At 31.4% G+C, this 72,089-nt stretch overlaps 1 protein-coding gene across 1 annotated transcript; it reads left to right on the forward strand.

Moving 5' to 3' along the window:
• Positions 1-16,716: 16,716 nt before the first annotated feature.
• LOC132728207 (uncharacterized) lies at positions 16,717-49,704 on the forward strand. The gene is made up of 5 exons (XM_060713838.1): positions 16,717-16,830; positions 35,477-35,838; positions 37,898-37,971; positions 44,693-44,759; positions 47,168-49,704. The coding sequence occupies exons 2-5, from the start codon at positions 35,499-35,501 to the stop codon at positions 49,702-49,704; spliced, it is 3,018 nt and encodes a 1,005-aa protein (XP_060569821.1). The 5' UTR covers positions 16,717-16,830; positions 35,477-35,498.
• Positions 49,705-72,089: the final 22,385 nt, after the last annotated feature.

Raw genomic sequence — 72,089 nt, forward strand, 5'->3', positions numbered from 1 at the left:
TAACGACAGAATATGTAGATTGACTAGTCTAGTAAAATATTATAATATTCAAAATATACGTCACGTATTTTCGGAATAGTTGAAAAATATACTTATGACATCATTTTGCTATTTCATGAAGGTGTTGCTATTTATTTGTGAGAGAAAAATGAAGTAGACATCTGTCCAGTAGTAATTTATCTTTGACTTGATTGTGAACGATGCATTTACTTGAATTTTGTATACATTTGTAACATACATACGTCTTTGCCAAGATTGTGAACTTTAACTTATTATGTGTGTGCACGGGTTGTCAACTATGTATACATTTGTGCACAGCTTGGGATCTTTAAATATGTGTTGTGGGCGGGTTTTGAACGATGCATAAAGTTGTGCCCTTATTGTAAACTATACATGTGCGTGTGTGCCCGGGCTGTGAACTATGCATACATTTGTGCCCAAATTTGTGAACTATACAAATATACGTTGGATTGAGCCGTTGCGCAGATGTGTGCCAAAGTTGCAAACAATGTAAACTTTGAATGCATGTTTGCACAGTTTTTAAATTATACATACAAATGTAGCTAGTTTGTTAACTGTGTTTAAAGCTTTAATTTTGACATTGCGTTATTAAGCATCATTTATTCACGTTATCATTGCTCGGTTAACGTGCATATTTACAATTACTTTTTTTCGTTTGAATATTCAAAGCATTATGTAACATTCCGGTACATGTATTTTGATTTAAAAAAACAGTGATATGATATATTTATATTAAACATTAATTATCTAATATCGTTAATGGCGTGTTATATATACATTTTGTTGTAGTTTTTACGGAATATATATCTTAATAAATTGCAATCTGACTATGTAAGAAGCTATAGACTACACATTCAAATTTGTTCCTGTTAATTATTAACCTGTATCTCATGTAACATTTTGCTAAATGGGCCAACGCCTTACGCCTGACGGGGTTCGAACTTGTAAGAATTTGAAGGATTTATAAATGACGTCACACAGATGTCATCAACGTCATATCTTTCACCGTCTAGGAACAAGATTTCACTTTACACGAATACAGTATAATTGTTCCAGTAGAAAACAAAAACTAAATATAACTTGTGTTCATTGTTAGGTTAACGTATTTACAATTTATTTATTTAGTTTGCATATTCAAACCTTATTGTAATTTTAAGTCTGGTGATTTTGGATATGTAATAGTTAACAGCTGAAATGAGATAACTCCGCCAAAGTATCAACGTAGAGTTTTATCTCTTCCCAGTTAACGGTTACTAGTATATTGCAGATCTTTGATGTCAAGGTCAATATTTTACTGGATTTCGAAGAGGCACTTGTCGTTGAAGAATTTTTGTTTCACGGTGAAGGTTTTTTCTAATACAAACAAAAATCAATTTTCATTATACATTAAAGACTGCCAAATTTATCACAGGACGCAAAGATAGAGTCCTGAAAGAACGACCAACACGATAAAAAATCTTTGCATGCACAAGTTTGATTGATACTGTTCATAAACGGTAGTGGCCCCCGCCCCTTAATCTGGGGGTTGCCTTTATAAGTAATGGCACCAGAATTACCACTGTTTATCCCTGCATGATCGTAAGATGCCACTTAAATTATTTTGAAAACTGGTGTATATGCATCTCTTAGCTCCAACAGGTGAGGTGGTTTTGAATCCCTGGTTTTCTCTTTGAAGGATATAAAATCTAGGTTAGCAAAAGCCAGCTTTCAGGTTTCGGCGCCGTATGCCCTTAATTGTGTTGGTACGATTATGCAAAACATGCAAACAGATATTAAACGACGACTTGTGAACGGTTTCAGCAGAATTGAACATTCAACATTAAATGGTATTTCTTTTAAATTTAGAAACATCCGCATATGTGTTCATACAGTGGAACGGAATTTTTAGTTCTAAGCGCTATTGCTATTCCTTGAATCTGGGAGTGTGATCTCGAAGTAAAAATACCCGTGTTCTTACCCTTGATCTATTTTTAGATAATTGTAAAAGAACCTACATTATAGATCCTGAACATCGTTTTATTACATAATTTTAATTGATACGCAACTAGTTTGTTTATACGTAAAGTTGATGATTAAATTACCTTAGAAAATCAACTAAAGGGAGGTAATCAAAGATGGGACTAAATACGGCATAGCAATGAAACTGTTTATAACAAAATTATTCCCTGCAGGGAATTGGTACGCGTTAAACTTTTGATGCATGGAGGAGCACGTGACCTGTTTTCGGTACATGGAGGAGCATGTGATCTATAAACCGTACCCGATTGGTTAATTGACCTTTTCGAAAACCTAGCTAAATACTGTTTGCAGGTATGTTACGGATTTACTTGTAGGGAATTAGTCCGAATTACCCCTAATTAAGAACAAAAAACTATTACGTGATATTTCTAATTTTCTATAATTATTTTACCGATTAAGGTGGAAAAACTCGAATGATGTGTTTGAAAATTATCAATGTTTCTTTAATATCTATCTGAAATATTACAAACAATAAATTGTTTATACTGAAAATCTACAAAATTAAAATATTTGTCGTGGCATCTGCCATAATAAATAGAGATATTTTCTGCGTAAACTTGTGTGTTTACTTTATTTATTTTTTGCTCGGAATTATTCATAAAATGGTAGGCATGTTTAATCATTTTCTTAAAATGAAATAATTGTTTCAAGTTCAACCTTCTCCGGTCTTAAACGGTCACCAGTTTCCAAAGACCTAACTTCTTCTATATTGATCGTTTATTCAATTGTCAACTATATTCCTAATACAAACGTTTATTTACCCCCCCCCCCCCCCCCCAAATAATGTTGAACATGATTAAATGACATATCTTTTTATCATTAAAATGTTCACCGCAGGAAACCATTTTACTTGTCATTGAATTGAACGCAAATTATCTCCACGTGTAGAGACAGAAACTGAATCACTGTAACAGTTTCATTAATACACGGATCGACATGCTATTCTTATCAGTAGAATTGCGAGTAAAGATAACCGATTGCGTATCTCACTGTATAAAACGTATGTAAAATGGTGTGCCTTGTCGTAGGTTAAACCGTAAATTTAAATACCTGAAGTATCAAACAATGTTTTGAAATATATACTGAGACAAAGCTAAGATCACAAGCTTATCATTGGTGTAATAAATTTTAAAATCGGACATTAAATCGCCCAAAGCTAGCGGTATAAAACGGCTAAATTTGCATTGTACGATTTTACTCGAAGCTAAGGGAAACAACTGTTGTTTTTTTTCACTCGATATAGCCCAGTTATCTACGTAGTTCATATAGAATCCTGTCAACGGGTGTATTGTGTTACGGTATTTGACTGTTCATAGCTCTGTAGGTAGAAACGCGTTACAGTGTTGAATTCTTATTTTCTCTTTGCAATGGTCCAGGGTTCGAGCCCTGTTCAATGTTTTCTCACCCTGTGATATTTTGCACTCAGCATGATAACGTGACGGAATAAAACCCCGAGACGAATTTAATACTGCTTTCTGTTCCCATTATAAATTTATACACTTATTTCAATAATGATAGTGTGCTAAGTAAGCATTATTGCCTGGCTTTAAACTGTTGTTGTTTTATATTTTCTCATTTTCGTAAATTGTTATTGTTATTTGTTATTGATATTTTCGTGTATTCATTTAGAATAGTCGCCTTATATTTAACTTACAAACGTATATTAAGTGTATGTGTCCGACAAAAAATACTAACGCATATTGTAACGCATAACTTCATATAAATATTAACAATAATAAATATAACAATCATATTATTCTAAAATATTATACATAATGTTTCAGAAATTGAGAATTTGAAAAATCAAGTGCTCAATGAGTAACATGAACATTTAAATGAATATTTCCCAGTGTTGTTTTGATAAATAACCATATAATCCTCCGGATTATTATTTGTTTGTGAAATTCTGAGTGCAAAGCACTTGATATTTGTTTTTCATTAAATGAACATTTTCTTCGGTTAATTAAAATAAAGAAAAAAATCCGAATTTCATTTTATCATCGTGTCTATATATTAACATAATATACATGTATATTGTAAGATTGGTAATTAAACTTTCATGTTTACTTTAAAAAGATACATGATTTTGTATTTTGTGCAAATTTGTGTGCGTTTAAGTTATGTAAGTATAAAATCACCTTATTCTTAATTTTAAATGAATATTAAATTTTATATGAAACTTATAAAAAAATAAAATTTATATCTATGCAATATTTATCTTTTATTTTATTTTATATTTAAATGTTTGGGTTTACTTTGGAATATCCTTTTGATAGTACATAACAACGCAGCTTGTTGCTATGTCATGTGACCGGATGTTTTTCTTTTATTTACATACGCATGCGCAGTCTACGCATTAATAGAAGGGGGCAGGGGACCTAAAAATGAAAAATTTTGTATTTCAGTGTAACCAGAAACACAATTCCAAATATTTCAAAATCTGTTTCACAGGCAGATAACCAGTTGCACATCATTATTCAATGATATATGACATACATTGAAGAAAATAATAGTTTGCATGCATTGCTCCTCCAAAAAATGACTGACAGCAATTTAAATGTACCCCCACCCAGCCAAAATCACATCTAAAATATACCAATATGGGCAATCTTCATGAAGGTGCAGCATACTCCAGAATCCGCCCGATTCCTTTAAAAATATCAGTAACACGCAGTGCAAGCTATGGCATTTTCAGAAATGACAAATAAAGTGTCTGTCATACGTTTAGATTTTTCACAAAATTTATCTGAAATTTCTTACTTGTTTGGCGCCAACTGTCAAAGCTTGATTTTTAACTTTTTCACCTCCATTCGGAGAGTCAGAAATACATACAAAGCTACCAAAACGCTTAGTTTCGGGTAAAAACCCAAAAATATATCTCATTTCCTACACACAAACAAGAAAGAATTACAATGACAGAGAAATATCAGAAGTTATCAGTACCTTCAAAACACCATGTCTGAGTTATTAAAAAATTTGACCGGGGCCATCATTCGAATATGTCCCCTGCCCCCTTAAGATTTTTTATGTGATTCGCATTAAAGCGTTTCCTTTTATTTTCTTAAAATATGGAGTATTTCGCATTAAACGTTAACTTCGAAAAGTGAATACTGCGGTTACTTTGTATTTAATCAAATATTTAAAAAAGACCCTATTTCAGGGGAAGTAACTAGTACAATGACCATGCCTGTTATATGATTTACTTAATATCAAGTGCCAGGAACCTGTGAGATGGTTATTTTTCTGTATTCCACCTTTATTTAAATACCATAAAGTATTTTCAGAGTATTTAAAGTCTTTTGGAAGGAGATAATAGCAAGAAAAACAATATTACAGCCACAATTAATGTCCCAAAATGAATTTCACAGGAAACCAGACCCCATTCATTCTTGCATACACCTAAAAGTGCAGTAAAGATACCACTGTTGACTTATATGACATTATGTACATTTGTAACAATTAAAAGTGCTCAATTATGCATTATTATGTCAATTTGCACAATATAAAACTGTTAAATCTGGATAAATGTGCACATTCTGTGAAGTACAGTGTTTGCCAAAATTCCAAATTTTTATTACCTCCCTTGACTTGACAGTCTACTTACTCTACATAACTTGATAAATCCTACCAGTCACTTCAAATTTTGACTAACAAATGTAGAAGGAATGTTTATGGGCACATTTGGGTCAATTCCAACACATTTTATAAATTTGAAAATTTCCTTAAGATTTTTTATGTGATTCGCATTAAAGCGTTTCCTTTTATTTTCTTAAAATATGGAGTATTTCGCATTAAACGTTAACTTCGAAAAGTGAATACTGCGGTTACTTTGTATTTAATCAAATATTTAAAAAAGACCCTATTTCAGGGGAAGTAACTAGTACAATGACCATGCCTGTTATATGATTTACTTAATATCAAGTGCCAGGAACCTGTGAGATGGTTATTTTTCTGTATTCCACCTTTATTTAAATACCATAAAGTATTTTCAGAGTATTTAAAGTCTTTTGGAAGGAGATTATAGCAAGAAAAACAATATTACAGCCACAATTAATGTCCCAAAATGAATTTCACAGGAAACCAGACCCCATTCATTCTTGCATACACCTAAAAGTGCAGTAAAGATACCACTGTTGACTTATATGACATTATGTACATTTGTAACAATTAAAAGTGCTCAATTATGCATTATTATGTCAATTTGCACAATATAAAACTGTTAAATCTGGATAAATGTGCACATTCTGTAAAGTACAGTGTTTGCCAAAATTCCAAATTTTTATTACCTCCCTTGACTTGACAGTCTACTAACTCTACATAACTTGATAAATCCTACCAGTCACTTCAAATTGTGACTAACAAATGTAGAAGGAATGTTTATGGGCACATTTGGGTCAATTCCAACACATTTTATAAATTTGAAAATTTCCTTAAGGGGCTAAAAATGAAAAATTTTGTATTTCAGTGTAACCAGAAACACAATTCCAAATATTTCAAAATCTGTTTCACAGGCAGATAACCAGTTGCACATCATTATTCAATGATATATGACATACATTGAAGAAAATAATAGTTTGCATGCATTGCTCCTCCAAAAAATGACTGACAGCAATTTAAATGTACCCCCACCCAGCCAAAATCACACCTAAAATATACCAATATGGGCAATCTTCATGAAGGTGCAGCATACTCCAGAATCCGCCCGATTCCTTTAAAAATATCAGTAACACGCAGTGCAAGCTATGGCATTTTCAGAAATGACAAATAAAGTGTCTGTCATACGTTTAGATTTTTCACAAAATTTATCTGAAATTTCTTACTTGTTTGGCGCCAACTGTCAAAGCTTGATTTTTAACTTTTTCACCTCCATTCGGAGAGTCAGAAATACATACAAAGCTTCCAAAATGCTTAGTTTCGGGTAAAAACCAAAAAATATATCTCATTTCCTACACACAAACAAGAAAGAATTACAATGACAGAGAAATATCAGAAGTTATCAGTACCTTCAAAACACCATGTCTGAGTTATTAAAAAATTTGACCGGGGCCATCATTCGAATATGTCCCCTGCCCCCGAAAGAGATCATGATATAAGATGAGCATTAACATGCTGTCTGTACTGAGGTTACTGTACATTTAGTCTCTCATTGACCGCCGTACAGTGTGACATACTTTTGGCTCAAAATTCCTATCTTTGGCTAATACTGCGTGGAAAATGCATGGAGGTAAATTATCACCACTTTGTGCTTAAAAATTAACTCTTTAAAGGCATAACTGGTGACATGCCCGGGGTCCGTACTCGACAGCGAAAGCTGTGTTTTGTGCCCTTACGGGCGGATAGATCCTCCCTAAGCAACTACATACATACATGCTGTCTCTTCCTACTTACACTTTCTAGTGCCGTCCAATCAAACCGAGCCTGCAACATTTTCAATATTGCAATATTGCCATTTTCACAGTAATTAATCAGCTCTACTTCCTGTTATCGCAAGAAAGGTTTAAAATTTAATATATAGGCTCCCAGAACAGAGACAATGATGGGAAGTAACACGTGTTTGTAATGATAAATTGCAAGACCTGGTACACATTGATTATATTGGCTGGCAAGATTGATTCGTTTTTAAATAAATTGTCACAGTGTTTTTTTGGCGTTCTTTAGTGGTTCTTTTTCCTAATCAACATAATAATCATGTTGGAAATATTTACACTATGCATTCTGGGATAGGTCAGAAAGCTTAACCTCCTCTTTGTACAAAACATTTTAACTACAAATTTATTTTTACTATTCGAGTTCATTGCTGAACAAACTAATTAATACTTTGAGAGGGATTCTGTTATTTGATTGTTTCGTCAAAGCATATGGCAAATCCAATTCCCTTTTAAACAAATAAAATCATCCCTTATGAGGTTAAATTTGAACTGTATGACAAATTCAAGGAAGGATTTGTTAATAAAGTATCGAAATTCACGACATTTTCGGTTTAAATGGATCGCATCTTTCAATTTAGGAATTATAAAAAACATTACATATCAGGTCCTAACTTCACGTAAAGTGTACATCTTTAGTCGCCCCGCTGAGTTCAACTGTTTCAATGACTTGTTTGTGCAGAATTAGACACATAAAATAAAAGATGTGTAAATTGTTTAATTAAATCAGCAGGAAATACATTAATACATAATGCTTTTGATTCATACCTATTATACTGGTGTATTCATATTCACTTTTGTCACAATGTCAAACATATCGTTCAAAGATTTTAATTATTGTAACCGTAAACCTCTTCAAACGAATCAGCATCTGTTAAAGGGAGACACAGGCAAAATTTTCATTTCTTAGTTTTGACTTTTTCATTTATTATTCTGCAAATGTCCTCAAAATGAATACACTAGACAGTCAAAGGAACAAAACTTTTCTGCATATAAAGAATAAAATGGTGTTTTCCTAACTTGACCCGCGTGGGTCAGGTTAGAGCGCTAAGATTTCACAATAGTTGTCACAGTGAACTCTGGAAACGTTAAAGAACATGTCAAATCAATTACTTAGACTTCTTTCAGTCATACAATATTCACAATACCTGTTATTGTAACTTCTAGGGTTTGTTCAAGTCACATGGCTTGTTTATAAGCTATTCGGTGATTTTGTTGGCGTCTAAATTTCGTTCAACATATATAGATATATTTAAGCTTCAAACCCAAAATATATAGAATTTATACAGAAATTCATGCTGGGACTTTAAGAAATGTCATTTTAGCGTGATTTGAGTACATAATATCATTTTTAAATTTTTGTCATTATTTTGCCTGAGTATCCCTTTAAAGCCTAACTAAAAAAGTGCTTTATCGATGATTTAACGATCTGACCTTAGGGATTCCGTGTTCTGTTTTGTCCCAACCCTTTTTTATACTGCCGGTGGTCCTTTGCTACTAGGTTTTGTTGAGGCCAAAGTTCAGTAAACATTTTCTTTCCTCGTCGGTCTTTGTTATCATATTTTAAAACCCGAACAAAAACTTGCAACATTATTTATTAACATGAACTTACATATCTGTTCGTATGAAAACTATGAATAATAACATAAATGTGAATAATTCATCAATGTCAGTTCTCAATGACTTATTTTGATGCGCAAGGAATGTGTCCAACACGAGAATGATTTCATAATTGAACTTCTTTGGGCCATCTTTAAATAAATCACATTTAATTTCATTGAAAAAACGTTTTTTTCTTCTTATTACATGTATTATGTTAAGAATGTGTAAAATGTAATCATTGCATATAGCTAAGTGATTTAAAATTGTTTTAATTGAAATTAATTGAAAGTAGAAATTAATACCATTGCATCGATGAAAAACAGCATACCCAACATTTTTTTTTTTGCAATGATACGAACAAGTTAAAATAAAGAAAATGGAAACCCTAAAGACGTCACAATTGAAAATGTTGCAGACTTGGTTTGATTGAAATATGATAAACAAAATCAACCAGGAAAGGCGGCGTTCAATGAACGCAAACCCAATACGACCCAGCAACACGAACCAGTGGCAAGGAGCCCAGACGGACCCCAAACAGACGGACAGGGCACAAGACAGAGCTTGAACAGGCTAATCACTAAATGATAAATAATTTGTAACTGATTAGGAATTCAAAGAAACAAATAAATGATTGAATAATAGGCCCACAAAGTCAAAGGGCACAGGGGAAGGAGACAGAGGAAAGTTTAGGGGGGGGGGGGTTAATCAAAGAAATAAAAACTAGGGGTATAGGAGGAAGATACATATCGTAGACGAGAAAACAACAAGGGACACAAGCAAAAGTGTCACCTAAACAGTATGAAACAACATAGACATACATCTGAGGAACACAGAGGGGTGCCGCCTTGGAACGGTCAGCAGCATAATAATGACTGCTGGGGAGTTTAAACCGGTTAATGGTGCACCAAACCTCGCTCTTAGCCCCACCATGTTCCTATAAACGAGACAGTGTAAATAAAACAGTTGTCATGGTTACAAAAGGTTAAATAAGTAAAACACTAAAATGATCATGTAGAAACATATAAAAATAAACCCAATGACCATAACAAAAGTACTCAATGTCCTAAAGGAAGACAGAGCAACAAGAAAATCACCTACAAGGGCCCGACGAAGCGAGGCAGAAGACGAACATTAAGACAATTCAGTCCCAAAGGGCTTTACGAACTATCCATCATAGAGTCTCCCACTTGGTCCGGCAGATGCAATCAAAAGAGGAAAGCGTAGTGTCCAACTGTAAAAGGGTTGAACACTAACCATGCAGTATGTCTTAAAATAGTAGGGTCATAACCTCTTTTAATAAAACGTTTAATGATTTTAGTAAAAACAGCAGAAAAATTACCATGACCCAAAATCTTACGAAGTTTGTAAATCACATCGCCATAAAAACCAGGCTGGCTAATCCCTTGTCGCAGAAGAGTTTTTAAATCACTATTAAATTTAGAAATTAAATCAAAGTTACGATTGTAAAATTTAGTAAAATATTTCCGTAATTTATGATAGTGGTAGCCCTGTTTTAGAAGCTTGCTGGTAATAAAAATATTCTGCTCGTTGAAATCCTTTACGTTGCTACAAGCTCTGGCGAATCTTATTACTTGAGAAGCATAAACCCCGTAAGATGTTGCATGGGGTACGTCTCCATCTAAATGTGGATAATTAACTATACAAAAGTCAAAGTCATCTCTTTTGTCATAGATTTTCGTGTGAATAGAGTTGTTGTTGATAGTAATATGAAGATCCAAAAATGATGTACTAAAATTTCAAGAGTTCGTTTTATTAAGTTGTATTTCATGCGGATAAATGTCAGACACCATTTGATCAAAATAAGGATTATCTAAATTAAAAATATCATCAAGGTATCTGGAAGTATTATTAAATGCGACTATAACATCTTGTTATTTATCTTCAGAGAGACTCAACATAAAGTCTCTTTCATAGCAGTACAAAAACAAATCGGCGACCAGGGGTGCACAATTAGTACCCATAGGAATTCCTATGATCTGTTTAAATAGGGTATTACCAAACCTGACATAAATGTTGTCTAAAAGAAAAGAGAGTGCTCTACAAACTTCGTCACAGGTCCACATAGTATAATGTTTAACAATACCGTTAGTAAAAAAAGCTTTGTTAGAATTATATGCTAGAAAGGTAACTTTTTCCCGTGCAAAAGTTTTCTGAATTAGAGAAATTAGTTTGTCATTGATTAATTTATGTGGCAAAGTTGTATAAAGTGTAGAAAAATCGTATGTACTGACAGTTAAAAAACATGTTATATATTCAAGGGCGATAACTCAGTAAAGACGGACAGACGGACGACGGAGAAATGAGCGGAGTAGTGGCGACATAAATTCCTGTAAAGTTAGGATGAAATTGCCCCAGTAGTTTATGAGGAGTAGTGGGGACAAGTTTTGTGACAGACGGCCAGACAGACAAACAGACAGTGCACAACTAGACTTGGTACTGATCATTCCTGTAAAGTTTGGATAAAATTGCACCAGAAGTTTATGAGGAGTAGTCCAGACAAGCTTTTGTGTATCTGGCAACACACAGAAAAAACACCTTTTTTATCAAAGGGCCATAACTCGGTCAAAAATCATTCCACCAAAATACCTGTGCAATATGTGCAAGGACTTGAGCCTTCAATCCTGTAAAGTTTCATTGAAATTGCATTAGTGGTATAAGAGAAGTAGTCAGGACAAACTTTAAAAATAAGAATATTAAAGGGCCATAACTCTGACAAAAATTATTGAACCGGAAAATGCTGATAATATGCACAACTAGATTTGGTACTGATCATTCCTGTAAAGTTTGGATGAAATTGCACAAGTAGTTTATGAGGAGTAGTCCGGACAAGTTTTGTGACAGACGGACAGGCAGGCGGACAGACAGACGACGGAGAAGTGATCCCTTTATGTCGCCAATACTCCGTAGAGGCGACACAAAAATGAACTTGCAGCGTCCATTTTTATCATACTGTGAACTTAATTAATGACAAAAAAACCGCTAAGATTATCATTTCTTTAACAAATGACTCGATTAAATAAACCTTAACTGTGTCTTAACTCTGATGTCCAATATAATACAGGGATGTTGGAATAATTGCTACGTTCATTCAATAAACATTGTCTTGTTTAAAAATTTTGTCTTCAGATTTTTAATGACTGTAATCAATTGCCCGCCTTTTCGAAGAAAAAAGGAGGATATAGTAATAGTCCGTCTATTAGTTGATTAATTATTTCCCTTTAATCATAATTGACACATTTATTTCGGAAAGAAATTGAGGAAAGTCATCATGTCATATAGTCAAGTATATCTTCCTTACAAGGGTAATTTCCCTTCGATCAGACAGCAATATGTATTTATTTATAATACATCAATTGCCCGCCTTTTCGAAGAAAAAAGGAGGATATAGTAATAGTCCGTCTATTAGTTGATTAATTATTTCCCTTTAATCATAATTGACACATTTATTTCGGAAAGAAATTGAGGAAAGTCATCATGTCATATACTCAAGTATATCTTCCTTACAAGGGTAATTTCCCTTCGATCAGACAGCAATATGTATTTATTTATAATACTGCACGTTTGTAACGTCATTTTTCATTGGATAATTGTGACGTTTATATAGTTTTATATACACGCCTGCTGTCGATTCATGAATAAATCTTTTTTCTCTAAAAATGATTCTTGCAGTAATATAAATTGGTTATAAAGATTGTTGACAGGTTATATGGCCGTGTATAAACGGCTCGGGTTATATTTACAAATAGCCGTTTATATAGGGCCATATAACTTGTCAACTATCTTTATAACTAATAATATAAGACAAAATATGAAATATTTTCTGTTATTTATTTATTTCCCACTATATATTAAATACGCCACGGAGTTTGTCTTTATAATTGAAAAAAGGAACAAAATAATGAAATAAAACAATAAATAATATGACATTCAGTTTGCAAAAACTTTTTACATATATATCATAATTTAATCATTCCAATCCGAGCTTGGTATTGTCCTTTTTAACATAGAAAATTAAACATTCAAGAAGTAGTCGAAATTTGTACGGAGGCTTACACTTTAACAACAACAACAACAACAACAACAACAACAACAACAACAACATTTTTTTAACATTGTTAGGTAAGGTAACGTTTTCTTTTGAGGAAAGCAATTTAAACATATTAAAAGAATGCAATAAATGTTTTAAGTCTTACAATGTACTTAAATTTTGACGTTTTATAATTCTAACCATTTATTTAATGTTTTCTAATTCCCATTGACTTGATGAATTGGTGTTATGTAAATCTATCTTGTTTAGATTTGTATTAAAACTTCGTGTTAAAGCATAATATAACATAATAACATAACTTTATCTTTATCTTGGTTAGTTAATCTTTTAGCAAACTAAGTAACAGTAGCCATTGAGTCCTATATCTTTCTTAAAATAAAATAAGGATCTGTCCAACAAGCGTATGTCTTAATTTGTTTGTCTTCAAACCAGGTGTTTTAAATCATGTTAAGTCTATTGATCGTCATTTCAAGCTCAAAAAAGTGTGATCTACCAGCAAACTTTGTTAATCTGAACAACATTGATGATACCATATACTGCAAAAGAAGGTGTTCGGGGAAAAAATATATTAACAAACTGATTACTGCTTAAGGCTGTGCTAGGTGGACGAGATCAATATGTTTACGAGGACTATTTACTGTGTCAATTGGTGAGAGGTGGGGAAGAATTGTCAACAAAAGCTTAGAATACTGCTTTAGACGGTGCCAGGTGGGTGAGATATGTTAACAAAGACTAAATATGCTGCTTAAGACGGTGTTGGGTGGGTGAGATATGTTAATAAAGACTAAATATGCTGATTAAGACGGTGCTAGGTGGGTGAGATATGTTAACAAAGACTAAATATACTGCTTTAGATGGTGCTAGGCTGTTGAAATATGTGTACAAAGAGTAAATATGCTGTTTTAGACGGTCTTAATTAATAATATATAAGTGGGTGAAACAAGTTAACAAAGGCTGAATATGCAGCTTTAGACGGTGCTGGGAGGGTAATATATGTTATCAAAGACTAAATAATTATACTGCTTGAGACGGTGGTGGTTGGGTAAAATATGTTAACAAAGACTAAATATGCTGCTTTAGACGGTGGTGGTGGGTGAGATATGTTAACAAAGACTGAATATTCTGCTTTAGACGGCGCTAGATGGGTGAGATATGTTAACAAATATTTAATGTGCTGCTTAAGACGGTGCTATGTGGGCAAGATATGTTAACAAGGACTGCTTATACTGCTTTTGACGGTGACAGGTGGGTGTGAGATTGAAAATATTGCTTTAGACGGTATAAATTGGGTGAGTATGTTAACAAATACTGAATACACTGCTACGATATATGTTTTATGTGGAAGTGACATGTTAGCAACGATTGAATATACTGCGACTGAATATACTGCTTTAGACGGTGCTAGAGGATTGAAATAATTAAGTTTACATAGATTGAATATACTGCTTTAGACGGTGACAGAGGATTGAAATAATTAAGTTAACATATACTGAATATACTGCTTTAGACGGTGCTAGGGGATTGAAATAATTAAGTTAACATAGATTGAATACTAGTATACTGCTTTAGACGGTGCTAGGGGATTGAAATAATTAAGTTAACATAGATTGAATATACTGCTTTAGACGGTGCTAGAGGATTGAAATAATTAAGTTAACATAATTTGAATATACTGCTTTAGACGGTGCTAGAGGATTGAAATAATTAGGTTAACATAGATTGAATATACTGATTTAGACGGTGCTAGAGGACTGAAATAATTATGTTAACATAGATTGAATATACTGCTTTAGACGGTGCTAGAGGATTGAAATAATTATGTTAACATAGATTGAATATACTGCTTTAGACGGTGCTAGAGGATTGAAATAGTTAAGTTAACATAGATTGAATATACTGATTTAGACGGTGCTAGAGGATTGAAATAATTAAGTTTACATAGATTGAATATACTGATTTAGGTGGTGCTAGAGGATTGAAATAATTAAGTTTACATAGATTGAATATACTGCTTTATACGGTGCTGGAGGATTGAAATAATTAAGTTAACATAGATTGAATATACTGCTTTAGACGGTGCTAGAGGATTGAAAAAATTAAGTTTACATAGATTGAATATACTGATTTAGACGGTGCTAGATGATTGAAATAATTAAGTTAACATAGACTGAATATACTGATTTAGACGGTGCTAGAGGATTGAAATAATTAAGTTTACATAGATTGAATATACTGCTTTAGACGGTGCTAGAGGATTGAAATAATTAAGTTAACATATATTGATATACTGCTTTAGACGGTGCTAGAGGATTGAAATAATTTAGTTTACATAGATTGAATATACTGATTTAGTTGGTGCTAGAGGATTGAAATAATTAAGTTAACATAGATTGAATATACTGCTTTAGACGGTGATAGAGGATTGAATTAATTAAGTTAACATAGATTGATATACTGCTTTAGACGGTGCTAGAGGATTTAAATAATTAAGTTAACATGGATTGAATATACTGCTCTAGACGGTGCTAGAGGATTGAAATAATTAAGTTAACATAGATTGAATATACTGATTTAGACGGTGCTAGAGGATTGAAATAATTATTTTAACATAGATTGAATATACTGATTTAGACGGTGCTAGAGGATTGAAATAATTATTTTAACATAGATTGAATATACTGATTTAGACGGTGCTAGAGGATTGAAATAATTAAGTTAACATAGATTGAATATACTGATTTAGACGGTGCTAGAGGATTGAAATAATAATGTTAACATAGATTGAATATACTGCTTTAGGTGGTGCTAGAGGATTGAAATAATTAAGTTAACATAGATTGAATATACTGCTTTAGAAGGTGCTAGAGGATTGAAATAATTATGTTAACATAGATTGAATATACTGATTTAGACGGTGCTAGAGGATTGAAATAGTTAAGTTTACATAGATTGAATATACTGATTTAGAAGGTGCTAGAGGATTGAAATAATTATGTTAACATAGATTGAATATACTGATTTAGACTGTGCTAGAGGATTGAAATAATAATGTTAACATAGATTGAATATACTGCTTTAGGTGGTGCTAGAGGATTGAAATAATTAAGTTAACATAGATTGAATATTCTGATTTAGAAGGTGCTAGAGGATTGAAATAATTATGTTAAAATAGATTGAATATACTGATTTAGACGGTGCTAGAGGATTGAAATAGTTAAGTTTACATAGATTGAATATACTGATTTAGACGGTGCTAGAGGATTGAAATAATTAAGTTAACATAGATTGAATATTCTGATTTAGGTGGTGTTATGTGTGCGAGAGCCTTCATTCAAATTTATTCAATTAAAATTAGATGATAAAAAATGATATAAGCCTGCTTTTATTTTCTCATACTAAAGAAACGGCACAATATTGCCTATAATAATAGTTTGCAGAGTCTCTTCCAGATGTTTTTTTGACCTTTTTTACTAAAGAAAGTGTAGGAAAATATTTAGTGTTGTGAAATCTTTCTATAATTTAGTAGTGTTCGTTTACAGACGCATCAGACTGGTCCCCTGCGCAATTCTTGGATGGGAACCTAAATGGGACAGGGAACCAGATTACTGTACGCATGCGCTGTCAAATTGGAAAAAATCAGAATGGCGGAAAATAGCCCCGGATAATATTTTCTCAAAATTTGAAGAAATTGCGGTAAGTATCTTGAAAAGTTTGTAACTAATAGGTAAATTATTTTTTACTTGAATGAAATGTTAACATAACAAGTCAAAAACAATTAACTCGCTTAGGTAAATTAACAATGTTTCATCAATTGAAAACGAAAGTTGGATTTTGGGGAGATTTATTCAATCTCGGTATGTCTTAATACCAAATATGAGTGATATTCGCGGATATCACTATTAATACCGAATATGACCTATATTTTACAAAGTAATAATTTTTTTATAAATTTTTCTTGATACTATGTTTTATAATAATAAAATGAATTTACATGCAAAATTGCGTTAAATTCGGTCCATAACGGACATGCCTTTTATAGAAAACGCAATAAATATAACTTATAACTTTTTTATTTATTGACAAAAATTAACGAAATTTTGCATGTAAAAACATAATATCATTATTAACCATAGTATCGAGAAAAATAAATAATAAAATAATCAATTTATAAAAAATAAGTCGTATTCGGTATATTCTGTCCGCAACGGATATGACTTTTATAGAACGTAATTCGAATATAACTTATAACTTTTTTATTTATTGGCCAAATTTAACGATATTTTGCATGTAAAAACATCATATTATTATTAACCATAGTATCGAGAAAAAAAATTCAATTTATAAAAAATAAGTCGTATTCGGTACCTTCTGTCCGCAACGGTTATGCCTTTTATAGAAAACGCAATGAATATAACTTATAACTTTTTTATTTATTGACCAAATTTAACGAAATTTTGAATGTAAATTTATTTTATTATTTTAATACATCTTATTAAGAAAAAAAAATATAAAAAATAATTACTTTGTAAAATATAGGTCATATTCGGTATCTTCTGTCCTTCACGGATATGACTGTTATAGAAAACGCAACGAATATAACTTATAACTTTTTTATTTATGGACCAAATTTAACGATATTTTGCATGTAAAATAATTATATAATTATAAAACATCGTATCGAGAAATAATCATAAAAAAATTAATCAATTCATAAAAAATAAGTCATATTCGGTATCTCCTGTCCGCCACGGACATGACTTTTATAGAACGTAATTCGAATATAACTTATAACTTTTTTATTTATGGACCAAATTTAACGCAATTTTGCATGTAAATTCATTTTATTATTATAAAACATAGTATCAAGAAAAATTTATAAAAAAATTATTACTTTGTAAAATATAGGTCATATTCGGTATTTATAGTGATATCCGCGGATATCACTCATATTTGGTATTAAGTCATACCCAATTTATTTCCGCGTGAGGCTAATAATCTTCAATATCAACACACATTAATTAGACTTTTATTAAACTCTTCCTTAAATGAATTCATAATATTGATTAATAATCGCAACAGCTAGTCCTATTGTATGGGGTATGATTATTAAGGTGATTCCGCTTTGTCAGCCATGTAATAGTTATAGGATATATACGAGGACTTTACCGGCTGGTATCAGCGCATGGGGCGACAACAAGGGTAAATCATAGGAAATTAATCGAGACGGAACGTCGAGATAAAATTTCCATGATTGATCCTTTTGTCGCCCCATGCGCTGATACCAGCCGGTAAAGTCCACTGCGTACATACCGGAACGTCGAGATAAATTTCCATGATTGACCCTTCTGTCGCCCCATGCGCTGATACCAGCCGGTAAAGTCCGCTGCGTACATACCGGAAGGTTCTGCAGTGTATACATTCAGATTCAGACCAGCCTGTGAAGTCCGAGTATTTATTCTGTAACACTAACTGTTTTATCGCATGACCATCACGACTTTTTTCTTGGAGATTTACGCTCTCTCGTAATATTTGCTTTATTTTAACATATAAACTACTTCCATCTATTAATAATTACGCTAGAATATTATGTTCATATACGTGTAGTGATTTACTGAATGGCTTACTGGTCAGAATCTCCTGTAAAACGAAAGCATTGACTTAAAGTAAAAAAAAAAATGAATAATTTGATCATTGTTTCAGATTTGTCCTTGAGGACAGGATGCAGAAAATGGCGATTACTTTCCACTGGAGTCAACATCTTATAATAACTGCATTTTCAGATTTTGAAATAAAAATAAAGATTGAGATATATAAACATTAAAAAAAGTCTGTAACCTGTGTAATGTATTTTTTGCTCTTTTCCAGGTATGCTCACTTTATTATTTGAAATAAAATAATAAACTGGGCATGCGCGAGAAAGTGTACTGATACCTCATTAAGAGCACCCCAAAGTTTTCCAATACTGAAATTTAGAGAACGCCGATCTTCAAAGGAAAGTTGTGGCGGTCATGCCATAAGTTTGTTTTCACAAAGCCTGTCCAAAGTGAAAGTAGGCCAAAATTCATATGACAACAAAGCTCTTATTATAAAATGATGAACCATTTGAAAGTACACTTCCAGGTTTATATTTTAAGGACAATTATAAACAAAAATAAAAATGATAAATTGATAACAATAAGAATATTTACCTTGAATGTGCAAAGTTTTATGCACATTTCATGAATGGCAAAATCGTTTCTAAGGTCTGTTTTAGTGCCTACAAAAGCTATTTTTTGCAGCAAATACAAAAATCTTTCAAAACTTAACTCCAAATAAATCCATATCTCATGTCCTTCTAAGCACATGGCCTCCATTATTTTTTGTAAAAAAGTAGTGCAAGAAAACAATCATCATTTATAGCCTTATGAACTACTATTAAAATGAAAACACTATCAAACTTTAAAATCTAACATTTTTTATGTGTAACAGTGAAGTGTGTTTGTCATGTACACAAGAAATAGGTAAATGATGTTTATTTTCATGGTACTACTTTTTTACACATGTATGTCATGGTGGCCGGTATAGATGGATACCAAAAATAAGTTATTTTCACGAAAATAAGATCGCGGCTACGAAAATAAGATTTATTTTTTAAATAGTGCATTTATCTGTTGAAATAATTATATAAAATATATATTTATGCATTCATTGAATGATTTTACTACTACATGTACGAAAATAAGATCTGCCAACAATTAAAATCCGTATATATGAATTGATATTTGTACGAAAATAAGATCCAATTGAAAATATGATGTACAATGTATGCCAAAATAAGATGTATATATTCTGTATGAAAATTATGTTTTCGACTAAGATTTTTACAAATATTTTTATAAGATCTGTGAATATGAAATTTGCATGAAAATAAAATCCTTACAAAAATAAGATCTATACGAAAAAATACAAATGTATTAGTATGAACATAATATCTGTTTCAGAATGATACGAAAAAGGAATCAAAATCTGTAATTTATATGAAAATAAGATATCAATATGGAAATGGTTTTTACCAAATTATAAAACATAATTGAAAATACGTGTAGATTCTAATATGAAAATAATATCTATATTAAGTAAAAGAAAAGTATATAACTTTATTGCTTTAAGTGCTTTAATTAGATAATGCATTTATAAACAAGATATTTCTATTTGAGGGAAGGAAAAAAATGACACAACGTATGACACGTGCACATGACTGTCGGCAGCAATCAATGCGCTAATACGATGATTGGATTATTGAATTTTCGCACTTATCGTAATTGACACACACTTATTAAAGCCCATCTTGAAAGGTGTTTATTTGCGATTTATTATAGTGACCAATCATATCAAATTTTCATATAGATATCCTATACTTTTACAGATTTTTTTTTACAGATTTTGTTATCAAAAAAATATACTGTATATATATTTTTACACAGATCTTATTTTCGTTAAAGATCTTATTTTATAAAGACATTATTTTCATATACAGATCTTTTTTTTCCCGTAAAAATCTTAGTAGAAGACAGACATTATTTTATACAGATCTTATTTTCATATAAATCTTATATTTGTGCATATTATTTTCTTACAGATCTTACTTTTGTTGTATGGATCGCATTTTTATAGGATCTTATTTTCATATATATAGTATTTTCATACAGCTAATATTTTTTTACATAATATTATTTTCAAATGTATCTTATTCTCGTAAGGATATTATTTTCATGCAACTTTCATTTTCACAGATCTTACATTTGTAAAAATCTAGTCGAATACAGACAATATTTTCATACAGATCTTATTTTTGCGTTTAAACGGTTGGGCCATCCTTAAAAAAATGTTTGTTTGCAGTAACCCGACCCCAGAATTTTCAAGGTGGGTAGGTAGGTCGATTTTTTTTTTTTTATGCTCCCCGAAAAATTTCGGGGGAGCATATAGTCGGCGCCTTGTCCGTCTGTCCGTCCCTCCGTCCGTCCGAGCAAACATTTGATTATTATGAGCTTCATTCCGTAGTTAACCCATTACTTCATATACACGCCTTTTAACGCCTTTTTCACCCCCCCCCCTTTTTGTTGTCTCAAATGGTGAAAAAATGCCTTATTTAGGCCCCCAACACTTGTTTTTGTTTGAGAAATGTTGTTAAAAAAAGTGACCACTTTTTCGGCGCGGCCCCCCAACCAAAAGATACATCAGGGGGTTGCCAGAAGGGCGATGTGCCCCCTTCTGTTTGGGGGGTTTGAAGGGGGGCGGATTCCCCCTCATCGCCAAGAAAATTTTGGACTTGTGAGAGGCTATAAATGACCTCAGATTGATCATAAGGTAACGTGTAACCAACGCTGAAAAGCATTTGACTCTATCTCAATCCATTGAGAAGTTGCAGCACTTTGAAATCAATTATGATGGAAAAAATCAACGCAAAATAGTGATTTTTGGCAATTTTGAGATGTCCCCTCGTTGCCATGGTAACAGAAAATTTAAGCCTGAGCATGTTGTTGCAAGGGCAATGGTCCAGTCAACATTTGTGCCAAGTTTGATTAGTGTTTAAGCAGTTTTTATAGTATTATAGCAATTTGAACTTGTAACGGGAGACTTTTCAATGAAAACAGCCATTTTTCACAAAATGCTCATGAAGCAATGGGTTAATAAAAAAAATAAAAAAATCTACAAAACAACATTTTTTCTTCAAATTTATATGACAGGCCATGTTTAAACATGGAAAAACGCGATTTAGGGTAATTTCAAGTATTTTCATCATTTTTGTGTCGCCTTGAAAAGGTGACATATAGGGGTTACTTTTGTCGGCGGTGTCGGCGGCGGCGTCTGTGTCGGCGTCGTTGTCGGTGTCGTTGTCGGCGTCGTTGTCGGCGTCCCCTAAAGCTTGTCCGGAGCATAACTCAGTCACTATAAGTCTGAATGACTTCAAACTTGGTATGCATGCTTCTTTCAATAACCCGAAGTGCAGCGCACAAGGACCGGTACTCTGCAGTTCTTATTTTTTGAGTTATTGCCCTTTGTTAATTTTCATACTTTAATTTTGTCCGGGCCATTTCTCTTCAACTAAAAAAGCTATGGACTTGAAACTTCATAGGATGATAGATCTCATTATTAAGAAGTGCAGTGCACAAGAACCAGTACTCTGCACTTCCTAATTTTTGAGTTATTGCCCTTTGCTAATTTTCATACTTTATTTTTTGTCCGGGCCATTTCTCCTAATGTATAAAAGCCATGGACTTGAAACTTCATAGGATGATAGGTCTCATTAAGAAGAAGTGCAGTGCACAAGAACTGGTACTCTGCATTTCTTATTTTTTTGAGTTATTGCCCTTTGTTTATTTTTTCATACTTTAATTTTGTCCGGGCCATTTCTCCTTAAGTATAAAAGCTATGGACTTGAAACTTCATAGGATGATAGATCTCATTATTAAGAAGTGCAGTGCACAAGAATCTGTACTCTGCATTTCTTAATTTTTGAGTTATGGCCCTTTGTTAATTTTCATACTTAATTTTTGTCCAGGCCATTTCTCCTAAAGTATAAAAGTTATGGACTTGAAACTTCATAGGATGATAGATCTCATTAAAAAGAAGTGCAGTGCATAAGAACTGATACTCTGCATTTCTTATTTTTGAGTTATTGCCCTTTGTTGATTTTCTTACTTTATTTTTGTCCTGGTCATTTCTCCTCAAGTATGAAAGCTATGGACTTGAAACATCATAGAATGATAGATCTTATTGATAAGAAGTGCAGTGTACAGAAACTGCTGCTCTGCACTTATTATTTTTTAAGTTATTGCCCTTTGTTATTTTTCATATTTCATTTTTGTCCTGGCATTTTCCCCTAAACTACATTGTTCACAAGGCGACACATCCGACTCGCGGAGTTCTAGTCTGTTAACCCATTACTTCATATACACGCCTTTTAACGCCTTTTTCACCCCCCCTTTTTTGTTGTCTCAAATGGTGAAAAAATGCCTTATTTAGGCCCCCAACACTTGTTTTTGTTTGAGAAATGTTGTTAAAAAAAGTGACCACTTTTTCGGCGCGGCCCCCCAACCAAAAGATACATCAGGGGGTTGCCAGAAGGGCGATGTGCCCCCTTCTGTTTGGGGGGTTTGAAGGGGGGCGGATTCCCCCTCATCGCCAAGAAAATTTTGGACTTGTGAGAGGCTATAAATGACCCCAGATTGATCATAAGGTAACGTGTAACCAACGCTGAAAAGCATTTGACTCTATCTCAATCCATTGAGAAGTTGCAGCACTTTGAAATCAATTATGATGGAAAAAATCAACGCAAAATAGTGATTTTTGGCAATTTTGAGATGTCCCATCGTTGCCATGGTAACAGAAAATTTAAGCCTGAGCATGTTGTTGCAAGGGCAATGGTCCAGTCAACATTTGTGCCAAGTTTGATTAGTGTTTAAGCAGTTTTTATAGTATTATAGCAATTTGAACTTGTAACGGGAGACTTTTCAATGAAAACAGCCATTTTTCACAAAATGCTCATGAAGCAATGGGTTAATAAAAAAAATAAAAAAAATCTACAAAACAACATTTTTTCTTCAAATTTATATGACAGGCCATGTTTAAACATGGAAAAACGCGATTTAGGGTAATTTCAAGTATTTTCATCATTTTCTGTTAACCCATTACTTCATATACACGCCTTTTAACGCCTTTTTCACCCCCACCTTTTTTGTTGTCTCAAATGGTGAAAAAATGCCTTATTTAGGCCCCCAACACTTGTTTTTTGTTTGAGAAATGTTGTTAAAAAAAGTGACCACTTTTTCGGCGCGGCCCCCCCAACCAAAAGATACATCAGGGGGTTGCCAGAAGGGGGATGTGCCCCCTTCTGTTTGGGGGGTTTGAAGGGGGGCGGAGTCCCCCTCATCGCCAAGAAAATTTTGGACTTGTGAGAGGCTATAAATGACCTCAGATTGATCATAAGGTAACGTGTAACCAACGCTGAAAAGCATTTGACTCTATCTCAATCCATTGAGAAGTTGCAGCACTTTGAAATCAATTATGATGGAAAAAATCAACGCAAAATAGTGATTTTTGGCAATTTTGAGATGTCCCCTCGTTGCCATGGTAACAGAAAATTTAAGCCTGAGCATGTTGTTGCAAGGGCAATGGTCCAGTCAACATTTGTGCCAAGTTTGATTAGTGTTTAAGTAGTTTTTATAGTATTATAGCAATTTGAACTTGTAACGGGAGACTTTTCAATGAAAACAGCCATTTTTCACAAAATGCTCATGAAGCAATGGGTTAAGTAAAGAACAAAAACTCATAAAATTCAAATTAAGAGCTATTTTTTTGTGTTTATGAGCTTATTTTGCTTATGGACGTTGGTCCAGGTGGTGTTTATGAGCTGATTTGCCTCATAAACATCAAATTTTGGTACGTCCGTCTGTCCGTCCGTTTTCTTGTCCGGAGCATAACTTGAAAACCCTTGGAGATAATTTGTTTAAACTTCATACAGTGGTAGAGGGCATTGAGGGGGGAGTGCAGTGTCAAAGAAACATAACTCTATTTTGCCCGGTTTTTGAATTATCTCCCCTTATAGAAAAATCTTGTCCGGGACATAACTCTAAAACAATAAGAGATATCAACATGAAACTTTGTAGGTGAATAGATCTCATTGAGTAGAAGTGCAGTGCAAAAAAACCATAACTCTGTTAAGCCTCATTTTTGAATTATCTCCCCTTTTAGAAAAATCTTGTACTGGACATAGCTGTAAAACTATAAGAGATATCAACATGAAACTTTGTAGGTAGATGTATCTCAATGGGTAGATGTGCAATGCATGAGAATCGTAACTCTGCCTTGCCTAATTCTGGAGTTATTGCCATTTGTTTATTTTTACTTTTTGAATTTGTCCGGAACATAACTTGGAAACCATAAGAGATATCAACAAGAAACTTTGTAAGTTGATAGATAACAGTGATTAGAAGTGCAGTGGAAAGAACAGTAACTCTGCCTTTCCTAATTTTGGAATTATTGCACTTTGAACTTTTTCCAGGGACATAACTCTGAAACTACAAGAGGTGTACTTTCCTGTGTCCAAAACCTATTCGGGGAGCATCACCTGGCTCAAACCGGGCTCTTGTTTTAATTGAACTGTTCTCTCAAATAAACATGGAATTTCTTTCAAAATGATGGACAATATATGCTTTGATAATCTGGTTACAATTAATAAATTGATAACTGAATTCTAATTTAATAAGACCTACATTTTATTTCTTCTATTGACCTTTAAAAGAATGAAAACAAAGCACAAGGCATAATTTTATCCAGACCATGAAAAAAAAAAATTGGGTAGGGGCAAATTTTGTGAGTAGGTCGCGTTACTGCAAACAAACATTTTTTTAAGGATGGCCTTGGCTGTAGAATATGGATGCTTTTACTATATTTCTTAGAGTTTTATTACTTAGACAAATAATTGCCAGTCCAAAAAGCGACAATTTTATGCGGGTCTTAACTCTTATGCTAGCAGTTTCCTTGCAGTAGCTAATTCTTGAGCCTTCTATTGCTGTGAAAAAGACCCTTCAGACCATCACCATCTCTTGATCATTCCACTTTTTTTCGTATCTTTTGAATTGGATCTTTTTTTTTGTACATATAGTATTTCCATACAGATCATATTCTCAATTACTATTATTTTTGTACAAATATCAATTCATACAGGTTTTGACTTTTAATTTTTTACAGATCCTATTTTTGTACAGTCATGTAGTACTTTTATAATTATAAATATATAATATTTTCATACATGTATGTATTAACTATTTACAGAAAGATCTTTAATTTTGGTACGTATGAACATTTTTTCATACAGCTTTTATTTCCTTACATATTTTATTTTCGTAGAGTACTGTTTTGATTTTATTTTCGTACGGTACATATTCTTATATTATAGATCTAGATTTTATTTTCGTAGTCGTTATTTCAGGTTATTTTTACAATAGTTTTTTTATTTGGATACTTTTCACCACAAACATTTCTTGTCTTATAAGAGAACATTTCATTCTTAAAATTTATTTGCAAAATCAGTGAAGTAAATACTATTTTAATATAAGTTATGAACCATGTAAATCATATACATATATATATATTTTCGTAGCTGCCCTCTTGTTCATGCGTTCTTACAATACCAAATTTGGAATATTTACCATATTTGCCGGACAAACGTCTAATATTTCATTACAAAACATTTTATGCTTTATTATTTCATTCAAACAAATCATTTAATAACAGCAAAAATAGTTTCTGATACATTATATTCAAAAATAAATCTTATTTTCGTAGACCCGATCGTATTTTCGATTTACATGGCAATTCAAGCTATTTTCATACGATAGTATTTTCGGTTCAAACTTCACTTTTCTAAGCTCACCTGTCACAAAGTGACAGGGTGAGCTTTTGTGATCGCTTTTCGTCCGGCTTCCGTCCGTCCGTCGTCCGTCCGTAAACTTTTGCTTTAAATGACATCTCCTCATAAACCACTGAGCCAATTTCATCCAAACTTCACAGGAATGTTCCTTTGGTGGTCACCTTTAAAAATTGTTCAAAGAATTTAATTCCATGCAGAACTCTGATTGCCATGGCAACCGAAAGAAAAAACTTTAAATATCTTCTTTTAAAGAACTGTAAGAGCTAGAGCTTAGATATTTGGCATGAAACATCTTCTAAAGAGTGTCTACCAAGTTTGTTCAAATAAAAGCCCTGGGGTCAAAATTGGCCCCGCCCAGGGGGGTCATTGATTTTCCCTATATGCATATAGTAAAAACTTAAAAAAATCTTCTTTTAAAGAACCCAAAGAGCTAGAGCGAAGATATTTATTATGAAACATGTTCTAATGAGTGTCTACCAAGTTTGTTCAAATAAAAGCCCTGGGGTCAGAATTGGCCCCGCCCCAGGGGGTCATTGATTTTCCGTATATGCATATAGCAAAAAACTTAAAAAATCTTCTTTTAAAGAACTCAAAGAGCTAGAGCTAAGATATTTAGCATCAAACATGTTCTAATAGGTGTCTACCAAGTTTGTTCAATTAAAAGCCCTGGGGTCAAAAATGGCCCCGCCCCGGGGGTCATTTATTTTCCTTATATGTGTATAGCAAAAGCTTAAAAAATCTTCTTTTAAAACACCCAAATAGCTAGAGTTTAAATATTAAGCATGAAACATCTTCTAGTGAGTGTCTACAAAGTTTGTTCAAATAAAAGCCCTGGGTCAAAACTGGCCCCGCCCCGGGGGTCATCAGTTTTCCTGATATGTCTATAGCAAAAACTTAAAATCTTCTTTGAAAAAACCCAAATAGCTAGAGTTTATATATTAAGCATGAAACATCTTCTAGTAAGTGTCTACAAAGTTTGTTCAAATAAAAGCCCTGGGGTCAAAACTGGCCCCGCCCCAGGGGTGTCATTGTTTTTAACTATATGTGTATAGTAAAAACTTTAAAAAATCTTCTTTTAAAAAGCCCAATGAGCTAGAGCTTAGATGTTTAGCATGAAACATCTTCTTATGGGTTTGGGGGGGGGGGCTATATACAGGTGAGCGACCTCAGGGCCATCATGGGCCTCTTGTTAAAGTTTTTCGATAAAGCTTGGACTAGATCTGGATCACGAAGCGCTTGACAAGAAGGCAAACAATTCCATAAAAATAAAGCGCCCTGTGATTTTGTAAGACACAATACACAAATTGGCATATACATAGTGATATCACACGCACTGTAGGTGATATATTTGGATGATATACAATACACAAATTGGCATATACATAGTGATATTACCCGCACTGTAGGTGATATATTTGGATGATATACAATACACAAATTGGCATATACATAGTAATATTACCCGCACTGTAGGTGATATATTTGGATGATATACAATACACAAATTGGCATATACATAGTGATATCACCCGCACTGTAGGTGATAAATTTGGATGATATACAATACACAAATTGGCATATACATAGTGATATTACCCGCACTGTAGGGGATATATTTGGATGAAACAAAATACACAAATTGGCATATACATAGTGATATCACCCGCACTGTAGGTGATAAATTTGGATGATATACAATACACAAATTGGCATATACATAGTAATATTACCCGCACTGTAGGTGATATATTTGGATGATACACAATACATGTACACAAATTGGCATATACATAGTAATATTACCCGCACTGTAGGTGATATATATTTGGATGATATACAATACACAAATTGGCATATATACATAGTGATATTACCCGCACTGTAGGTGATATATTTGGATGATATACAATACACAAATTGGCATATACATAGTTATTACCCGCACTGTAGGTGATATATTTAGATGATACACAATACACAAATTGGCATAAACATAGTGATATTACCAGCACTGTAGGTGATATATTTGGATGATATACAATACACAAATTGGCATATACATAGTAATATCACCCGCACTGTAGGTGATATATTTGGATGATATACAATACACAAATTGGCATATACATAGTGATATTACCCGCACTGTAGGTGATATATTTGGATGATATACAATACACAAATTGGCATATACATAGTTATTACCCGCACTGTAGGTGATATATTTGGATGATATACAATACACAAATTGGCATATACATACAGTACTGGGCACGCGAAACCCGCACAATTCGTGTATTTGGGGCGAACTCTCATGCTTTATAACGCGAGCGAATTCGCGGAAACTTGAGACAATTGCCGCGAATTCAACTCGCGGCGATTTTGCCGTGATTCGCGGGGAATAATACATGATTATTCATTTGTATAATAAATGTAGATCTGTTTATAATTGTACTCTGTGAACTTGAAACCAGATATACATGTACAAGTACGAAAATTAATTAGTAGATCTACATGAAGTTGTATCAAGAAAATCTTGTAATTTGCTAAAATGCCCTTTCTCTATTTATCTTTGATACCAACAGCAAATATAAATAACCACTGCGAAATCAAATAACACCGTTAAAAACTTTCCGTAAATGGCGGAATCATGACCTCAATGTATAAATGCGATGCAGTACAAGTATGCAGTTCCATCGGCAGGTAAATAGTGTACATGTACACGTGTAAAACTATTTTTTAGGGGGGATACATATTGAGTTTATAGTAGAGATAATATATGTGTAAAAAGATATTTAGTTACATAAAAAGATACATAATTGATACGACATTAACTTGTTCATTTCTAAATGTATCCCCATATTGAAAACGTTACATAAGACATAAATTCAAGCATGGTCAAATTACCGATGTGATAAACTGATCCTGTGTAAATATTCCTGTACGACCTGGAAGAGTTATAGTGGATCACCGGGACATTTCGTTCTCTCGGGTGATCATTACTCAATTTATTACACGTCTGTAAAAAATAACACACGCAAGATTTGTCTCCTATAATTTCTGAATGCCGGATATTTGCACCCCTCCCAAACCAAAAGGAAAGCTTGCGGCAAGCTTGCGACAAGCTTGCTGCAAGCTTGTCGCAAGCTTACATTGGCTATTTATGCTTGCTGTAAGCTTGCTGCAAGCTTGCGCAAGCTCGCCAGTAGTTTCATACAGAATTCTGCAAGCTAATTATGCGCAAGCTTACAAAATAATTTTTATCGCAAGCTTGCGCAAGCTTCTTCGAAAGTTTGGACTTAAAAAATTCTGTGAAAGCAGGAAAATGAAAAGTAGTGAGAAATTTCTAAGTACAAAAACTTGGAAATGTTTATAAAAATCATTTCACTCAAACTAATTAGCATTTATATAACATAATGGGATTCAAATGAAAACATTTATTTCATAGATTTTATTTGCCTGTCTATAAGATTCATATAACTTTATCAATTTTTTTAATTGTTATTAAAATTCTTATTACTTTCTCAAAATTATTAATTTAAATGCCAATGTCAAAAATTAGAGAACACTTGAGACATCTGGATGATGTTCAGTAAAAAAAAGGAAAATCACCCAAAATCAAAATGAAAGAGGAAACCAAGAGTGTTTCAGCTTATAAATTTTTAATAAAAGCTTTCAACACAATTAAACTAAGATAAAGTCAGTATTTTAAATAAGTTATTATGAAAGTTAACAAAATTCACATTTCTTAACAATTGTGAACTTACAAGCAAATAGAATGAACATTTGATATTCAATTTGTCTAATGGCTATTTTTTTTTAATTTCAATCACTGAATGTTAATTTATTTTATTCATGTGTCTTTTAATTTTTAATTCATTAGCACAAGTATATCCCTTCTTAAATATTGACTATCTTGTGCAGAAGTTAATTATGGCATAATTAAGATTCAATTTGACATTTCATAAATTGGTCTCCAGAGTGTGAGTATTAATTGTAGACTGTTCACACATTGAAGTGATTGTAACATACTATAAACATGTGTTATTGGTCAGTGATCAGTCAAGTGCAACATTACATTTTCCTTGCTGCTTTTATAATAGCCAGTGTAAAACTCACCTATCTTATATAAAAGAAAGTGTGAGATAAGTGGGGTTTACAACATGTACTCTAATATCCTGAACCAATCTGGTATCCGGATCTGATCTCAGAAAATTCAAATATTACTCAGAAAGAGTTTATTTGGACCTCAGTGCTTATAATTTAAAAAGATGCTTAGGAGTAGAGTTAAACATGTGACTAAAGTGCCATTTAGATGAAACAACTTTATAATGTGAACTTTAATAAAATTATAATGGGACATTAAAGGAGTTCTTCAATCAGATGGAAATGGAAATTTACTACTGTTCAATGGAATAATGGTAAGTTATTTAGACTATTTTGTTACAACAGTCTTTTCAAATTTACCTTGCAAATGAACACTTTTAATTTTAGTTTTTGTTTTTCTTCATAAATTTTACATATGTGCTGATTTAAATCTTTTTCACTGAGTGTTATTGAGTGGGAATTTTTAAATCTGCCCTTTTCTTTACATTATGTACCAGTAAATTACATTCCTGGTCATGATTTTTCATACCATTTACATTTTGAGGATATTTCAGTAAATTATGGGTTTATATTAACAGTACCAAACTACTATCAGAATAAGCATTTTGATTTTACTCAATTTATATATTATGTATTAGTAATGAATATTTTTTTCTTATTTACAGGAAAACTTACAATGCTACACAGGTATCATAGAGAGTTTCAAATTATAATGATGAAGGAAAGAAAAATGAGGTTGATTACAGAAATAATTGATGGTTAGTTTTGTTATTCAATAAGGTTAGATAATTGAAAAAATAATGAAATAAATAATTACAATTGATTTGAACAATTTTAACTGTTAGATGAACAACTTTCGATGTAGTATAAATTTCCATTTAAATAAAATGATTGTACAGAATATAATTTTTGTATTTTAAAGATTTACTTAAATTACAATATTATTTATCTTAAATGTTTTTACAATACTTAAATGCATGTAATACATTCACTATTTAAAATGTTCATATAGTTAAAATAGAAGTTCTGATAAAAAGATTCATTATCATCTGATGTAGCAGTCAAAACCTGAGTAGGAATGTGAATAATTTTCAATTGTATTGTTTAAACAAACAATTGCCTTGTTAGATATAGATCTATGTTGTTGAAATTATTTATAGCAATATTTAACAAAATTAAAAACTATTGCAGCAAGAACAATTTTAATTTTTATGGCAAGATTGCCCAAAAATAATATTTTACTATTGCAAAAAAATAATTTTTTACTATGCAATGTGTGCTTTCAAATATTGATCTTTTTAATTACATGCTAATAATACCAAGCATATGCATATTAAACATAAATAATTAATTATTATACAAATATTTTTTTTTTCAGTGTGTACAACAGGCAGTCAATAATATGGATAGAGAAGCCATTCTGAAAGACTGAATCTGTGAAGGACATGATTTATCATATGGATACTTATTTGAAAAAACCAAAAAAAAAAAACCCAAAAAAAACAGTTATCTTAAATAAATAATGTTTTGTTTTCTATTTTCTCAACGTGGTAGACATTTATTATTTTTTGAATATGTGTTATAGAATTATTTTTGTTAAGATGACTTGTAAATCTAGAAATCAGTTGAAATGAATAAATTATTTCTATTATGTAATAGTTTATTAATATTATACCTTATCACATGACGATTAATTGCAATATTGTAGAATTTAAAGAAGTTTGTTACAGGCTAGACGCATTTATTAGCTTGTCGCAAGCTAGAGGCAAGCTTGCCGCAAGCTTGTAACTAGCTTGTCACAAGCTTGCAACTAGCTTGTCGCAAGCTTGCAACTAGCTTGTCGCAAGCTTGTGGTGCCTTTCAAATCTAAAGCATGCATTTTTGAAAACAGGCTGCAAGCTTCCCGCAAGCTTGCGGCAAGCTTGCCGCAAGGTTCCAATTCTAAGCTTTCCGCAAGCTTTATTTGCAAGCTTGCGACAAGCTTGTTGCAAATTTGTCGCAAGCTTTTATAAAGCTTGCGATTTTGGTTTGGGCTGTTTTAAAAATGTTAAAATATTTAATTGTTAGTTACCGAAAATTATCGCAGATTGTTGAAATTCCATAGCGCTAAAAGACACAAAAACACTCGCGCAAAAAGAAGCATCCATAAATATAAGGAATATAATGTTTCCATTGTTAAATAATAAATACAAAATTGACACACGAAATGACCTCTGACAAATGATTGGTCGGCTCTTCTGAAGAATCTGTGAATCTTTGATGTTTACACACCTGTAGTTGTTGCCGAATCATCAAAGAAATGCCGACACTCTATTGACTTCCACCTCTTTTTTATATATCAGAAAAAAAACTGTCATTTCTTTTTGTCAAGGAATGATTACACAGTCATGTTTAATTATTGCTCAAGTAAAAAAAAATGTTGGATATTGATTGTGTCAATTATTGACATATTATTAATCGTAAGTGCATTTTGATTGTGATATTTTATTTACATTTTTATGATCTTTAAGATATTGTGCAATACATGTGTCTGCTATCAAAACAATAATGCATATGAAAGGACCACAGCTTCCAAAAATTTATTTTTTCGGTCAATTTTATGACAGAATCCCCACTGCTACCAGAAATGTTCTATTGCATGGGCTTAGTATTTAATCTGTGTTGTCAGTCATAAACAAACGAACATGTACCCCAAAGCACATTAAAATTACCACATGGTAAACTAGTGACCATATTAATGCTTTACAAATATTCATTAATTGAACAAAAAAAATTTTAATCCCGTTTCCACACCTTAATTTGATACGTGCTATTATTAGTTAATTCAACTTAATTGCCGCGCGCATGCAGTACTGCTTGACGTAAGGAAAATATCCTTCCCTGGTTGGTCGCTATTTATGTAAATACTTTAAATAGTAACACCCAAATTTTACCTCATGAATGATCACTCGTTACTTTACATATTAAATGTGTGATTTAACTCCGATTTTATTTTCGTTTTCGATGGAATTTTTTGGGTCGAATGCCCTGGCTGATTTGGAGGAAATAAAAAAAATCTGATTTGCATCTTGCTACTCATCACCTACTCATGCACCTGGCATTTTTTACTCGTGAAATTGAAGGTAAAAAATGTCTCAATTTAAGTGATAAACTTTTACAATTTTCAACAATCATGATTAGCGTATTAGACGTAATAATTAGTTACACCTGTGAATCGGTGCTAAATGTCGCTTTGCATTGTTCTAAAAATAGAATATGTGCGAAAGTAAACAATGGATTTTAATTACATTTGTATTATTATCAAAATAACAATTGGACAATTTGTTATCGTGCGTTCTTTGATGTAGTACCAATTACCTTTTGTAATTTCAATCTCGTTTTATTACCAGCACCTGATTGCTTTGTTTTAGTATACAAAATGTATACGCTGTACATGTTCAAATGCTAAATATTTATAAATATACATGACATTTACAAGATTTTTTTAAAGTTTTCAAAATTAAAGACCACGGGAATGACCAAGTACACATAGTACTTTCTAATACAATTATTGCTGAAGATTCGCCGTAAATTACAGCGATACATTGCGGCGATTTTTTCGTGAACCGCCATGATATTCGGCGAACTTGCATGCGGCGATGTTTTACCGCGTAATGTCCCGTCGCGTCATAGACTGCACTCCCGGCATAACACGACTTTTGCAGGTTTCGCGTGTCCAGTACTGTAGTGATATCACCCGCACTGTAGGTGATATATTTGGATGATATACAATACACAAATTGGCATAAACATAGTGATATCACCCGCACTGTAGGTGATATATTTGGATGATACACAAATTGGCATATACATAGTGATATTACCCGCACCGTAGGTGATATATTTGGATGATATACAATACACAAATTGACATATACATAGTGATATCACCCGCACTGTAGGTGATATATTTGGATGATACACAATACACAAATTGGCATATACATAGTGATATCACCCGCACTGTAGGTGATATATTTGGATGATACACAATACACAAATTGGCATATACATAGTGATATCACCCGCACTGTAGGTGATATATTTGGATGATACACAATACACAAATTGGCATATACATAGTGATATCACCCGCACTGTAGGTGATATATTTGGATGATATACAATACACAAATTGGCATATACATAGTGATATCACCCGCACTGTAGGTGATATATTTGGATGATATACAATACACAAATTGGCATATACATAGTGATATTACCCGCACTGTAGGTGATATATTTGGATGATATACAATACACAAATTGGCATATACATAGTGATATCACCCGCACTGTAGGTGATATATTTGGATGATATACAATACACAAATTGGCATATACATAGTGATATTACCCGCACTGTAGGTGATATATTTGGATGATATCGCAGGGACATGAAGAGGCAGTTTCTTAAAATTTGCTACTGTGTCTAAATGTGTTTATGTTTTTGTTACTTTTGAAAAACACACTAACAAATGACTTAAAATTTAATGCTGACCATATAATCATTATTATTTTTTTATGTTTGTGCAATTAAAAAATAAAATAAATTAAGTTTAAAGCATTGTATCTTTTCCAGGTTTCGAGCCCCATAAATTGAATTGAGATTATAAATGAAATTACATGTATATGTGATCAATTACGTTACATAAAAAATATTACATAAAAAATATGTTACAAGTTACACAAATTCTATATGCATTTTTTCATCTGGAAATTATTTCATACATGTATTTTATTTTTGTATATTAATATATCAACCTTTGTCCTCAGGTAATTCTTAAAGGGTGATAACATGGCATCTTCCTACAACAATTCCTCTGAGGAACAAACAGAACTACGCAGACTTCACATTAAACTTATCTCTGAAATTAACGATAATTTAGATAAAAAAAGCATAGAGTATGAAAAATTATTTTTTCACTTCGGAACTTATGTGCCTTTAGGATTAATTGCCAATAAATCAAGTCTAGATAAATTTGAAACTTTATGCACCAGAAAAATCATAACACCAGGAGAAAATTATGAAAAATTGAAACAAATATGTCTAGACAGTGGAAATGATATTTATGTAGATACAATAGAAAAATATGAAAAGGAAATGGAAAAAGTTCGATCTCAACATAGATATACAGGTATGTACGAATAGAAATTCAAGTTTATCTGAAAGAAAAAAAAACCTTTTTATTTGATGTACATGTACATATTATATTATAATACTGCACGTTTGTAACGTCATTTTTCATTGGATAATCGTGACGTTTATATAGTTTTATATAAACGGCTGCTGTCGATTCATGAGGAAATCTTAATTTTTTCTATAAAAATGATGCTTGCTGTAGTATAAATTCGTTATAAAGATTGTTGACCGGTTATATGGACGTATATAAACGGCTGTTTGCAATATAACCCTCGCCTAACGGCTAGGGTTATATTTACAAATAGCCGTTTATATAGGGCCATATAACCTGTCAACGATCTTTATAACTAATAATGTAATTGCATACTACTTTGAACCAGTTACCAAATGATTACAAAAAACAGTCAAAGATATGAATGATATTTTAAAGATTACTACTACGGTATATATATTTGATCTATAATTTTGTTCAAGATCTTCTAAATTACTAGTACTTGTATTCATTAACTGAAATATTACTTTAGAACGGTTTATCATAATGTTTTTATTCAGTTTGGAATTTAATACATGGAGATATCAATTTTGAGTGCATTTTTAAAGAATTATGCATGGTTAGCATTCAAATGCGCAGGTCGAGCATAATCACAAAGACCGATACTCCGGAGTGATTTATTACAAAGCATTTGAACAATAATCCATGCATTATGATAATGATGGTCAAAGTATTCAATTTTTATTGATGATTTGTATAATTCGCTGTACTTGTTACTTGGTTTTTAATCGATGGATTATTTTCATACTTAGACAAAATAATCTTTAGGATTTGAATCACACGTTGAATGAACAACACTTGTGACCAAACAGAAATGTATAATAATTAAGATATGTCATTGATGTTTAAATGACGTTGACCATTAAATGATTGAATTTTGATTATATTTGTATATATAACTTTGTCATTTACAGTTCAGCTCGTGTGTTATGTACAAATTTTTGTGCTTCCTCTGCAAGCGACCTTAAGGTAGACCATGGGTAATGGGCACCATAAGGAACTGTAAAATTGACAGCATAGGACAGTTATATGTCTTCAAGGTCACCTGTATGCAAAATTTAAATAAAATTTACCGTGTGGTTTATGAGTTATGGATATATTTCTGAACTAAGACCTTGCCATTAGAAGGGCTTATTTTCAGAAATGAGGAAACTGTAAATAATCTGTAATATCATCATTATAAAAAATGTTTTTCTATTGCTCATTGTTAAGAAACAAATAATAACATTCAGGTAACACATTACACAAGCAAAATGTTTGTTTCTAAACAAAATGTTCTTAATATGTATAAAAATGTTACCCTACCCCACCCACTTTTAACACTTATTTTACCATTTCCCTATCTAAAATGCCTTATTCAAAATATCCCTAAAATTTATCGAAATGAGGGTCTGTTTTCAAAGTTTGCCTAAATTTTTTCAAAGGTATATTAGTTGATTAGCGAAATATAAAATACTTTCACCATGTAGTTTTTATTTCATCGATCTTTGAAAATATCTGGTATCATATTTGCTATAAATTTTGGCATTATTTAGCAAAAAAATACCTAAAATAATTATATAATTTAAATCAAACTTTTTTTCTTCCATAAGGGATCAGAGAGATACATTAATAATGTTAAAAAGAAAAAAAGAAAGAAAAAAAAAGTTGCCCCTTCTGGGGTTTGAACCCACGCCCCTCAATTTCAATGTAGTTTACAAGCGATGCGAGCCTATTTGAATACTCTTCAAAGTGGAGGTAATGCATTACCCATGGTCTACCTTAAAGCAAACTCCTTAATCCCCCTTGTTTTTCTGAGAGTAATCGCGGAGAAACACCCATGACCACAATCGGAGAGTTTTAGAGAGGGTAAAGGTATTATCGCAGAGATTCTCAAAGAAAATCACTATTTATAAGTTGATATTATATTCAAAAATTATCCTTTTTCATTAAAGTACATGTAATTCTCCCTTTCATTAAAAAGAAACAACAGTCTTATTAATTTTTGTTTTGAAATTTGTAGGTCCACAGGAAGCTGAGAAAAAACATACAGAATTAAAAAGAAAATTTACTGTTCTTGAGTCAGAACAAAAAGAGGTAGAATGTGTTTCATTTCCTTTTTTCTGGTTAATATACTGGTACATGTATAACTGTTTGTTTCTGGTTGATATACCTGTATATATAATTATAACAAACAATCATGGTTTGAAAATAACAATTTGGTTAGCAAGCTTTGTAACTTCATGAAGGCAGTTGTACCCACTTTTAGCTCACCTGTCACAAAGTGACAGGATGAGCTTTAGTGATCGCTTTACGTCCGGCGTCCGGCCGACATCCGTAAACTTTAACTTTAAATGACATCTCAAAAACCACTAAGCCAATTTCATCCAAACTTCACAGGAATGTTCCTTTGGTGGTCACCTTTGAAAATTTAATTTCATGCAGAACTCTGGTTCCCATGGCAACCAAAAGAAAACACTTTAATTTATAATATCTTCTTCTAAAAAATCCAAAGAGCTACAGCTTAGATATTTGGCATGAACATCTTCTTGTGAGTGTTTACCAAGTTTGTTCAAATAAAAGCCTTGGGGTCAAGATTGGCCCCGCCCCAGGGGGTTATTGATTTTCCCTATATGCATATAGTAAAAGCTTAAAAATCTTCTTTTAAAGAACCCAAAGAGCTAGACTTATGATATTTAGCATGAAACATCTTCTAATGGGTGTCTACCAAGTTTGTTCAAATAAAAGCCTTGGGGTCAAAATTGGCCCCGCCCCGGGGGACATTGATTTTCCTTATATGTGTATAGCAAAAACTTAAAAATCTTCTTTGAAAAAACCCGAATAGATATAGTTTAGATATTTAGATATTAAGCATGAAACATCTCTACAAAGATTGTTAAAATAAAAGCCCTGGGGTCAAAACTGGCCCTGCCCCAGGTGTGTTATTGTTTTTATCTATATGTGTAAAGAAAAAACTTGAAAAAAACTTTTCTTTTAAAAAACACAACGAGCTAGACCTTAGATGTTTAGCATGAAACATCTTCTAATGGGGGTCTACCAAGATTGTTCAAATAAAAGCCCTGGGGTTTAAACTGGCCTTGCTCCAGGGGCCTATATACATGTGAGCGACTTCAGGGCCATCATGGCCCTCTTGTCATTAGTAACACAGTAGAAATATGGTGATAAATGCTGCAAAATTCATCATTAATCGCATATACATGTAACATGTATATTATTTATTCACTTTTTCAGCTTGTCTATTATATTAATATCCAACTCACTTGGATTTTGACATCTGTCCAACACTTTCGGTTAAGTTTTTTTAAATCACTTGTAGATATTGACAGAATTATGCCCTTTTTGTGTCGCCTTGAAAAGGTGACATATAGGGTTACTTTTGTCGGCGGTGTCGGCGGCGGCGTCTGTGTCGTTGTCGGCGTCGTTGTCGGCGTCGTCGTCGGCGTCCCCTAAAGCTTGTCCGGAGCATAACTCAGTCACTATAAGTCTGATTGACTTCAAACTTGGTATGCATGCTTCTTTCAATAACCCGAAGTGCAGTGCACAAGGACCGGTACTCTGCAGTTCTTATTTTTTGAGTTATTGCCCTTTGTTAATTTTCATACTTTAATTTTGTCCGGGCCATTTCTCTTCAACTAAAAAAGCTATGGACTTGAAACTTCATAGGATGATAGATCTCATTATTAAGAAGTGCAGTGCATAAGAACCAGTACTCTGCACTTCCTAATTTTTGAGTTATTGCCCTTTGTTAATTTTCATACTTTATTTTTGTCCGGGCCATTTCTCCTAATGTATAAAAGCCATGGACTTGAAACTTCATAGGATGATAGGTCTCATTAAGAAGAAGTGCAGTGCACAAGAACTGGTACTCTGCATTTTTTATTTTTTGAGTTATGGCCCTTTGTTAATTTTCATACTTGATTTTTGTCCAGGCCATTTCTCTGAAAGTATAAAAGTTATGGACTTGAAACTTCATAGGATGATAGATCTCATTAAAATGAAGTGCAGTGCATAAGAACTGATACCCTGCATTTCTTATTTTTGAGTTAATGCCCTTTGTTGATTTTCTTACTTTATTTTTGTCCTGGTCATTTCTCCTCAAGTATGAAAGCTATGGACTTGAAACATCATAGAATGATATATCTTATTGATAAGAAGTGCACTGTACAGAAACTGCTGTTCTGCACTTATTATTTTTTTAGTTATTGCCCTTTGTTATTTTTCATATTTCATTTTTGTCCTGGCCATTTCCCCTAAACTACATTGTTCACAAGGCGACACATCCGACTCGCGGAGTTCTAGTTTGAAATATAATTTTTCTTACCACCTCACTTATTTCCTATACCTTTTGAGAATTTTTTTTGAAATGATGTGCTCTGATAAGGAACTATTATCCAGACCCGGGAATGATTACATTGATCAGTAATAGATTTAATTACAATTACTTTCACATTTTATTTTGATTGATTATTATTGATTACTCAGACTGGCCTCTGTAATCAATTAGATTACAATTACTTTAAGACTTTGACTATGAATAGAGTTATTGATTAATAATTGATTACATTCAATGTAAAGTAGAATCCCTTTTTTAGACCACCCCTGAATTAAGACCACCCCCTTATTAAGACTATTTTTACAAGGTTCTTTATGTCAATGGTTACATGATCCAGAATAAAGAAGAACCGCTTTTCCACTTGAAAGACCACCTGATTCAGTTCAAATTCTTTGCTTTATTCTTAATTTGACCCAACTATTGAGACCACTTATATTAAAGGCAACACTTATCTAGATCTTAAATTTGTTGTTGTGATCTGATGACACTTAATTTCACAAGGTGTGAAACACTGTTATTATTGGATCATTGTATTTAATAAGGTGAGAAGGTAAATTTTAGAGTGGTTTAATGTTGCTTTCAGCAATTTTATTTTGTGAAGAATTAACTTTTATTTGATTGGTGATTTATATATATATATATTTTATTTGAGTCTCATCCATACATAACAACATGAAACAATTCAATTACATATTAAAAAAAATAAAGTTATCTATGCACGGCCATTCTAATCAGAATTACATTTTATTATTTATTTATTACAGACCATGGTCATAAAGTATGTAAGCAATGATAAGACTATCCACAATTAAGACCACTTTGGTCCAGCCCAGATGATGGTCTTAATCAAGGGCTTTTAATGTATAAATGTAAAACAAAAGTGTAAAACAAAACTGTATAATGTGAAATAAAGGCATCATTTCAATTAAAATAGTTTCCTGTTAAATCTAAAAGTAATCAATGTCAATCAAATTGTAATAGCTGTAATTGATTAATTACAATTAAATTAATCAATTTTGGGCAAGGTAATCAATTACATGATTATTACAGTGTAATCATGTAATCAATTAAAAATCAATGATTACAATTAATGGTTACCCCAGGTCTGCTATTATCCGAACTACCAGGTAAGTTGACATAGCTCTGTCTTGGATTTTGACAAAAAATGACACTTTTTCGACATTTGGATAGATTTTGTACTAGGTACCATCCCCAATTTCAGGCAAGTACTTATAATAGTCTTATTAACTCATCAGAGTAAAACTTGCCGATAGCTACTAAGCAAATGTGATGGCCAAACATCTGCCACATGTTCTTTAAACAACATCTGATCTATTTTGACAAAAAAGGAGTTATCATTGGGTGGTCTTTTACTAAAGTCCTTAAAATGATTAAGGTTGGTTGCATGAGTAGCCTAAGATAAGCACAAGTTTCACATAATGGTATTATTCAAATAATACTATATGTACCTTCTAACTATATAAAAACTATTACAAGTATTTAACATTTATTCTTAATTCAGACGTTTTAATGATAATCAATGATAATATAAAAATATAAAATAGATATGTTGATAAGAAGTAGTCTTGAAGAATAAAGTTCCCATGAGCTAAAACCTTTCAGATGAGCAATGTTAAAATCTCACAAGAAACTAACATGCCCTGACTTGTAGATTTACAGTTTTGTAGCCAACCCCACTCCTTGTAGGTATCTATTTAAGTAATAGAAATCATGCCCCTTGGAAATGATTGACCAAACATAAAGGTGCATGGCTTAAGTGTAGCATATGTAGACTGAAACATTGGCTGAGATATGAAAATCATAATAATGGGTCAAATAGAGCCATTCTTCAGTTTCATGATTTAATTTATAACTTTGACTTAAATAGGAATGTGACTTGACTGAGGACCTATAAATCAAGCCTCTATAATGTTAAACCTTCTTGTTTTTAACTCAACTGAGCATAGAGCACTCAGAGTTGAATGTTTGTGACAGCATTTTGTATTGTGGCCGTTTTCACCACCTTTTTTTAGCTCACCTGTCACAAAGTGACAGGGTGAGCTTTTGTGATCGCTTTTCGTCCGGCGTCCGTCCGTCCGGCGTCCGTCCGTCGTCCGCCCGTAAACTTTTGCTTTAAATGACATCTCCTCATAAACCACTGAGCCAATTTCATCCAAACTTCACAGGAATGTACCTTTGGTGGTCACCTTTAAAAATTGTTCAAAGAATTTAATTCCATGCAGAACTCTGGTTGCCATGGCAACCGAAAGAAAAATCTTTAAATATCTTCTTTTAAACAACCCTAAGAGCTAGAGCTTAGATATTTGGCATGAAACATCTTCTAGTGAGTGTCTACCAAGTTTGTTCAAATTAAAGCCCTGGGGTCAAAATTGGCCCCGCCCCAGGGGGTCATTGATTTTCCCTATATGCATATAGTAAAAACTTAAAAAGTCTTCTTCTAAAGAACCCAAAGAGCTAGAGCTAAGATATTTGGCATGAAACATCTTCTAGTGAGTGTCTACCAAGTTTGTTCAAATAAAAGCCCTTGGGTCAAAATTGGCCCCGTCCCGGGGGGTCATTGATTTTCCCTATATGCATATAGTAAAAACTTAAAAAATCTTCTTTTAAAGAACCATAAGAGCTAGAGCTTAGATATTAAGCATGAAACATCTTCTAGTGAGTGTGTACCAAGTTTGTTCAAATACAAGCCCTGGGGTCAAAATTGGCCCCGCCCCAGAGGGTCATTGATTTTCCCTATATGCATATAGTAAAAACTTAAAAAATCTTCTTTTAAAGAACCAAAAGAGCTAGAGCTTAGATATTTGGCATGAATCATCTTCTAGTGAATGTCTACCAAGTTTGTTCAAATAAAAGTCCTGGGGTCAAAATTGACCCCGCCCCAGGGGGTCATAGATTTTCCCTATATGCATATAGTAAAAATTTAAAAAATCTTCTTTTAAAGAACCCAAAGAGCTAGAGCTAAGATATTTAGCATGAAACATCTTCTAATGAGTGTCTACCAAGTTTGTTCAAATAAAAGCCCTGGGGTCAAAATTTGCCTTGCCCCAGGGGGTCATTGATTTTCCCTATATGCATATGTTAAAAACTTAAAAAATCTTCATTTAAAGAACTCAAAGAGCTAGAGCTAAGATATTTAGCATGACACATGTTCTAATGGGAGTCTACCAAGTTTGTTCAAATAAAAGCCCTGGGGTCAAAATTGGCCCCGCCCCAGGGGGTCATTGATTTTCCTTATATGTGTATAGCAAAAACTTAAAAATCTTCTTTGAAAAAACCCAAATAGCTAGAGTTTAGATATTAAGCATGAAACATCTTTAAGTAAATATCTACAAAGTTAATTTCAAATAAAAGCCAGGGGGTCAAAACTGGCCCTGCCCCAGGGGTGTCATTGTTTTTAACTATATGTGTATAGTAAAAACTTTTAAAATCTTCTTTTTAAAAAACCCAATGAGCTAGAACTTAGATGTTTAGCATGAAACATCTTCTTATGGGTGTCTACCAAGTCTGTTCAAATAAACAAATAAAAGCCCTTGGGTAAAAATTCGCCCGGGGTTGGGGGGGGGGCTATATACAGGTGAGCGACCTCAGGGCCATCATGGCCCTCTTGTTTATGGAAGATTTTGACCAAACTTTACAGATATTATTCTTGGGGTAGGGGTGTCCGTGGCCGAGTGGTTAAGGTCGTTGACTTCAAACCACTTACCCCTCACCGCTGTGGGTTCGAATCCCGACAGGGACTTTGGATTCTTTCATGTGAGGAAGCTATTCAACTAGCTTACGGAACGTATCGATATGATCTATACTGTGTCGATGTGACGTAAACCCCCCCCCCCCCCAAAAAAAAAAAAAATTTCTTGGGATATTTTTAATATGACCGAATGACCTTAATTTTGACTTTTCTAGCAATTGATCCAGGGTGAGTGATCAAAAAGCCTAGTTTCCTAGAGTATTCATTATATTTTGGCTAATAAAGCTAATACAGTTTTCATAACTTTCATGTTTCAAATGTAGCAGCTAAAAAACTTGACTGCAAATAAGAAATCTATAATAAAAAGGGGTGTATCAATTGGGGTAAAGGTAGCATAAATAAGAATGGACTATAGACTGTTTTGTTTTTAGCACACCTATGGCAATGTGACATGGTGAGCTTTTGTTATCGCCTTTTGTCCGGCATCCATCCATAAACTTTTACTTGAACGACATCTCTTCATAAACCGCTACGCAAAATTTTTTATTGTCCCTCAATTCCAATATCTTGTTGAACCCATTTGTAAAATTTTGTATGATTGCACCAAAAATGTCGAAATGAACAATTCTTTGCGTTGCAATGAAATTGTTTTAGATGTTTTTGATTATTTTAGGACACTGTTAAACGGACTGACTGAAAATACCAATATTACTGTAAACAATAGACATTTATTTGTATTATAATTTATGTTGTAGGAGATAAAAAGACTCAAGGTAGAAGATTCTCAACAAAAACAGTTAAGATATGAAAAGGATAAATCAGGTATGTTATATGTAAAATGAAAAGGCTAGATCAGGTATGTTATATAGAATATGAAAAGGCTAGATCAGGTATATTATATAGAATATGAAGAGGTTAAATCAGGTATGTTATATATAATATGAAAAGGCTAAATCAGATATATTATATAGAATTTGAAAAGGCTAGATCAGGTATATTATATAGAATATGAAGAGGTTAAATCAAGTATGTTATATATAATATGAAAAGGCTAAATCAGATATATTATATAGAATTTGAAAAGGCTAAATCAGGTATGTTATATAGAATATGAAAAGGCTAAATCAGGTATGTTATATAGAATATGAAAAGGCTATATCAGGTATGTTATATAAATGTAGAATATGAAAAGGCTATATCAGGTATGTTTTATAGAATATGAAAAGGCTAGATCAGGTATATAGAATATGAAGAGGCTAAATCAGGTATGTTATATATAATATGAAAAGGCTAAATCAGATATATTATATAGAATTTGAAAAGGCTAAATCAGGTATGTTATATAGAATATGAAAAGGCTAAATCAGGTATGTTATATAGAATATGAAAAGGCTATGTCAGGTATGTTATATAAATGTAGAATATGAAAAGGCTATATCAGGTATGTTATATAGAATATGAAAAGGCTTAATCAGGTATGTTATATAGAATATGAAAAGGCTAGATAAGGTATGTTATATAGAATGTGAAAAGGATAAATCAGGTATGTTATATAGAATATGAAAAGGCTAAATCAGGTATGTTATTTAGAATATGAAAAGGCTAAATCAGGTATGTTATATAGAATGTGAAAAGGCTAAATCAGGTATGTTATATAGAATATGAAAAGGCTAGATCAGGTATGTTATATAGAATATGAAAAGGCGAGATCATGTATGTTATATATAATATGAAAAGGCTAAATCAGGTATGTTATATAGAATATGAGTAGGCTAAATCAGGTATGTTATATATAATATGAAAAGTCTAAATCAGGTTTGGTATATATTATATTAAAACGCTCAATCAGGTATGTTATATAGAATATGAAAAGTCTAAATCAGGTATGTTGATTATATAGAATATGAAAAGTCTAAATCAGGTATGTTATATAGAATATGAAATGGCAAAATCAGGTATGTTATATAGAATATGACTAGGCTAAATCAGGTATGTTATATATAATATGAAAATGCTAAATCAGGTATGTTATATTTAATATGAAAAGGTTTATCAGGTATGTTATATAGAATATGAATAGGTTAAATCAGATATGTTATATAACATATGAACAGGCTAAATATAGTTTGTTATATAAAAATGCTCAATCAGGTATGTTATATAGAACATGTAGAATATGAAAAGGGCTAAAATAGAGAAAACAAGAATTCATAAAGAAAGCCCAAAATGACAAAATTGAAAATGTTGCAGGCTTGGTTAGATTGAGCCTGTTAATGGACGGTACTGGTAAGTGCAAACTACCATCCACGCCTCCTAGCACTGGCTTAAGCAGAATTCAACATTTAAACATAAAATGATAAAAGTTTGCATTTAGAAACATCCGTAGATATGTTCTTATGGCGGTTATCAATGCGACACTTCCGGGCCATTGCATGAAAAGCCGTGTACTGGTCCCCAAATATTAGAAAGCGTGTGCCTGAAGTTTGTTATATTAAATATGAAAAGGCTAAACCAGGTATGTTGTAAAGAACTTGAAAAGGCTAAATCAGGTATGTTATAAGGCTAAATCAGGAATGTTACATAGAATATGAAAAAGCTTAATCAGGAATGTTACATATGATGTTATATTTTATATGAAAAGGGCTAAATCAGATATGTTATATAATATATGAAAAGACTAAATTAGGTATTTTATGCAGGATATGTAAAGGCTTAATCAGGTATGTTATATACTGCAGTCTGCACACCTGGATGCCATAGGCGGAAAAAAATCCAATTTAGGCCTGCAAAAATCCAAAGCAAAAATGTTAACCCGAAGTATGATCTAATTTGGAATGTGTCTTCATACAAAATGAGTTTCAGTTTCAATTCTTTTTAAATTATTGAGACTGGGAGATAAACTTTGTGGTTGTGTTACTTAGGGTTATGCATTCATAGAGTGCAATGCTTCTTTTGTTGATATTTGTTTTCATATTTTAAACAAAGTAGAAAGCAGTAGATTGACAAGTAAAGTTAAGTATATTTAAACAGAAAAAGAGAATTTTATTTAAAAACTGGCTGACTGATATTCCATGCTTGTGTGCCTTAATTAAACTGTTGTCTTTATTTTGCACAATAAGTGTTTTGGGCCTGTGATAATCTGTCCATGCAGGTCCATACTAATTTTCAGTATCATTAACTCATTGATTTGTCCTTAACAATTGGATTTCATATAATCATTTTAATTACAGAATGGCGAGAAAAGCTGATAGAACAGTATCAAAAAACCCTGCTGCAAGTTCCTACAACACCTTTACAACCAAAAAGTGAAAAATGTAGCTTTAATGAGATTTATATTAGGCCCAAAATAACGAGGGAAATAAAAGGAGAAAAGGGGGAGACAAAGGAGGTGGAGGTTGAAACAATGTCTGAAATCTTCACAAAGAACGGAGTCCCCCAAAAATCTGTATATGTTCTAGGAGATGCAGGGTCAGGAAAAACTAGCTTTTGTAAATATCTGGTTAATTGTTGGTGTTTGGCACACAGTGAGGAACATGAAGCTGACAATGAAAACAAAGATGGCACCGGTGAACCTGACTGTGACGGTGAAAAACATGGGGCTGGCAATGAAAATGAAGATGGCAATTGTAAACCTGAAGGTTACAGTGATAAACATGGAGGTGACAGTGAAAAACATGAAGCTGGCAGTGAGGAACATGGAGGTGATAATGAAGAACATGAAAAAAAGGGAAGTGACATTGTAAATGAAGAGGTAAAGGGGACACATAGTGGAGACATTGGAAACGAAGAGGGCAGTAAGACACATGAAGTTGTTATTGAGAAACGAGGAGAAAAACATTTGGGTGGCATTAAGAAAAATGGAAGTGACAGTGATGACATTCAGGATAACAGTGATGGCTTAATACACTCCGAATCTCACAATGATGACTCTGATGAGATCTTAACCGGCTTTAAATTTAACATTTATGACTCTGAATATGATAGCAAAAGTTATGAACTGAAATTCAATGGTGTAAAAGAGATGAAGAAATTTGATTTTGTATTTTACATCCCTCTTAGACAGTTTAATCAAAACATTGGCATTGATGAAATGCTTCTAAAACGTTATCAAATGAAAATGTTGAACACACTTCTTGAAGAGGAATCTTCTAGAGTTATGATTTTGCTTGATGGCTTAGATGAATGGTCCTCTGAAAATGTCCCAGAACATAGTATCTTTAAGGAGTACACAATAGTAACTACTTCTCGGCCATGGAAATTTCATACATTAAGATCAAGTGATGTTGAGATTGAACAGTCGCTAAATCTGAAAGGGTTTGATTTTAGATGTGAATGGGAAATGGTAAGTAGGACAGTCTCACAATTAAATGTAAATAGAAATGCTAATAAACAAGCCAGAGATTGTAGGGAAAAGCTGAATCAGAAGTCTCTTGAAAGTTTAAAACAGGTACCAATTATGCTACAACAACTGATATGTCTATGGTTTGATGGTAAACTCGATAAAACCTCAAGATGTGCTATCTACACCGGTATGTTAGAGTTATTCTTCACCTGGAATGACATGAAAACTACAGGAACAAGTACTAGATTCATGAAGGGTACCCAGAAAGTAAACCTCCCTCAATATTTAGCAGATAAAACCAAATTAAGATTAAACAGGCATTTTATTTATGAAATATCACGGTTGGCTTATGAGACACTATTTAATTGTCCGAAGGATAAATCCTTGACATTTGACATTTGTATGTTTGATGAACTTGAAATATCAGATGAAGTAAGAGAAAATTGCTTGAAACTTGGAATAATGACAGAAGATGATTGTCCAAGTTTATCTGTATCAGAAGCATCAAGCTCATTGTTGTCTTTTATTCACAAATCAATGCAAGAATTTCTGGCTGCAGTGAATATTTGTATCAATTTCAATGCAAAAATGTGTTCATCAGATAGTGTAGGAAATTTTGAATTGGCCAAGAAGTTTATAAATGACGTTTTTCAGAACTGTTCAACAGTAAATGACATATTAGAGCAATCAAATGTTATCATTATGCTTTGTGGTTTAGAACCTAAATTAGCAACATGTGTTTCAAAATACATATATGATACTGTGTCAGAAGACTCTCGTGTTCAGGAATACAGGAGAACAATAAGTAGTAATATTTATTTGGATCATAGTTGTATTACAGATATTCAAAAGCTAATGTTTGAGTCAATGAAAGAATTCAATGAAACATGTAGTATAGAAAATAATCCTGTATTTTATATAGGAGATTTGGTCATTGGTAGACGGGGTCAGTATTGTGATATTGTTTGTTCAAGCATTTATCAGCATCAAATTGTTCTTGACTCTGTTCTGTCTATTAATGTATATGACATCAACAAAAAAAATGTTAAATTTACAAAATATTTATCAATGTTTCATCATCTTGAAAAAATTGAAATATCATATGAATCTGAATTTCTAAGGTTATCAAGTACACAAAGTGATAGTACACAGAGGGATGAACAGAGGATTAATGAGATTAACAATTGTGTTTCTGAGACAATTAAAGTAAATACTTCAACATTAAAGTCTCTGTCTCTTGATGTCTCTAACACTGACAAGTATTACCCAGTGTGTAAAACAGTTGTTAGTAACCTACCTAGTATGATCAATCTTGTAGCAATAAGTATGAGTTATATAACAATGAGTCATGATGATACTACTACATTTTGTAAAAATTTCTTGAGAGAAAAGTCACTTGAACAAATACATATTGGGTTATTTTAAATGTTGAATGAGAAACCAGCATGATGTAAATTTATCCCCAAAACATCAACAAACTTAGTCCTTGAGTTGTATGATTATGTAAGTGTGATAGATGCTGATACTACAAACCCTTTGAAAATTTTTAACAATCTTTATAATTTGAAAGATAGTAATTATGAGAAAATATTTGCATATTATTAAAAATCTAACAATTAAAAGAAATTAAATTGGTGGAGATTTGTTACAATTATTATAAATCTAATTATTCATAACCAACATAAAAGGACTAGTCCCAGTATTAACCCATTGTTTTACAACAATCTACAGTGGTTGAGTATACAGTATTGTAGGATAACGTGACAATATAATTCAGTTATTTTAAAATGATGAAGGAGTTTTAAAATACAAATTCAGCTTTTCAAAGTCATAATGAGTTTTGAAACATGGCAGAAGTTTGTTGATAGTCTTCCTCATATACCTCATACTGTAGGTGTGAGTGTAATGAGATGTAATATAACAGGAGATGGTGAGGAGTTAAATGATGATTGTTTACATTGACATCACAAGGATTTAGAGGAGGGAAGGGAAATGATGTTGTACAGTATGTAAAAGATCATCAGAATCAGTTATTCCATGTTGAATATGATGATGATGATTGTTTTGCATTTTCAACAAAAAAGTGATATAGGATACATGTAGTTAATATTTTGGTTTAAAGTAATTATTGCATATTCAAAGACATAAATTTAAATATTATTTTTTTCATTTTCAGTACAAAAAATGATTTGGAATTAAAAAATTTAGAGGATACATACCTTTAAATTTTCAACAGAAAAGGGATTAAGTATCCATGTAGTTATGTAGTATTTTAACTTAATGTTTTTTGTTGTTTTTGTTTTTTTTGTTTTTTTTGCCCAAAAAAAATGGGTTTTAATTTTTAACATAAATTTATATAGGATACTTAACAGTGTTTAAACTAAATTTCATGTTAAAAGACACGATAAATTTGTTTTTTATTTTCATCAAAAAAGTGATACTAATGACAAGTACTTTTCTTATTGTTGTAAAGCAAGAGGATAAATATAATACATTATGATAACAATCATCAAAACAGTTAAAGCAAGAGGATAAATATAATACATTATGATAACAATCATCAAAACAGTTAAAGCAAGAGGATAAATATAATACATTATGATAACAATCATCAAAACAGTTAAAGCAAGAGGATAAATATAATACATTATGATAACAATCATCAAAACAGTTAAAGCAAGAGGATAAATATAATACATTATGATAACAATCATCAAAACAGTTAAAGCAAGAGGATAAATATAATACATTATGATAACAATCATCAAAACAGTTAAAGCAAGAGGATAAATATAATACATTATGATGAAAAATCATCAAAACAGTTTAAAGCAAGAGGATAAATATAATACATTATGATAACAATCATCAAAACAGTTTAAAGCAAAGAGGATAATATATAATACATTATGATAACAATCATCAAAAACAGTTAAAGCAAGAGGATAAATATAATACTTATGATAACATTCATCAAAAACAGTTAAAGCAAGAGGATAAATATAAACATTATGATAACAATCATCAAAACAGTTAAAGCAAGAGGATAAAATATAATACATTATGATAACAATCATCAAAACAGTTAAAAGCAAGAGGATAAAATATAATACATTATGATAAACAATCATCAAAACAGTTAAAGCAAGAGGATAAATATAATACATTTTATGATAACAATCATCTAAAACAGTTAAAAGCAAGAGGATAAATATATATACATTATGATAACAATCATCAAAACAGTTAAACAAGAGGATAAATATAATACATTATGATAACAATCATCAAAACAGTTAAAGCAAGAGGATAAATATAATACATTATGATAACAATCATCAAAACAGTTACTAGTAAATTAAATTTTGATCTCTGGTCACACAATGCAATATTAAATTTTACAAATATTGAAATTGAAGAAAAGTAATATTCAAATTGTGTTGATAAATAAATAAATAAATAAAAATGCAGTGAAATATATTAGATAATATTGATCTTGATAAGGGTAAAGGTTATTTGTGGTAAAGATCATTGATAGTTTTTTGAAAACAATAAGAGATTTGAAAAAAGTAATGTTCTAATTATGAATACATAAATAGATTATGTAAATAAACAATTAAATAAATTAATGAATAAGTAAAATTTAATGTAAATACATACCACAAATGTTTTAATTGTAAAAGGTAAGAAGAAGTAAAAAAATTAAATAAACATTCAAATACCAGTTATATTGATATGATAGGATAAAAGGGAATGGGTAATGTTAACTACCGGTTATATGATAAATATGTCAAGGAAAATGGTATATATCAATACCAGTTATATGATAAATAGGACAAGGAATGGTATAAACAAAATAAATATGTTATAATAGGACAAAGGAATGGTACAAATATATAAAGTGAGTAGGATAAGGGGGAAAAAAAATTGGGCATATGGGTAAATACTTTATAATGATAAAAAAAAAAAAAAATATGGTCAAAGAGAATGGTATATTCATCCAATACCAGTTATTAAGATATAAAAGAAAAATGAAGGTAAAATGAATACCAGTTATATTTAATTTTAAGAAAAGGGAAAGTTTATTTTAAAAAACCCGTTTACAAAAATTTTTGAAAAATTTAATTAAATTAAAATTAATACCAAATTTTTAAAGATATTTCAAGAAGTTAATGGAAAAAATCCCAATTAATTTCTAGTTCTATAAAGAGTATAGGGGAAAAGGAAAAGATTTTACATAAAATTTTTATTAAAAAACCCGTTTTTTTAAAATAAAAGGGAAAAAAGGGAAAGGTATATATAAATCCATTTTATGATTTTTTAGGGCAATGGAAATTTTTAAAAATAAATACCCGTTTATGATTTTATAGGGCAATGGAATGGTATATTAAAAACCCGTTAAAATGAAAATAAAGGACAAATGATTGGGAAAAATGTAAATACCCGTTTTTATTTAAATTTAAGTACAATGGAAAGGGATAATAAAAACCCTTTTTATGATTTTAGGGCAAAGAATGGTATAATAAATACCCTTATATGATTCATGGGGCTGGGAAAGGTATATTAAAAAAAAAGTTTTTTATGAAATTTATGGGACAATGGAAAAGGGATATATTAAAACCCGTTTACAACACAAAGGACAAGGGAAAGGTATTTAAAAAAACCCAAAATGATATGAAAGGGCAAATGTTGGGGGGGAAAGTATAAAACAAATTATTATATGATTTTATAAAGGGAAAAGGGGAATTTGTATAAAACAAAAACCCTTATATTTTTATATTTGGACAAGGAAAAGGTTTTTAAAAAAAAAAACATAAAATATCAATATTTGGGCGGGAAAATTGTATATATTATTTCCAGTTATTGAAAATAAAAGGTTATTTAAAAAGGGCCCTTTTCTGTTATATTTTAGAGATTCCTTCTTGGATTGTTTTATATTGTAAAGATTGTAAAAAAGTGAGAAATGTTATAATTATGCAAAGCGATTTATGTGTACAGATTAATACAGTTAGTAATTTTCAAAATTGTATAGTTAAAGGACTCCACTGAGGATTTTATTATATTAATTGTTTGACATGATAGGATGTCTAATGAGAGTAATGTTGTTGAGGTGTCATACTATTTGATGAAGATTTATTACTTTTCATGTAAAAACATTATATGCAAAATTTTAGATTATTTGCTCACTTTGTTTTTCCAAAATACTAGTAATCATTTTAGCTCGGCTATTCAATGAATAGCTAATGCTATAATAGTACTTACCGCATTGGTGTCAAACTTAGGATACTTTTATTTCCATTTTTGAAGTTAGATCATTCTGCATTATCCATCACTGTGGATAGTCAAGCACACTGTCCTGTCAACAGTGTTTAAATGTTTATAGCTAAAGTCCGTCTGAAAATTACCACTTCATTAATATTGATTTTCCAATTTTATTCCGAGTATATTTCTTTAGTATCATTTTTTTCCCCTATTGAATACCCCGAAAAATCTGTTTTTGGATTTTATATTTTTATTCTTTTTTGTTTGGCTTTGGACCTCAGTGGAGCTTCCTTTAAGTGAACTATATGTTGTTTATGTTTAGAATGATAATTTTAAACACTAGGAAAGTATAGATATACCTTTCTTGTAAAATTTTTTATGTACTAGTATATACTGTTACTACATAGACAGTATAACATAATTGTAAATTAAAAACAAGTTATACACCATAGATAAAATATGATTTCATGATGCTTTATACATATCCTCAATAGAAATGTACAATTGAGGTAAAATATACATGGCTGTCAGGTGTTAGTGCTTATTGACTCTTCATCTGGCTTTATTGCCTCTCGTTTACACCTCAGGGATATATACCAGCTCTCAGTTGCCCCTCAAGGGTATATACAAGTTGTCGGGGTCCCTTCGAGATATATACCAGTTTCCAGCTCCCCTTTGGTAATATATACCAGTTTCTAGCTCCCCTTTGGTAATATATACCAGTTTTAAGCAGCCATATTTGGATATATTTGTTTCATGCTTTCCAGTGTTTTATTGTAATATATCAGATGATTATATTCTGATAAACCACTAGTGAAATTTATAAAATATAATTTTCACTGTAGCCGAACTATATCTGAATGCGGATGAAAAGAAAATCATAACTAAATGGAATAAAAAGCAGAAATAAATCCCCTAATGCGTAAATTTTGCTTCTTTCAGAAAAGAAAGTCGATGTCACCATATATCATGTTAAAGATGTAACAAAGTTAGAGAAATTTAACAGAACTATATTTCAAAATTGATCATGTGACGTCATGATGTCATGACGTCAAAAAGGAGAATGCGCGACGTTACGCGGCAATATCAGTAAAAAATACTTAAAATCACATGAAAAGCATGAAATAAAAAGAAAATTTATTTGTTTAACATATAAGATTGAAATATATTTCATTCGTGAACACCAGCTACGCCACTCGTGAAAATATTGCATCTGGTATTCACTCAGTGAAATTATATTTCAATCTTACATGCAAAACAAACAAATATCCTCTATATATATACCAGTTATCTGCCCCTTGGGGGATATTTTAAACCGTTTAAATTTTGGGTTTTAAAACTTCAGGCTGCCCCTCGGGGAATTTCTATAAAAGTTGTGGGGGGCCCTTTTGGAACCATTTTTACCCAATTTTTTTCCCACCCGTTTTTTGGGTTCCCGTTAGGGGTAGATACCCTTGTGGCCCCCCTTTTGGTTTATTTTTAATTTAAAAAGTGTTGAACCCAAAACCTTTTTGGGGAATCATTTTTAACCAAAAATTTTTTTTTTCCACCCCTGTTTAAAGTTAATTTTTGGGGGGGAAAATTTTATTTATACCGGTTTGAGGTTTCCAGGTTCCCCCTTAGGGATTTTTAATTTTAAAGTTGTTTTTAACCCAACCCCCCATTTTTTGGGGAAAAATTAATATATTTTTAACAAGTTGTTGGCGCTACTTTTTGGGGGTTAAAATTTTACCAATTATCAGGGGTACATTTTTTGGGGATATTTTTTCAAAAATTTTGTTACATCATGGTAATATATACTACTTTTCGTGATCCAATATCCTCTTTCACCATGGCAGCCATATATTATAAACTTAATTATTATCATATGTTTATATAATATTGTCCTGACGATTAAAGTATTTAGATGTTTTTAGAACATTCATAACAAACGTCTAGATTTACTTAGCTGATTACAAATTTTAGTAAATATGTTTATACTTATACATATGTATTCCTTATCAATTAATTAAACTTTTTGTCACAATTATTGTACCATGTAAACATAGTTACACATATTTGTAACATAAATATTGATTAAATATACAAAGTACATTATTCTTTATTGTAGGAGAATACACATGCTTGTTTTTTTTCTTTTTTAAATGATATTATTTTATTTCACAAAAAGAAATATTTTGTGTCATGTCACCATGCCTACATTCTAAACTGTTTTTATATTTTATATTACATGTTTGATTTAAAGGCCCATTAAGTCTTAAAAAATGCAACCATTTTAGTTTTCAAAAGCTTTCTTCTTTTTGTCCAAAACGCTTCTCATTGGTCATATATCTGAGCCATTTTTAGTTCCCTTTGCATTTTAGCAACTACAGTACAGTTATGACGAATAAGTATTTTATATTGATGTGAAATAACCATTTTCATTTTGCTACACTAATCATATTTTCTTTTCAAACTCATTTTTTTGTCAGGTGATAAGAATTTCACATTTTGTAAATCTATTATTACAACATTATAAAACAAATATTTGCCTTTTTCACAAAAATAAAAATCTATTCATTTCTGAGGCGTAATGTGCGTGTATATGTAAGAGTAAATTCCATCTAGCATATAAGTTTTATAATATGCATGAGGGTGGTTATTTATTATTTACTTGGAATGTTGAAATGTGTTTTGTTATTTCATGTTTAAGACAGATTATGTTATATCTTAAGAATACATTCATCAAACATGTTTTGATTTACTTGGAATAATAGACTGAATAAAGTAAATTTGTTTAACCTATAATTACATGTACATGATGACAAATCTAGCATTGTCCATAGATAATGGCTTAAACAAAGTTTATAAGTTAGAGATATGTTCACCTGGAATATTTATGTATGTCATTTTAAGTGTTTCAATTTACAACAGTATTTTCAGTATATGTTATCATCTTAGCATTAATAAAAATAACTTGTCTTTTGAAATTTAAACACTCCCGAATTGGATATCCTATTTTTACTCTACATGTAACTTTTTAATTTAAAAATTTTGTGGTAAAAACCCCGGAAAAATTTTGAAGTTTTAAATTTTTGGATTAAAAATTTTATTTTTTAAAAAGCCCAAAAATTAAATTAAAATTTTTTAATGAAAAACTTTTGGGAAAAAAAACATATTAAAAAGGGGTTTTATTCTTAAAAGCCAAAAATCGTTTCAGTCATTGGTTGACTTAAAATTTTTTTAAAAAAATTTCCCAAAAAAATTAGTATTTTTTTATTTTAAAAAGTTTTAAAATTTTACTTTTATTTAAAAAAAAATGAAAAAAAAATTAAAAAGGTATCGGGAAAAGGGTTTAATAGGGCACAAAAAGTATGGGGCCCTAAAAAATTTTTTTATTTAAAAATTTCCGGGAAAAGATTTTTTTTCAAAAAATGGGTAAATTATATTATATCAGTATAGAGAAATGTTAACATTATAATAACCTTTAGATCTTCTAACAGAAACTTTAAAGGGAAAATTGTTTTTTTTTTTTTCTACTGGTTATGTTATTTATGTAATACAATGTACTTTTATATTAGTAAAATGTATGTGTTTGCTTGTTTTGATAGCATGAGTGTGTGACTGTTCATAATAAAACTTGTACAGGATTGATCTGTTTATTAAATATTTGTTTTCCCCACTCTTACAGAACTAAATTATGGCATAAAATTTGTTCAATTTTATTCTCATTAATAAAGACACATCTCTTAGTACATTATAGCGCCAAGCATAACTCTATGTACAATATATGCACAGTACTAAGAATGAGGCCCTGTCTCGTAAAATAACGTGTGGGACAAAACGCAATAATTAGGAATGGAACTGCAATTGGAACAATTTCCGTATAAATAGGCATCAACCCGTCTGCAAAAACATAGAAATTTTTGATTATCCAAAATGTTTCCAAAAAATAATTTTTTAGTTTTTAAATGGAAAGAAAATACAAAATTTTTTCAATTTGAAAATTTAAGTTGTTCCCGCACCCGGGGTAGATTCCCCGTATCTCCTTATTGTTTTAAAATAAAAGCTGTATGTTTTTTATTTTTTAATCCGGGTCGTTATATGCTAAATAGAGGGAAAACAGAAAACCTAGGTAACCCCCAAGTCCCAAAATTTTAACCGGTTTTTTTTTGTTTTTGATAAGGGGATTGGGTAAAACCCCCAAAAAACTGGGAAAAAAACTGGACAAGTGTGACCCCCCGTAAACATTTAAAAACCAAAAAATTAAAAAGAAAAATTGAGACCCACGGTTTTGATTGAGGTTGTATATGAGAGATAATGCAAAAGTGCAACATCCCTCATGCCCCATAGCTTCAGCTTAAGTGATACTTCATTTTCAAGTGTACGAATCAATGATCTCGAAGGACAATAAAATAAGCAACACTGAAATGGTACTGGGAACATTTTACAGTTACTACATAGAACTTGACACCTGCTGTTGTGAAGTATTAAAGTGTGATCTTTTGGAAGCATTTATCATAACACATTTGAAATAATAAAAAAATTCTACTTCCCTAACGCCTCCTAGCACTTGCTTGAGCGGTACTAAATATGCAACACTTTAAATTGGTGGAAATCACGTTATATCAAGTTGGAATCATGTTATATCATCACTTTATATGTGGATAAACATGTACCGCCATAGCCCAGTCAAAGATTGGGTTATGGTAGGTCCACTTTAATTTAAAAGGTAAATGTGTTTATGACATGATGTGACAGAAATACCTTGTCTCATTTATAATTATTTTAAAAACAAAAGAAAAATCCCTTGTCATATATATAGAATTATAATATTATTTAAAGAAACATTGAAATAGAGCATATATATACATTGTGCAATTGAATGAAGATTTAAAACGATAAAAAGAAGAACTTATGCAATTATAGGGAGACTAATACTGTAATAATATATCAATAAACTTGTCAAGAGTGAATTCCCTTTTTGTCATAATGAAGGGAGGGTTTTAAATAATAGACCAAATTATAAATTGTATATTCTGTGTGTACACATAATTCATAATTTCAAAATCATCTTTTTATATTAATTTGAGAGAAACTAATCATACAGTTTTTTGATCTTCTCTACAATTTAAACATAATTAACACATAAATCAGATATTCTATACGGATTCAATATAGAGGACTAATATTTTGAACATTGGGCGACTAAAAAACAAGTTTTTTCGTTTTTCTTACAATTGACATTTATCCGTCAGATCACATAACTTGATGCTACATTTAAGAATGTTACATTCATTAAAATGATACCTTCGGCGCATTCATTGTTTAAACTTCATAAATGTATATTTTTTATAACTTAAAATAATTGCGCATTTAAAGACAACATGCAAACATTTAAAGACACTGTGGCGGATTTTTCTGTCGCCTAGAGATGCGTCATAAATAAGAGAGAATATATGATTTACCACTTTGTTTGTGCGATTTCCAACTAGATCAATTCAATCGGATAAAGATAAAAATCGATCTAATTTACTTTGGATAAATCTTATTTTTTATGGACAAATCAAATGGTTGTTTAGAGATAGCGCTAAAATATAATCAGCGTCTAATGAATTAAAGGGGATGTTAATAGAGATCAAATTAATGATTGTTGAGTTCCTACAAACGAATAATGCACATACACAAACACTTCCCAATCCAGTCTCAATGACAAATAAAATTCATCTTTTAAGTCGGGTGTTTTCGAAACTATGCAAATTTAGAAACATACATATAACAGTAGAATTAAATCAAAATGAACCTTTAAATGAAAATGAAAGAAATGAAAGATAAAAAAGCTGATATTGTTACATCAAATCATTGATAAGAAGAACAGATTAAACTTTTATTCAAAACAGCCATGTTAATGAGGCGGCAGTTCATTTGCGGTATAGCGAAGCAATGCACTATATCATATGACGCACTAATAAGGCCAAATGAAAACACATCGTAAAACATTATGACAACAAAAAGGCTCTTTCAAAAGGAATTAAAATGTTAAAGATGACGCTAGGTTGGTGAGAAATGTCAACAAAGACAAGATTTTTTGCTTCAAAGGGAGCTAGTTGGTAAGAGATGCTTATACAACCTGAATGCTACTTAAGGCGGTGTTAAGTGAGTGGCAGATGTTAACAAAAGCTGAATATACTGCGAAAAACGGTGATAGAAAGTTAAGAGTTGGATGAGATATGATGACAAAACTGAATATACTGTGTAAGACAGTGCACGTGCTAAGCGGGGGAAAGCAATGTTAGCTAAGAGTGAATTTATGGCTGAAGACATTGTTAGGTGGGTGAGAAATGTCGATGCTAGATAGGTAAGAGATCGGATATACTACTTATTTTGGTACTAGCGTGGGTAAGAGATGTAAACAAAACTGAATATATATTTTAAGAGGGTGCTAGGTGGGTAAAATATGTCAACTTAGACATAGCATAGGGCTTAAGGCAGTGCTTGACAGGTGAAAGGTGTTAACCAGAAAGAAACAGGTAAATAAGTCCAACAAGGATAGGCAGCGTTCACAAAACGCAGGAACTGAACATGCAGTTTACGATGAATATACCGGGAAAAAGAAATATTGAATATAATGTTTAAATGTGCTAGGTCTGTGACAGATGTTAGTAAAATTACTAATAATTATAAGGAGGGTAGTTGTTTGGTGATCAATGTCAACAAAGACTGAATGTTACTTAAGTTGGTGAAATGTTAACAAAGAGTGATTTTTCTGTTCAAGTGACATATTTTATGAAATCCAAATACTGTTCAAGACGATGTTAGGTGGGTGAGAGATGTTAACAGTGTCTAAATACTGCTTAAGTCTGTGCTAAATGGGTTAGATATGTTAAAAAGACTGCTAAGGACGGTGAATGTGGGTGCTTTACAAAGATAACCGCTAGGAGTAGCAGTAAACTTGAATTCTTAAAGATTTTTGTCTAACCATCTAAAAAAAAAGAATTGTCTTTAAGCCATTATCTACAAACATTTCTATCACTGGATAAAATCTATTAAATTTTATGTAAAAAAAAACTCAACATCCTTTTTATGCAAATGTACTACGTGAAAACGGATATTTTAGAGGGATAAGTTGCGTATCGCACTGAATTTCTGCTTACAATTAGACTTATGTGCATGAAATTTTTTTATTTCGGATGTTATATGAAAATATGACTAGCAAAGATAATAAAAGGACTGAACGTGCTAGTTAAGGCAAGCCCGGAGAATTGTCTTTCTTAGTAATTTTCATAAGTTATTCTGAAAGCAAACATAATCAAAAGATGTGAAAAATTAAAGCGTGATTTTATTGGTCTGTACATTTTCTAATATTGTTAGGTACTCTAAAGAGATAATTAAATGGGGATACGATGTCTTATCAGCTAATTGAATACACTACCGTCACTCCAGTAAAACGAACGCCGGTGAAACAATTGACGAGTAAAATATTAAAATTATTTCTAAGCCAATAGTTTGTTCACTCAATAATAAACGAGGATGAAACTCAAATTCTGAATAAACAAAATACACGGGGCAAAATTACTTATAAGTAGTTTTAACTTTTATATAGCATCTAAAACATTAATTTTATTTCATAAAAAATACAATACAATGTCTCTTTATTTAGTAAAGGTTAAATATTATGTAGCAACAAAACAACTGTTATGTTCATATAAGTTTTATGGAACGAGGTCAGGGAATTATTTTAAGCGAATTGTGGTGCGGAAAGTAAAGATTTTCCTAGATGAGTAACTGTTTTCTAACTAAAAATCAAGAATTTTACAAAACATTCTTAGGTTAGAAGCTAAACTGTTTCTTGTTAAATTATAACGAAGAAGGCCGCGCTGGAAGAGCACACAAACGCTACCGGTTCATCCTTTCATTTAATTTGAAAGTGAAATAAAAAAATAACTTAGGTTCTGAAGAAAACCTACAATATATATCTCAACTATATATCCATTGTAAAATAAACTACTTTTCCTCCTTTCAGAGTGATTCGATATTCTTATCAGATTATGTGATTCAGCGTAAACCAGTATTTTTGTGTATTTATGAATCATATATTGTAAATTGTTTGTAATAATTATATAAGCGTTTTAATTTTTGTCTGTAAAAGTGCAACGTTTTTATCAAATATTTCTTTTTGTTTAATCAGTGCACAAGTAGTACAAATGTATGTACTGTAGTTATAACTCTTATGCTTTATACATTTTTTGCAACTTTATTATGAAGAAAATTTAAACCAATAGTAAAGATCCCCAAGGGTGATATAACTTTATTATTTCAAGCATAAGCGGGACCTTGAGTACCGTATAAGCACCGACCCTCCGTATGCTAGCTGGGTAGCTTCCTCACAGGTAAGAATACAAAGCTGGCGGGCTTCGAACAGAAAGCGGTAAGGTGCAAGTGCTTTTGTTTCAGCAACCGCAACCACTGTATCATGTTTCTGATTCTAAATGATAATAAAATAATTGTTGTAATGTTTTATTTTTATAATATGACCATTTTTATAAATGTCAATTATATGTATTTGCTAGACAATACATTAACCTTTTCCCTTTCGTGTTTCGACGGCTTTTTGCCCCCCCCCCCCCTTTTTGAGGCCTCAAACAGTGAAAAAATGCCCTATTTAGGCCCCAAACACTGTCTTTTGTTTGAGAAATGTTGTTAAAAAAAGTGACCATTTTTTCGGCGCCGTCCCCCATCCAAATATTACATCAGGGGGTTGCCAGAATGGGGATGTGCCCCCTTCTGTTTGGGGGGTTTGAAGGGGGGGCGGAGTCCCCCTCATCGCCAAGAAAATTTTGGACTTGTGAGAGGCTTAAAATGACCCCAGGTCGATCATAAGGTAACGTGTAACCAACGCTGAAAAGCCTTTGACTCTATCTCAATCCCTTGAGGAGTTGCAGCACTTTGAAATAAATTTTGATGGAAAAAAATCGAGACAAAAAAGTGATTTTTGGCAATTTTGAGATGTCCCCTCGTTGCCATGGTAACAGGAAATTTAAGACTGAGCATGTCGTTACAAAGGCAATGGTCCAGTCAACATTTGTGCCAAGTTTGATTAGTATTGAAACATTTTTCATAGTTTCATAGCAGTTTGAACTTGTAACAGGAGGCTTTTCAGTGAAAATGGCCATTTTTCACAATATGCTCATGGGGGAAAGGGTTAATATGTTTGTGTGTTAATAAAAATACTTAATGTGAATATTTTCTCAAAATCTCAGGTAACGTTAGTAATAAACTGTCAACTATATCATGCTAAGCAATATTTTCTTTATCTTAAAAAAAGGAATGATACGTGTAAAGTACTTCAAAACATTTGCTTAAAACCTTCTTGACTGGTTGAACTAGTGGACCGCGTAATACCTAGATAAAGAACAACAATGGATAAAATGTCATCTCCGCCTCATCAAGACAATGCTTTATTGTATTGACAGGATGAGACAGTCTTGTAAATCCGAAGTTAAGCGATATATGGGTATCATTACCATGCTGTTAACTGTTTAATGTTAAAATTCAGGCCTTTAAAAGAATTTGATTAATGAATGTGTTTTAATGATCTTTGACATTAGCTGCATTAATCTTATATGGTATTATTATGTTTCTGTTTATATCCAGTGTAATCCATGTCGTTTCATCTCCTTGTTTTATACTACATGTACAAACAACTTGACAGAGATAAATAAAAGTATGTAAAAACAACTTTATACTATATGTGCAAACAACTTAACAGAGATAAATAAAAGTAAAGTTAATTAAGGAATTGAATATTGTTTGGTTCCTTTTGATATATGAAATTACGTAATAATGTTCATATCAAGTATCTTAATTTCAAACTAGTACCTCGTTTTACCCTACAAATTCACCCGAAAAAATACGTAACAAAAAATTGACAACCACTAATATGTATATAATATTTATGGTACATACATGTTTATAGATATAGGTTATGCCGTGGTAATAAAGTTACAGTACTAAAATATAAACAGGTGGCAAATTCTTTATTGCTTGATATACAATCAATTTAGAGCTGTCATCGATATCAATAATATTGATGTTTCGTTGATATTTTCTGTCGATTAATAATCGATAAACATTTTAAAAAATTGGTCATTTTGACTTATTAGTTAAGTGTTCAGAAGTAAGGTGGCAAAAATGGTCTGGATAAAAACCATGCAATGGGCTTTATAAACAAGATGCTGAACAGAACATGTTTTCAACTGAAATCATTTAAACATATATAAAAGTGAATGACAGACAAGTTATTTTTGGTATATCGATGTATTGTTGATATTTGTCATCCGATAGTGATATATCGTTGATAAGCTTTATCTTGACTCAATGAGAGCTCTTAATCAATTATTCAATGTCTATCTGTCATCTTTGTTATGTTTAACTTCCCAGATTGGAAATTAATTTTCAGCTCGTATAATTAAATATATTCGTGAACATTACAGAATATTATCTTTTATCATGTAGGCGGTTTTTAAATGATAGTCTTAATAATTAGTTCTACTATATTTCAAGATGTAAATATTTGTCTTTATTAAATTTAGTTTAGTGAAAAATACACCAGCGTAAAACAACACCGTTTGACACACAGACAAATAGATTTATTAAATGAATTGGAATATATTCGTCTTATAGTTAGGCATAACCTGACCTTTATAATCATGAACTCAATATTTTTATTTTTTTTTTCAGTATGTTTCGATGTTTTTATAAAAAATGTGATACAATTGTGGTCTTAAATATTTATCAAATACTTAATCTTATTGTTCTACACGTACACAATGTGTACCGCCGCTAATCTAGATAGTTGTAACGTTATACAATAAATAAAGACAACATTAATAAAATTGGGAAATGTAAGAATGGGGCATATTTATTAGAAATAATCTAAAATATTTCACCTGAGAAATACGTTGTAATATAAATATTTCAGAAAACTATTAAATTTAAAATGTAACTTTGTATATTTCATGATACAACAGAAACATACCTTGACACATATATAAGTATAATATTATTAAAAGACACACCGAGAAACAATATAGTTTATGCATTTGAATAGAGCGTGTAAAGGCGACAAAAACAACTACAACTTCTGTAATTAAAGGGAAACTAATACTGTACTTATATATCAATATACTTGTCAAGGGTGATTTCCCTTTTGTAATAATTTACAATACAGTTTTCATGAATTGACCTTATGACTATGGCCTTGGCCTTACAACATTACCCAATTATTCTATAAAATGTATCATGACCTTAACCTTGTTTGAAATTAAAAAAAAAAATAGCTGGAACTAACTCTTGATTTTTCTATTTCATAATTTAAGGTATTATGATGAATTGCGATGTATTATCTATTTAGAATGGAAATATATCCATTTAACTAATTACAGCTACATGTAATTGGTTATTATGAAAATCGCTCGATCCCAAAAGTAACATTTTCTAAAATACCGTATAATATAAGATAAAGTGGGAGTTTTAAAATTTCGAAATTGTCTTTTTGATATCAATTTGAGGGAGACTAATAATACAGTTATTTGATCTTCTTTTCAAATGTAATTTACCTTTGAACATAATTAACATAAATCAGATAATAAAACAGATTCAATAAATAGAGGGAATATTTGGTGGTCATAAAACAATTTTACGTTATAATTGACATATATTAATTGATCACATAAATTGATGTTACATTTAAGAATGTTGAGTTCATTACCAAAATACTTTCTCGTAATTATTGTTAAACTTTATAATTGTTCATATTTGTTGCGCCAAAACTTATTTTAATGAGAGATAATACCAGTTATTTTTAACTACGATGTTCCGTATTTAGTTCCGTATTATAACTTTAAAGCAGACGATACAACATGCAAGCATTAAGCATTTAAATACACTGTGGGGGGTTTTCTGTCATACAGATGCGTTATATATAAGAGACAATATAATTATGATTTACCAATTTGTTTGTGCGTTTGCCAACAATATCAATTCAATCGAATAAAGATAAAAATTAACCGATTTTTGTTTCACAGCCGTACTCGTAAAAATTCATGACAAGAGATAGGCTCTTTCTAAAGGCATACAATTGTTAAAGAGCTTCTGATTGGATAATTAAAGCATTCTAGAAATCAAATACAAAATATGAAAAAAATGCTAAATAGATATATTATATGATATTTGAAAATTTCATTGCACGATACGAATAGCTCTAATCCTCGTAAATATTGGAATAAAGCTAAACTAGTAGAAAACGAATATACAAGTCAAAATGGAACCATGCTTCCCCTTAAAAATCTCAACAAAGGGTGATCCCTCGGACCCTCGGAAGCATTATTCACATGAAAATGATATGACAATTTCAGACTCGATTTCAATGAGTCTGTACATGAGAGATAATAAAAATGTTACATCTCTTAGCACCGGCTTGATGATTGTAATAACACTTTCTTTTTACCAGATATAGATAAGGAAAATTCATTAAATGAGTTTTTTAGTTCAATATCATGATTTGGTGATGTAAAACATAAAATTTCCATATTTTCCTTTAAAACTAATTCCCTTCTCGAAGATTTAGATACTAATGAACAAGTGATAACGGATACCTTCTTGATTCTTGTCGCCAATGAAGCTGGAAGGAAAATGAAAAACAGCATTGAAAGCTGATTATACTGCTGAAGACGGTGGCCATGTGGGCGAAGGATGTTACCAAATAATGATTATTCCGTTTAAGACGGTGCTAGGTTGGTGACAGATATTACCAAAAACTATATTTATTGCTTCAGACAGTGATTGGTGGGCGAGAGATGACAGCATAGACAAAATTAAGTTCCCTAGGCAATGCATTGTAAACGAAACATGATAACAAAGGCGGAATATACCGTAAAACAATGACACGTTGATGAGATATGTTACCATATACAGTATATTGATTGCTTAAGACAATGCTGTGTGGACGTATAGATAGATATTTATAAATCCTGAATACTGCTTAAAGCGGTGCTCATTGAGTAGAGTGTTAGAGTTTACCAATCATATATGAAGTTACATATGACAATATACCATTTATTCAATTTGAAAATAAGTTGTTACTGCACGTGATATGATCCCAGTATTTCATTTTTTTGTATAAAAAATAAAGCTACATGTGTTACTTTGATCCGGGTGTATTATTACAAAACTTGAGAAAACAAAATCTCTAGAGGCTCATTAATATGCCTGTTTTATTTCTGTTTATGATTCGATCAAAGAAATTCTGGTAAAATGATCTCGGCGAAGTGTGATCCCTCGAAAGTATTAATCACAACCTAGTAACATGGAAATTGCAGATACGGTTTGATTGAGTCTGAATATGAGGGATAATGAAACAGTGCAACATCCCTTACGCCCTATAGCACCGCCTTAAGCGGTACTTAATTTTCAACACTTTAAAGTGGTGGAGTCAATAATCTCAAAGGACAAAAAAACAACACTGAAACAGGGGCAATATTTACAGCTGCTACACAGAACTTGACACCTGCTGCTGTGAAGTATTAAAATCTGCACAAAGTGTGATCTCTCGCAACACATTTGAAATAATGAAACAGTTCTAAATCCCTCACACCTCCTAGAACCGGCTTGAAAGGTACTCAATATGAAACACTTTAAATTGTTGGAATCAAGTTATACCAAGTTGGAATCAAGTTATACAAAGTTGGAATCAAGTTATATCATCATCATTATATCATCACTATATATATGTCTTGGATATACATGTACCCCCTATTGCCCACTTAAAAATTGGGTTATGGTAGGTCCATTAAAATTTAGGTAACTGTGTTTATTTTATAATTTGACAAGAAATATATTTTCATATAATATAATATATATGTAAGGTAACGTTCTACTTTAAATACAGCAAATTAAACATATTAATAGAGAAATAAAAGAAAATGTTGGTAGACTTTACATCATCTTATATTGTGACTCTTTCTGATTACTGATTATTTATTTAATAGTTGCGCATTTTTCTTAAATATGATACAAAGCTCTGTTTTGTTAATAAGTTTTATAAATATTTTGTGTTTAGCATAGAAATAAAGCATGGCTATAGTGATCTTTTGACAAAACAAATTATCAATTGTCATTAAGTCTTATATCTTTCTTGAAATCATTTCGTTGAAATCGGCATGACACACTAAAACATTTCTTTAATCTACCAGACATCAAATTCTAATGATACTGATTACATTGCTTTAGACACTGACAAATGGGCGAGAAATAATAACGTAGGCTGTATTTATTGCTTCAAACGATGCTAGGTTGGTAAGAGATGATAATATATAGATAGATGATCATATAGACGGACTTTATTGCTTCAGGCGATGTTAGGTTGGTAAGAGATGAAAATATATAAAGAGATTATAATATAGACCTACTTTATTGCTTCAAACGATGTTATGTTGGTAAGAGATAATAATATATATTGAGATGAAAATATAGACATACTTTATTGATTCAACTGATGCAAGGTTGATAAGAGATGATAAACTGACATACACTGATAGTGTTAGGTGGGCGAGAGATGATTACAGAGACTGACTTTATTGTTTCAGACGATGTTAGGTTGGTATGATATGATAATTATTACAGACTGACTTTATTGTTTCAGACAATGTTAGGTTGGTAAGAGATGATAATTATTATAGACTGACTTTATTGTTTCAGACGATGTTACATTGGTAAGAGATGATAATTATTACAGACTGACTTTATTGTTTCAGACAATGTTAGGTTGGTAAGAGATGATAATTATTATAGACTGACTTTATTGTTTCAGACAATGTTAGGTTGGTAAGAGATGATAATTATTACAGACTGACTTTATTGCTTCAGGCGATGTTAGGTTGGTAAGAGATGATAATTATTATAGACTGACTTTATTGTTTCAGACGATGTTAGGTTGGTAAGAGATGATAATTATTATAGACTGACTTTATTGTTTCAGACGATGTTAGGTTGGTAAGAGATGATAATTATTATAGACTGACTTTATTGTTTCAGACGATGTTAGGTTGGTAAGAGATGATAATTATTATAGACTGACTCTATTGTTTCAGACGATGTAAGGTAAGTAAGAGATGATAACAAAGACTGACTTTATTGTTTCAGACGATATTAGGTGGGCGATACATGATAACATAGACAGTTTTATTTTCTTGTTACTGATGAAGTTAATTGTGAGGGAGAGCAAATAACGTAGACTTCTTGCTTCAGACGATGTCAAGTAAAATGATAAGGCGAAATGAATATTGTTTATATTTTCTTAACTTTGTCATTTTATATAGAAATTATTCATACTTTAACAAAATATATGACTTGACTCACGTACTAAAAAGGAAATTTCTTTTATATCATTCTTGAAACCTTTTTCTGTTTGTTTTTTAGAAAAAGTAAAACATGCAGAACGTTGCCCCCGCCCGGCTGTGGCTCTTGCTTTGACCTTTCACATCACATGTACATTATCTATAAAAAATAGTTTTAAAGGATAATTGATGACTGAGTTATGAGAAGGGTGAAAAATCATAAGAACACAAATATGTAATCAATAAAACTCGATCATCTATGTCTTCTATACTAAATACACTCAAATTATGCGCATACATTAGCATATACTTGCACTAATGTATATAATAAATATTATAGGGACCTAGTTGCACTAATATGAAGAAAAAATGTGTCTACTGTTTGTTCGCCATCACGGTTTCTTTTACCTTTTCAATATCTGAATAATGATTTTAAGTTTAAGAAGTGTATCATAATAGAAAATAAACCAATGTCAAGTTCTTCAAATAGTGATTTAACGAATTGTTTGCAACTTTAGAATAATAAGGTATTAAATCATTTTGGAAGAATGTTTATCTTGATAGATTGTCCGACTATATATAATACAAGAAAAGAATAACATATGTTTACTGAAATGAAACGGAGTTTCGACAATAGTTATATTATATAGAACACAAAAAGGGGACACCAGATACTCTTTCTTCACACACCTTCTCTATTGTTTATAATAAGGTTAATGCTTTTTCAGATAGACTTCTTATTATGTATTCAAGAAATCAAATTCAATGTGGGGTTATTTCGCTTGACTTGCGCATATTTTTCGTCTATCAACTAGGTGTAGTAATTTTAATTTCAAGTGACAACGCATAACATAAATCAAAGGAACGTCATTTGTTTGACAAAGCAGAATTAACTCATTCATTGAAAAAGAACGTTGGTTGTGGCGCTTACAATGAGACCCCGACCTTTATTTATCAAAGGTTGCAACACGTTATTTGTAGTTGTTGACTTTGTTTTCAATTTAGAACCTTTAAATTATTATATATTATGTTACAGATAATAATCTTTATAGATTTAACTACTGTTTTAAAGCCTTCATCGATATTTCCTTTTAAGAATTTGTTATTATTTAGAGTAATATGTGTCTGTAATAACAATATGTTCATATAGAACATCCTAGTGAAATACGACGACTTATATCACACAAAATAACTATAAATATATGTTTTACTTCAATGAATTAATCAGAAGTATTCACTTAACATGACCTCTATAATTATGATATCATTATTAATATTTGAGATTATTTAATTACAATAGGAGTTGATAAATTATCTAATTTAACTGAGTTACATAATGAATCATTTAAATGTTTTATCCAACACATAATTCTGTTTCGGCAATTTATATCAAATTTGAGTGACCTGATGAAGAAAAAATGCACCATTCGAGATGAAATTCACAAAAAAGCAGGAGACCAATACGCTTCGTGATTAAAACAAAAAAAAATGTACGATTAACCGTGCATTATTACACAGTCATGCACGGACAAAATTATATATTTACATTATTAAATGCATATAAAAACAGAATTGATTAATAATTTAAAATTTGAAGCACGATGCAAAATGGGTTTGCAATTATACAAAATAATTCTAACTAGAAATAAATTCAAATATATTGATTATAGAAAACTACTGCTCGTCTTATAATAGGGGAAAATGTTGCTCGCCTTATAATTAAAAATGTAGGGTGCTGGTTATCGAAATATTCTTAACTTTTGAAATAAAACATGTTAACATCATAAACATAGAAAAGAAAAAAATGGAACATTATAAACATACGAATAAAATCATTACTTATTGTTAAATATGAAGTGCAGTCTTATCGATATTTACACTGTTTGATGGATAATAAAAGGAGAATAAAAGAAAAGAAAAACAATACAAAATATGTATTGCATAAATTGTTTTAAATATAGTTATTTCCTATCTTGTATTTTTTTTTAAATTCTCATTTCCAGCAACATACCACAGAACTTCTGTTGTGTTATTATCATAAACAGTGCAAGTCCAATTGCGTTTTATTTAATTACATGTAAGTTATTTTTATGTGTTTGGTAAGAGATCATCTGATTAAATACTGTGAAATGCCTTGAATTGAATGTTTTAATTACATATGTAAGTTAATTTTAAAAATGTTTTGTAAAAAGATCCCCTAAAGATTTAGATACTGTGAAATTGCCTTTTAAAATTAATGTTTTTTAAAATAAATTTAAATTAAAAATGTTTTTTGAAAAAGTTCAAAAAGATTAAAGGTTTTGGGAATGCTGTGAATTTAAAAAAAAATTTTTTAATTATAAAAAATTTAGTTAAAAATTAAAAAATGTGTTTTAAAGGTAAGAGATCATTGAAAGATAATGGGGGAAATTGCCTTGAAAATTTAAAGTTTTTAATTACATAAAAGTTTGTTAAATTAAAAAATGTGTTTTTTAAAAAGAAACATAAATTTTTTAGAACGGTAAAAAAAACCCGTGAATTGGGAATTTTTAATTTTCATAATTGTAAAAAATTTATTAATAATGTTTTGGGGAAAAAATAAAAAATGAAATTTAAAATTTAAATGGGGAAATGCCCAATTTAATGTTTTAATTACATATGTAAGTTAATTATATGTGTTTGGTAAGAGATCATATGATTAGATACTGTGAAATGCCTTGAATTGAATGTTTTAATTACATATGTAAGTTAATTATATGTGTTTTGAAAGAGATCATATGATTAGATACTGTGAAATGCCTTGAATTGAATGTTTTAATTACATATGTAAGTTTATTATATGTGTTTGGTAAGCGATCGTCTGATTAGATAATGTGAAATGCTGTGAATTGAATTATCATAAATTCTTTAACTAAAAGACATGCTGATTCACTGTGAATAGGTTCAGATAAAACAATCCACACTTACTAAGACGTTTCTGTTTAAAATATTAACCCAATATTTTGACACCTCTTCCTCTTTAATAACAGAAAAAACTACTATTTTGCTACGTTTCATATACTATTCAGTTCGCCCCAGTACATTAATTGTATTTTTTTTACTGTTCATTCATAACGTCACAGAACTTTTATATTTTAAAGATTTATTGGTTTCATATCAACGATTTCTTATAGGTCTAGAAGGTAGAGCCAAACG

Source organism: Ruditapes philippinarum, unplaced genomic scaffold (genome assembly GCF_026571515.1).
Source record: "Ruditapes philippinarum isolate M1 unplaced genomic scaffold, ASM2657151v2 ctg5072_1_1_1_1, whole genome shotgun sequence".
Classification (NCBI taxonomy): Eukaryota; Metazoa; Mollusca; class Bivalvia; order Venerida; family Veneridae; genus Ruditapes; species Ruditapes philippinarum.

What these genes read in the sequence shown, in the direction of transcription:
- LOC132728207 (XM_060713838.1), top strand. Translation starts at nt 35,499, where the DNA reads ATGGCATCTTCCTACAACAATTCCTCTGAGGAACAAACAGAACTACGC. An exon ending in ATCTCAACATAGATATACAG is followed by an intron (nt 35,839 to 37,897) that starts GTATGTACGAAT and finishes TGAAATTTGTAG; the next exon opens with GTCCACAGGAAGCTGAGAAA. An exon ending in TTGAGTCAGAACAAAAAGAG is followed by an intron (nt 37,972 to 44,692) that starts GTAGAATGTGTT and finishes TTTATGTTGTAG; the next exon opens with GAGATAAAAAGACTCAAGGT.